This window comes from Ochotona curzoniae, unplaced genomic scaffold (assembly GCF_017591425.1).
Source record: "Ochotona curzoniae isolate NIBS_2020 unplaced genomic scaffold, NIBS_Ocur_1.0 contig_2699, whole genome shotgun sequence".
Taxonomy (NCBI): domain Eukaryota; kingdom Metazoa; phylum Chordata; class Mammalia; order Lagomorpha; family Ochotonidae; genus Ochotona; species Ochotona curzoniae.
In genome coordinates, this window is record NW_024465561.1 from 999,039 (window position 1) to 1,066,882 (window position 67,844).

At 58.1% G+C, this 67,844-nt stretch overlaps 4 protein-coding genes across 8 annotated transcripts; 3 read left to right on the forward strand and 1 right to left on the reverse strand.

The window, feature by feature from the left end:
- The first annotated feature begins 19,715 nt into the window (after positions 1-19,715).
- Positions 19,716-22,190, forward strand: LYPD5 (LY6/PLAUR domain containing 5). The gene is made up of 5 exons (XM_040976219.1): positions 19,716-19,773; positions 20,760-20,888; positions 21,021-21,197; positions 21,308-21,454; positions 21,931-22,190. Exons 1-5 carry the CDS (start codon positions 19,716-19,718, stop codon positions 22,188-22,190), a joined length of 771 nt encoding a protein of 256 aa, XP_040832153.1.
- A 5,878-nt stretch (positions 22,191-28,068) lies between these two features.
- Positions 28,069-38,523, forward strand: KCNN4 (potassium calcium-activated channel subfamily N member 4). 2 transcript variants are annotated; one of them, XM_040976202.1, is made up of 9 exons: positions 28,070-28,430; positions 31,044-31,139; positions 32,405-32,832; positions 33,866-34,001; positions 36,028-36,138; positions 36,231-36,349; positions 36,604-36,673; positions 37,686-37,853; positions 38,013-38,523. In XM_040976202.1, the coding sequence occupies exons 1-8, from the start codon at positions 28,272-28,274 to the stop codon at positions 37,848-37,850; spliced, it is 1,284 nt and encodes a 427-aa protein (XP_040832136.1). In that variant the 5' UTR covers positions 28,070-28,271; the 3' UTR covers positions 37,851-37,853; positions 38,013-38,523. The 2 variants fall into 2 exon arrangements, with proteins under 2 accessions (XP_040832137.1, XP_040832136.1); XM_040976203.1 differs by lacking the exons at positions 37,686-37,853; positions 38,013-38,523 and having other exon boundaries at positions 28,069-28,430; positions 36,231-36,384.
- Positions 38,524-45,915: 7,392 nt separating this feature from the next.
- SMG9 (SMG9 nonsense mediated mRNA decay factor) lies at positions 45,916-58,500 on the forward strand. 4 transcript variants are annotated; one of them, XM_040976196.1, is made up of 14 exons: positions 45,916-46,136; positions 49,189-49,344; positions 50,863-50,937; positions 51,035-51,299; positions 51,389-51,486; positions 52,622-52,734; positions 53,988-54,099; positions 55,189-55,284; positions 55,393-55,478; positions 56,261-56,367; positions 56,686-56,793; positions 56,884-57,012; positions 57,192-57,336; positions 58,016-58,500. In XM_040976196.1, the coding sequence occupies exons 2-14, from the start codon at positions 49,195-49,197 to the stop codon at positions 58,092-58,094; spliced, it is 1,563 nt and encodes a 520-aa protein (XP_040832130.1). In that variant the 5' UTR covers positions 45,916-46,136; positions 49,189-49,194; the 3' UTR covers positions 58,095-58,500. The 4 variants fall into 4 exon arrangements, 3 of the variants coding, with proteins under 3 accessions (XP_040832130.1, XP_040832132.1, XP_040832131.1); XM_040976198.1 differs by having other exon boundaries at positions 51,044-51,299; XR_005883431.1 differs by lacking the exon at positions 45,916-46,136 and having other exon boundaries at positions 49,016-49,344; positions 56,884-57,017; positions 58,016-58,101.
- A 5,445-nt stretch (positions 58,501-63,945) lies between these two features.
- On the reverse strand, positions 63,946-65,460 carry IRGC (immunity related GTPase cinema). Its single transcript, XM_040976199.1, has one exon. It carries the CDS (start codon positions 65,344-65,346, stop codon positions 63,946-63,948), a length of 1,401 nt encoding a protein of 466 aa, XP_040832133.1. The 5' UTR covers positions 65,347-65,460.
- Between the last annotated feature and the right edge of the window lie 2,384 nt (positions 65,461-67,844).

Sequence of the window (67,844 nt, forward strand, 5' to 3'; positions counted from 1 at the left end):
TCGCCTTGCACCCCCGGGATCCCATATGGGCGCCGGTTCTAATCCCGGCAGCCCCGCTTCCCTTCCAGCTCCCTGCTTGTGGCCTGGGAAAGCAGTCGAGGACAGCCCAGAGCTTTGGGAACCTGCACCCGCGTGGGAGACCCGGAAGAGGCTCCTGGCTTCGGATCGGCATAGTATCGGCCCGTTGCGCTCACTTGGGGAATGAATCATCGGACGGAAGATCTTCCTCTCTGTCTCTCCTCTCTGTATATCCGCCTTTCCAATGAAAAAATAATAAAAATAAATCTTTAAAAAAAAAAGAAAATTAAATTCAACAATTTCAACAAGTAAGGAAACTAAGACTCCCAATGTTTATATGTTATAACTCTTAAGAAAAACTTATTATTATTTTTTTTTTATTGAAAAGGCCGATATACAGAGAGGAAGATCTTCCGTCCGATGATTCACTCCCCATGCGGCTGCAACGGCTGGAGCTGAGCCAATCCGAAGCCAGGAGCCTCTTCTGGGTCTCCAAAGCGGGTGCAGGGTCCCAAGGCTTTGGGCCGTCCTCGACTGCTTTCCCGGGCCACAGGCAGGGAGCTGGATGGGAAGCAGGGCTGCCGGGAATAGAACTGACGCCCATATCGGATCCCGGGCGTGCAAGGCGAGCACCTTAACCACTACACCGAAAACCTTATTTTTAAAAGATTTACTTATCTTTACTGGAAATACAGATCAGATTTACAGAGAGAAGAGGCAGAGGAAAGGATCTTCCATCCGTTAGTTCACTCCCCATATAGCCACAACAGCAAGAGCCACTGATTCAAAGTCAGGAGCCAGAAGCCTCTTTTGGGTTTCTCACATGGGTGCAGAATCTCAAGGGTGTCCCACATGAGTGCAGGTACCCAAGGACTTGGGCCATCCTCTGTTTTGCCAGGCCATCAGCAGAGGACTGGAAGTGTGAAGCAGCTGACAATGAACCAGTGCCCATATGGGATCCTGGTACTTGCAAGGTGAGGATTTACAAATTGAGCAATCACACTGCGCCTAAGAAAATCTTGAAATTCTTATTACAGCTGGAGCTTGAAGAAAAAAAAAAACTTGATTCTCAGTTGATACAGCAGTCCTGTTTACTGTGTATATTAAGCAATAAGAAGCCGTTAGATTGCCAAGGTTTCTAAAGCAACTTCAAGAAGATCAACGTGGAAGATCAATGTGAAGCACGTCTTCCTGCTAAACATTAACACAGCAGCTAAACAAAAGCAATAACCTTGGCGTGAACTGCCCATTCTCTACAGGAGCAAAGTGTTCAAATTCAGAATACACAGAAAATAAAAGCTGAATTTTGTCACATCTCTATATATTTTAAATCCCAGAGTCTGATTTTAATGCTTTTACCTATTTTTTACAACAAGCTTTTCGAATCTCGGGGCTGGTGTTGTGGTGTTAGACCACCACCCGCAATGCCAGCATTCTATATGGTTGCTGATTCAAGTCCCACCTGCTCCATTTCTGATCCAGCTCCCTGCTAAACCACTGGGAGAGCAGTGGAATATGGCCCTTGTGTTTGGGACACTGCATCCATGTGGGATACCTGCAAGAAGCTTCTGGCTCTTGGATTCAGCTTGGCCCAATCCTGGCTGTTGCAGCCATTTGAGAAGTGAACCAATGAATGGAACATCTTGTGGCCTGGGAAAGCAGTCAAGGACGGCCCAATGCCTTGGGACCCTGCACCCACATGGGAGACCCACTAGGCCCTAGCATTGGCCCCAAGGTTTAAAACCAATTTTAAGTGCAAAGTTCATAGGTTGTGCCTTTCGATTTCAAACTTAAAGACCAGTGCGGTGGCTCAATTGGCTAATCCTCTGCCTATAAGTGCCAGTATCCCATATAGGTGTCAGTTCATATCCCTGCTGCTCCAGCGTGTGCAACCTACCAACAGAAAGTCTGAAGCTAAGCAGAGTGCTGCCTGGCTTCCTTGACAAGGTTGATGAAACGTGCACGCTGCCACAGACCACAGCTGTGGTCATCAAAGAAAAGAGGTGGGAACGGAAAGGTCCTGAGGAACTTGGGAGGGGCACAGGAAAATCACGTGGTGCTCAATGAACCCACTTCTTACCTCTCAAATTATCCAAACATTCCAATGAGGATCAGAAGATATTCACTCCATTTCTTCACTTCCTCATGGAGAAAGCTGGTGTTGGAGAGGAGAATCTAAATGACTTCGGGCGGCGACCTCAGCCAGTGACTCCAGATTCCTGCAGCTCCAGCATGACAGCCACCAACAGGTCCCTCCGAGCAGGAGCCAGGCACTCCCGCTCGTCCTGACAGAAGTCAACGGCCACATCCCCGAATGTCACCAGCCCCTAAGATCAAAAAGCCGCATGTTAGCTGTGGAGCTACTGCCAAGAGGACAAGATGGGTATGAAGGATAAAAACTGCAAAGAAAGGAGGATGGAACTGAGTTGGCTGAAAGTCTGTGTCACGTGTAAGGAAGAGTGAGAAAATTAGTGCAATTAAAGTAGAATGTAAATGAGTTCTAGAAGAATCCTGTAATTTGCATAAACAGATTTCCTGGATTCTACTATGTGGTAACTAAGCTATCCAAAAATGTCTGGTAATTTATAAAATAATTTCAGTTTCTCCAAACTAAATTAAAAGCGCAGGTATAACACGGCTGTGTGTGTGTATACAGAGTGATGTGCCAGCTTCATAAGTTCTTCATAAACATAAATTGCTAACCATCTTTTCTCTTTAAGAAATAGGAAAAAAAACTTTTTCCAAATGCACTCCAAAAATCTGTATTTTACAGAAGTGATTTCCATGAAATTAAAGATTACATTGGGGCCCAATGTGATTGTTTAGTGGCTAAATCCTGGCCTTTCAGATGCTGGGACCCCAAATGGGCACTGGTTTGTATCCTGGCTGCTCCACTTCCCATCCACCTCCCTGCTTGTAGCCTGGGAAAGCAGCTGAGGACGGCCCAAGGCCTTGGGACCCTGCACCCGCGAGGGAGACGCAGAAGAAGCTCTTGGCTTCAGATTGGCTCAGTTCTGCCTTTATAGCTGCTTGGACAGTGAACCGGTAGATCGAAGATCTTTCTGTAAATCTGCCTTTCCAATAAAAATAATCTTTTTAAAAAAAAAAAAATTACGTTAAAGCCAATGAGGTATGGTTTTGGCCTAGTAGTTAGGCTGTTGGTTGGGGTGCCCACATTTCACATCAGAGTGCACGGGTTCAAGTCCTGGTCCCACCGTCAATTCCTCCTACAGTGTGTCCTGGGAGGCAACAGGTGACAACTCAAGTAGTTAGCTCCTGCCACCAGAGATGCGAGACCTAGGCTGAGATCTCAGCTCTACTGTGGACATCTGAGAAGTACATTTTTTTCCCACTCTCAAAAAAAAATTAAAAGATTAGTGTGAAGCTTCAGGTGAGTCACATTCCATCACATCATAAGCATTTCTTCTTATGATGATGAATAATCAAGTATTTTTAATAGCCACAATCCAGTTCAGGCTCTGGATATATGATATCAAGTACTACCACACTCCTGCAGTTAAGCTGAATGAACCTTCTAAGGGTTTTTCTTCATTCTGAGAATCTGTTATTGTCAAGTACTCAGGTGTCTGGATTGCCTTCCTCCCTGTGCCATTAAGGAGCCCTCACCCAACGCCTTCCTTGATCCTGATTCAGAGGATATGGATGGAGGATGACGTACACAGCCCAGATCTCCCCCAGGACCTGCGTGTCCTGGTCTATGATAAAGCGCACTTGGCACTGGTCTTTAACTCGTGAAATCCCTGGAAAGAGCCACACACGTCCCTCTCTAATCCCAAGAGCCTCACAAAGCACACAGCCTCACGTCAAAGGAGGTTGACACCACGCAACTCCCGTCTACCTTGTTTCCTCGCAAAGACTCAGAGCTGTAGAGAAGCTGCAGGTTTTCCCTTGGGGTGCAATGGGAGCCTCCTCCCCAACTCGCCACACTGTAAAGTGACATGGAAATGAGACAGGCAGGGAAGGGAAGCAGTGCAAACCTGGCTGAACGACAGGTGGTAACAAAGGGGACCGCCCAAGGCAGCCTGAGAGCACATGGCTGCAGTTCAATGCCACTCTGGTTTGGACCCATCCTCTTGGAGGACCCTGCAGGTGTCTGCGCTCAGCAGATCCTGACCGGTTCCTTCTAATCAGCGTCACTGCCTGGAAAGGAAGACCGGCGTTTCCCAAATACCTACCACCTGTCTGCTCCCTGGCTTCCTTTTCTGGGGATCTTGTTGGTTCCTTCGGTAGATGAACTCAACCCCGTTACCCTTCCTGGTGTCCAAGTCAAAATGCTGACTGCGTTCCTTTGACAGAAGCTTAAGTATTTCCCTCAAAAGACTCCATTCTCTCATGCAGCTACACTTAAAAGCCGAGCACACAAGAGATGCTGAAAATATGTCCAAGAAACATGATACTGAGTGAGAGAGGGCCAAACCCGGCCTATTGGGCACCACCCTTCCTGGTCCGGGCATGAAGCTCTGTCAGGTAGGAAGCTTCAGAATAATGAAGGGAAAAATTCAAATGTCCTAAAACTCCACAGAAATTCAAGGATAGAAAGAAAACAGCAGCTTAGACCAGTCACATTGTTCCGTAACCGTGAGGGAATTTATGCCCCCGCGGCTCCTGTATCGGGAAAGCACAGAATCCACAGAACCCAGGGCTGCAAAAGGAAAAGGAAGCATTTAGACCAGATCTCCCTAACAGACCTCGTCATGACTTAGGCTAAGGAAGGCTCGCATTTGCTCCACTCCTCCTCCACCATGCACCCCACAGGCCGCTCGCGGAACCGAAACTCGGGCCCACGGGCTCGAGGTTCTTCAGCAGAGTTGCCGATCAAGACCAGGGATTAGGCTGCCTAGCCCTGGTCCAGATCCAAACCTCGTCCTTCCATTTCCACCTTTCAGAGCCAGAAGGAGCCACATGGTCCGAGACAAAATCTCTCTCACGAACTCAGGACTGAAGAAAGTCAGTGAAGAATGGAAATTGGGTAGATATGCATGGAATTATTCAGAAAGGATCCCAGAAGCTAACTTCTTAATGCAGATTGATTCATATCAACTGATGAGCAAAGACAGGCAAGATCAGCATGTCAGGGAAGTGGACAGCGGGCAGGTATATTCTGCTGAATATGGACACAGGCATTGGTATCAGACTTTTAGGATGTGAATCTTAATATTTGTCAATTTCTCCACATAGACCAGAGAGACGAGAAGACTTTCTACCACAGATGGCTGCATCGATTAAGTAAGAAAATCAAGGGCCCGGCACCATAGCCTAGCAGCTAAAGTACTCTCCTTTCACACTCCAGGAACTCATATGGGCGCTGGCTCTAATCCCGGCAGTCCCACTTCCCATCCAGCTCCCTGCTTGTGGCTTGGGAAAGCAGTCGAGGACGGCCCAAAGCCTTGGGACTCTGCACCAGCGTGGGAGACTTGGCAGAGGCTCCTGGCTTCTGGCTCTGGATTGGCTCAGCACCGGCCATTGAGGCCGCTTGTGGAGTGAAACAATGGACAGAAAATCTTCCTCTCTCTCTCTCCTCTTCTCCGTATATCTGACTTTCCAATAAAAATAAAATAAAACTCAAAAAGAAAAAAAAAATCCAGAGAGATCCCCAGTAGGTATTTCATCAGCCCTACAGCCCACTTGAGTAAAAATGACAGAATGGTTAGCAAGATTATGACTGTAACACAACGCTTTATTTTGACATTTGTCTGCAACTTGTTTGCTATGGGATGAAACCTGGCATCTGAATATTAGACTCATAAAAAAAAAAATGCCTGGCACAATGGCTGAATCATCATCTTGCACACTCCGGGATCCCATATGAGCACCAGTTCTAATCCCCGCAGCCCCGCTTCCCATCCAGCTCCCTGCTTGTGGCCTGGGAAAGCAGTCAAGGACGGCCCAAAGCCCTGGGACCCTGCACCCGCGTGGGAGACCCAGAAGAAGCTCCTGGCTCCTGGCTTCAGATCAGCACAGCAGCAGCCATTGCAGCCACCTGGGGAGTGAATCTCAACGGATGGAAGATCTTCCTTCTGTCTCTCCTCCTCTCTCTAGATATCTGAATAGCAATAAAAATAAGTAAATCTTTTTTTTTAAAAAAAAAAAAAGAGTTAATCTTACAGTTGAAGAAGGACCGTGCTATTGTAACAATATGGGGATAATCAGTCGGGGGTGGAAATTGGGGGGTATGGAAACCCCAGACTCTACAGAATCGTACCATAAAATTCAAAATTTAAAATAAATTTTTTTAAAACAGCTCAAAATATGTATTATCACCTCCATTTTTTTTTCAACAGATCTTGGTATCAAATAAACTCTGGCATTAATCTCTAAGAGGGGAATAGCTGCTCCACAGCAGCAGGGTCACTGGGCAGAGGGCATGTCGGTACAGTGGGTCACTAGAAGACCCAGGAGCGGCAGACGCACTCAAGTATTTCAAGCCAAAGAAAGTCAACATGGTCATGACCCAGCGACAAAAGCAAGTGTCCGGATAAGAAAGAAAGCCGAGAGCAGTCATTTAGCCTGGCAGTTCAAATCCCACATCAGAAGTGTCAGGTTTACTGGCCAGCTCCAGCTTCCGGCCACTGCAGACCCCGGGAGGCGCAAGGGTTAACTCACACAGTCACCTGGGAGACCCACCCTGCAGCCCCAGCTCTTGCCTCTGACCCCCGGCCCTGTCGTACCCCAACTACACAGAGGACGGGTGCACTCTCCCTCATCCTCACCCAGAAATATACAATTAAAACCAACACAAATTTGGGGCCTGAGCTGTGGCACAGCAGGTTCAGTCGCTGCCTGGCACAGCTGGAGTCCCAACTGCTCCATTTCTGATCCAGCTCTCTACTAACGGGAAAGCAGCAGAAACGGCCAGAGCACCTGCGCCCCTGCACCCACCTGGGAGACCCCCGAGGAGCTAGACCCTCCCAGAGAGTGAACCAGTGGGTTATATTCCTCTCTTTCTTTTTTCCAAAATGAACAAGTAAAAATTCTATATTAAAAGAGAAAAAGCACGCAATCACAAAAACAACACGAACTCACCTTCCCCTTGCTTTCTAGATTGCCAGGAACCTGCCACACGATGAGACGCCATTGGCTTTAAAGACAAACCCAAGCCAAGACATCTTCGAAAGCCACACCTGCCTCCGCTGGCACAACAACCGCCGGGCCCCAAGGCAGCCTCACGCCTGGCCCTGCACACTGGCACACACCGGCCCCTCACACCCGGCCTGGCACGCCGTCTGTCACACCCGGCCTGTCACGCCAACTGTCACACACCATCTCCCTTACACCTGGTCTGTCACACACCGTCTCCTCACACCCGGCCTGTCATGCTGTCACACAGCGTCACACCATCTGTCACACACCACCTCCCTTACACCTGGCCTGTCACGCCGTCCCCTCACACCCGGCCTGTCACGCCGTCTGTCACGCCGTCCCCTCACACCCGGCCTGTCACGCCGTCTGTCACGCCGTCCCCTCACACCCGGCCTGTCACGCTGTCCCCTCACACTGTCCCCTCACACCCGGCCTGTCACGCCGTCCCCTCACACCCGGCCTGTCACGCCGTCAGTCACACACCGTCCCCGTCGGGACACGACACGCCCAGCCCACAACCCAGCCCTCCTCACCCCCAGGCGCCTATTGGTGTCACCCCCACTCCCCGGTTCTTGTAGGAGAAGCCCACCAAGCCCTCCCAGTCTCTCCCGGAGCTGACTGCTCCCTCAGACTCCATCAACTCACCGTGCAGCGGGCAGAAACCTGAGGGCACCCGCTCGGCTTGGACCCAGACACCTGAGCTGGGAGAAGGACGCGCCCTCCGCAGGCCAACCGCCCTCCCGGAAGGACCCTGCGCTCGGAGACCTCTGGGAAATGTAGTCCGCATTCGGCGCCAACCCGGAAGTTGGAACTTGGGCCGCCGGAATGTTCGGTCTATCAAAGCCGTGGGAAGCTCTAGTTTTGTTAGCGGTTTGCACGAGTTTGGTGACCTCACTTGTCTTTGGCATGGGAAAAGATTCCCGTTCATTCCAGGACTGGAGTAGGGACGTCCAGATGCTTAAACCCGAGTGAGCGGGGGGCACCCCGGGTCAAGGGCGTGGGAATGAGCGAGGCCACAGGTTTACCTGCTTCGTTTCTCTGGGACCCTGGGACCCTGTGTTTACGTTCATGGACTGGTTTCTCGCTTCTGCCCTTCTGAGAATCCCTAGGCGTGAAGCTGTGGTGGGCATCATGTGCCGCTCACCCTGTACATTCAGTTCACTTGTTTTTGATAGTTCCCTGTGTGTGTTGTGGCGATTCTTGCCAGACAGGTTCTGGTGGTCCGTTTTCCACACAGAATGGAAAATGGCTGCTAGCTGACTTGCAGATGTAGCAAAATGCTGTAGGAAAACAAGATGTTGTGAAGTAGACAGTTGGCAAGATGAAACTGTACAAAGGAAAGTGGAAGGTCATCTCGTAACTTAGGCAACGTTCAGGAAGGTTGTACACCCCATAGTACTGAGCCAAGGAAGTCAATAGATAGTGGTTGGCAATCAACAATCTTAAAAGTTCCATCCCTTCTCATTCCCTCTCTAGAGAACTGATCACAGTTAACATCCAGAGGTGTTCTCTAGATTTTTCTGTACATTACTTTATAAAGGTGCATCATTTTAGATAGAAATAGGATCATGTCATACCTGTGGCTTTGTTCTTTTCACTTGAACACATCCCTCTAGTTGCATATCAATCATACACTTAACCTATTTTTGCAGTTTTGATAGACAATATTGTCTAATTCATCACAATCCAGTATAACTTTCTGTAACATGTCCAATACAATAGCCACTGCTGCTAGCTAGTGAAACTTCAAAATATGCTTAGTGTAAGAAATTGAATTTTACGGCCAAGTGTGGCAGCCAGTTTAGTGGCTAAAGTCCTCCGCTTGCACACGCTGGGATCCCATATAGGCATTGGTTCATGTCCCGGCAGCCCCGCTTCCCATCCAGCTCCCTGCCTGTGGCCTGGGAAAACAGTCAAGGACGGCCCAAAGCCTTGGGACCCTGCACTCACGTGGGATACCTGGAAGAGGCTCCTGGCTCCTGGCTTCGGATCAGCTCAGCTCCAGCCGTTGCAGCTATCTGGAGAGCGAATCAGCAGACAGAAGATCTTCTCTGTCTCTCTTCCCCTCTATATATCTGACTTTCCAATAAAAGTAATCAATTTTTTTAAAAAAAGAAATCTCCTTTAAATTGAATAAATGCTAAGATTTATCAGAAAAGAGTGTTAGGGTGATACTCCAAGGGGAAGAATTTAGATATGAAGCAGTACAGTCTGACTTAAGCCAATGCCTGCAATTGCAGCTTCCCATGTGGGCTCGTATGGGCTTCCTGTCTGGCTACTCCACTTCAGAGTAGCTGCACTTCAGTGCATGGGAAATCAGAAGAAAATGATCCAAGAACTTGGGCCCTTGTACTCACATGGGAGACCCTGGCTTTGACCTGGCACAACTCTGACAGTCACAGCCATTTGAGGGAGTAAAACAGCAAATGGAAGCCTTGATGATAACGATGGACAGGTCCCACCGTGGAAGCATGGTGATATGACTGACGTGTGCCCCAGCCATGGTATGTAAGAGGGGATAGCTGCCTAGAAGTCTCCTACTCCCCTTTCTAAGCTACTCATGCTGGACATGTTACTGAACACTTCAGATACAGACTACAACTTCCAGAAGCCCCTGGGGTGGCACCACCCCTAGGCACTCAGGCATCTCTGGTTGTGGACCATGTTTCACACAGGTCTCGGTCCAAATGACCATGCATCTCAGAGGCCCTTAGGTGTCTTGGTGGGTCTTGGAATCCACGTGCGTGCAGATCCAGTGAGAGGAAGGGTGAGGCCAGGTGGTCTTCACGAATTCACACCCGAGTTAGCAAAGCACATGGTGAGTGCAAGAGGAAGGTGATGGAGTGACTGGGTGCAGCAGACATGAAGGAGAAGCAGTGGGCAAAGTGAGATTGGGGTGTCTCCCTGATGTGTATGACAGGGCGTTGGACAAGGGAAAGGTCGGTGAGGGACAGACATGGTGTAAAGGCTGTGGTGAATTTGTTCCCACAAGGGAGCCAAGGGTGAGACTCACCGACCGTGTGACTAACAGCATGAAAGGTCAGGGCATCCTGTGACACAGTGGGGTGTGTGTGTGTGTGAGAGAGAGAGAAAGAAGGAGTGAGAGAGCAGGCATCTGCACACAAAATGGTCAGGTCATGCGAGTTCATGCATGCTCATGACAGGCAGGAAGTGTTTCTGCATGACTGTGATGTGTGTGTGTGTGTGTGTGTGTGTGTGTGTGCACGCGCGCTGCAGGTCCAGTCTGATGTATATTGCATGCAGATGAGTGACAGGTGAGGAGTTGATGGTCTGTGTTACAGATGTTGAGAACATGTTGACATCTGTGTGATTATCAGGGCAGGGCTGCGTCTCCGCGGCGGATGAGATGGGCATGTGTGAGAGACGCCGTCTGCCTGTGTCAGGTCTTGGTGTTTGTGACAATCCAGGGATTGTGAATCCGTGACTAGCGTGTGATGTGTTTTGTGATGAGCTGAATTGCATCTTTATTAGTATGTGTTTGTGGCTTTGTGGGGTATAATTGACCTCGGTTGGGAGATCATATCACTAAGAAAATAATAGTTAAGAAAATTTTGGGGCCCAGCACAATAGCATAGCAGCTAAAGTTCTTGCCTTGAAGGTGCTGGGATCCCATATGGGTGCTGGTTCGTATCCTGGCAAGCCCACTTCCCATCCAGCTCCCTGCTTGTGGTCTGGGAAAGCAGTCGAGGATGGTCCAAAGCCTTGAGACCCTGCACGCGCGTGGGAGACCTGGAGGAAGTTCCTGGCTCCGGATCGGCACAACACTGGCCATTGCAGTCACTTGGGGGAATGAATCATCGGACGGAAGATCTTCCTCTCTGTTTCTCCTCCTCTTTGTATATCTGACTTTGTAATAAAAATAAGATTAATTGTAAAGAAAAAAAAGAGGGGGAGAAAAGAGCTAGCAAAATACTTAATAGATGACATTCCAATAAAACTCAAAGTTTTTTTCTTTTTGTTTTTTAAGATTTATTTATCTTTATTGGAACTGCAGACATACAGAGAGGAGAGACCTGTCACTCTTAGCTGTACATCTTCTAGAAACCGTCTGGAAGTTCTCTGCTTGATCATGCCGAAATAGCTGTTCCATATTTTGTGTGGCTTTCCACTATCACTGTTTACATTCTAGCTTTCCATTCGTTATTTTTGAGAACACATTCATGAAAACATCTGTGTTGCTAACCCTTTGCAGCTTACAGTTTGAAGGAATTTAAACCCTATTGATCCATGTTCCAGCAGGTGGCAGTAAAGTGTCTTATTCCTACCGGGTTCCACCTGGCCCTTTTACGACCTAGGAAAAGCAGAGAGCTTGATCTCGCATCATCTAAAATAGCCTGTGTTTTTAAATCCAGATTGCTAGCTGTAAGTTAGCTCTATAACCAACATGTCCTATTGCAGTTTGTAGTTTCATTCATTCACTGTACCAGACTAGAATTGTTGAACTCCAAATTTAAGTTTTCAGGTCCTCTCCCTTGGCGTGAATCAACCTGGTAATTGATACCCAGTCACCATTAAGAACCCACAAGGAATGCGGGTGGGTGGGAATTAAAGGCACTCTTCCGTAATCTGTTAATTATGCCTGCACTTGTTTGCTCCTCAGAAATGCCATCAGTACAACAACAAACTGTTATTAACACCCAGTGACTTCTACCTGCGCATAACTTTAAGATGTTAACACCCGAAGATAAAATACAGCCCTCTTTGAAATCTAGTGAGACGGAAAAATATCCAAGATCAAAACAGGGAACCCTGTTGCACAGCTCATCGGGTCACTGAAAAATGTATGAGAAAAACAAGGCCCCAGAGGAAATATTTTTTTAAGAGCCTTTTTTGGACGAGGGATCCTTTACAGTTTTGAAATATTTGCAATGAGTATCTGTTTACTTATTTGTGTATCTGAAAGGCAGAGCTAACAGGGGCAGAGAGAAAAACAGAGAAATCTTTCCATCCCCTTGTTCACTTGCCAAGCGGTCACAAAGGATGCGGCTGCGCCAGGGCGAAGCTTCAATCCTGGAACTCCATCTTGGTCTCCCGTGGGAGTGGCAGGGCCCCAAGCGCTTGGGCCATCTTCTGCTGCTTTCCCAGGTACGTCAGCAGGGCGCAGACTCCAACCGGCACCCGTACGTGGGAGTGGCTGAACCTCTGTGTCAGCACTCCAGCCCCTCGAGTTTTCCGCTGGTGATGGATTTTCTGGAAGCTTCACTGCATCACCCAGAGAAAGGGCATCGGATACTCGGGAGCAATAGACACTAAAACGTAAGACAGCTGCAACCCACGTCAGATTTGAGTCCTGGCTCTGCTCCCAGCGGCAGCTTCTGGCTAACACAGATCCTGGGAGGCAGCGGTGATGGCTCAGGGAGCTAGGTCGCTGCGCCTGACATGGGAGACTTGGCTGAGTTCCCAGCCCAGGCCATTCAGTGATCCAGCAGGTAGGAACCCTGTGTTACTCTGAGTGTTGTCTGTGCCTGCCTTCCTCCTCCTCAAAAAAAAAAAAAAGTTATTCCAAAAGGGGCAGGATTTTGACTCGTATTTAAAACACAGGTGATGACAGCTGCACCCATCAGAGCATGAGAGCTTGACAGCAGGTTCCAGCTTCCTGCCGGGTCGACACCGAAGCAGCAATGATGGCTCAAGAGTTTGGGTTCCTGCTACCCATGTGGGAGTTCCGGATGGAGTTCCCAGCTCCTGACTGTGCTGGGCATTTGGGGAGTGACCCAGCAGGTGCAAGCACTCCTTCTCTCTCTTTTTCTCCTCCCACACTACATCTGTCTGTCTCTGTCTCCTGAAGAAACTTAAACAGAGGAATGAGGGGAGAAGGGCAGTGTGATGGGCTTGGTGGCTAAATCCTCACCTTGTAAGGATCCCATATGGGTGTCTCAGCTGCTCCGCTTCCCTTCCAGCTCCCTGCTGTGTCCTGGGAAAGCAATCAAGGACGGCCCAAAGCCTTGGGACCCTGCACCCGTGTGGGAGACCTGCAAGAGGTTTCTGGCTCCTGATCATCTCGGCTCAGCTCGGCTCTGGCCTTTGCAGCCATTTGTGCAGAGAACCAAAAGATGGAGGATCTTTCTCGCTGTAGCTCCTCTCTGTAAATCTGCCTTCCCAATAAAATAACATTTTATAGGGTGGAGACATGCAAGAGAGCAAGCCAAACCCAGGAGGAGCCTGTGCGTGGGCGGCCTCACCTTTATCAGGTGCTCCTGGAATTCATTCAGATGTGCAAGCTTGGCCCTCCCAGGAGGCAGCAGGAATGCGTTCTTGAGGCTGGAGCTCCCCTGGCCTAATTGCCTCCCGCCTCTTGAAGTTTCCATGCTGGGGACCAAGCTGCCAACGCATGAACCCCTGGGGGGTGGCAAACCACAGCAGACAAGCAGCATGGTCCCCATGTTATTTGACAGTGAGGAAAGGCGCAGCAGGGTCTGGCTTTGTGGAAAGGCGGTTGTAGACCTGCACCGGTTCGAGTCCCACCTGTTCCACTTCCGATCCAGCTCCCTGATAGTGCTTCTGGGATGAGTCAAGCACTTGGACCCCTGCAAAATATATGGGAGACCAGGGCGGAGTTCTGGAAAATTTTTCCTGGCTCCCAGCTTCAGCCTGGCCCTGCCCTGGCCTTGGTGACCTATTGGAGAGTGAACCAGTAGATGGAAGATTTTCTCTGTCTCATTTCTCCGTCTTTCTGTATGTCCCATGAGATATTTTTTACATCTTTGAACAAAGGGAGCGAGGAGGGCTGTGCACGCACCTAACACACACATGAGGGGTAAGGGGAATAAGTAGCTGAGAAAATTCACAGCATCATTCCAGCCAGACTCCAGCGAGCCCTTGATCGAAGCATCATCGTTCACAACAGTCAGGAGGTGGCAACAGCCTAGGAGTCCACTGATGGGACACGGATCCACAAAACGTGGTCCATCCACGTTTGGGAGGGGAGTTCTGGCACCTGTCCTACCGGATGGGGCTTGGTGACCATGTGCCAGGATAAACAAGCCAGTCACAGAAGGGACAAAGACCATAGAAGTCCACTTCCAGGGCAGCAGAAAAGGAGTTAGAGGAATAAAACAGAGGAAAATGGCCTTTGTCAAAGGCCACGGGGAAGTGGGGAATGGGAGGCAGGAGATCTGTTCAATGGGTTCACAGTTTTAGAATCAAGAACAAAAGGGGCTGCATGATGGCTCAACTGGCTGCTGATTCAGCTCCACCTTGTAAGTACCTGCATCCTGTATGGACACTGGTTCATATCCCGGCTGTTCCACTTCCCATCCAGCTCTCTGCTTGTGGCCTGGGAAAGCAGTTTGAGGACAGTCCAAAGCGTTGGACCCTACACCTGCGGGAGAGACCCAGAAGAAGCTCCCAGTTCCTGGCTTCAGATCAGCTCAGCTCCAGGTTCTTGTGGCCATTTTGGAGTGAACCAGTGGATGGAAGATCTTCCACTCTTTGTCTCTCCTCTCTGTGCATCTGCTTTTCCAATAAAAGGTTTTTTAAAAATTAAAAAATAAAAGGAAATGAAGATTGCTGGAGATGGCTTGCCCAAGAAGGGGAAGACACGCAATACTCCCGAGCTGTGCTGGAGGAGGAAGTGCCAGGCCTTCAGGCAGAATCCCTGTTAAACAAACCCAAGGAAGCACTGGCGGGCGAGGCTGTGACTCAGCGGTTGGCAAGGCAATGCCTCGAATTCCAGAAGGAAACTTTGCGAGCTTGAGAAAGCACGCATGCGCATTACGCAGGGCGTGAAGATTGCTGCACGCTCCTCCGGGAACAACCTTTGAAATGTCACTGTTTTTAGCTGTCTTGGCATAAAACCAAGACACCAGGCACAACAAGCGAGCCACATGAGAGGAGCTTTATTCTGGGGGGGAGGGGGAAGCCGCTGGGCAGAGAGAAAGTGGGAGAAGAAAGCAGAGAGCATGAGGAGGAGGAGGAGGAGAGAGAGGGGAGAGAGAGAGAGGAGAGAGAGCAAAGGAAACACTCTTTCATCAGTGAGGCCCTTAGGGATTGGTGGATTGGCCATTAGCCTGGGGCCATAGCGGATCAGTGAGGAGTTTTGGAGACTTTGTAGGGACCAGGAACCGGCTTACAAAACTTCTAAAGAATGTGGAACTTGCAGAAATGAAACCTGGAAGGGTGACCTAGACGGCGTGAGGCTTATCCGTTTTCACAGCCCATACTCAATTGCTCCTTACAAGTGTCATCAAGACATGTTGCATTCATGGGATCATTCCCATATAAAGCCCGAAAGACTGTTCCTCAACTACCTGGGGGAGCCCCAGAGCCCATCTATACATAACAAGGACTGCTACGTTGCCAGATTGCATCATACGCAAATACTTTGCAGGAGATTTCGTCACAACCAGAGACAGGTGGTACATGAATGTAGTAAATTGCTAAGAAGAATGACAGCTGGGGGCCCGGCACAGTGGCCTAGTGGTTAAAGTGCCCACCTTGCACGCACCAGGATCCCATATAGGAGCTGCTTCATGTTCCAGCAACCCCACTTTCCATCCAGCTCCCTGCCTGTGGCCTGGGAAAGCAACTGAGGATGGCCTAAAACTTTGGGACCCTGCACCCATGTGGGAGACGCGGAAGAAGCATCTGGCTCCTGGCTTCGGATAGGCTCAGCTCTGGCTGCTGCAGTTGCTTGTGGAATGAATCAGCAGATGAAGATATTCCTCTCTGTGTCTCTTCTCTCTGTATAGCTGACTTTCCAATAAAAACAAAATAGATCTTTAAAAAAAGAAGAACAGCTGGGAAATAAAGCTCCAGAGGCCAATGTGCATAGAAATGAGAACGTAGGTCCCGGGCAGTGCCCTAACTCCAGGGCACACACCTGACTTACCTAGGCGGATGAGCACATGGAGGCTGCTGCTCCAGACAGCAGGTGCATCTGGGGCCAGGGTGGCACCTCCCACAGTGTGTCCCCCCTTCTTCCTGCAACAGAGAATCCTTCCTCATGAACCCAGGACAAGGGGCACCTGAGAAAAGAGATTTCCTAAGCAGGCTCTAGCCAAAGGTCCTGGGACAAGGCTCCCTGACCATCAGTAAGGCCACAAAGTTGGGCAATGTTTATAGGAACAAAACTAAAAATTTATGTTTTTAAAGATTTAAAAAAATTTTTTTTTATTGGAGAGAAGCAGAGACAGAGAAAAAAGATCTTCCATCCACTGGTTCACTCCCTAAATGGTCACATTAGGAGCTGAACCGATTCAAAGCCAGGAGCCAAGAGCTTCTTCTGGGTCTCCCACATGGGTGCAGAGTCCCAAGGCTTTGAACCATCCTCAACTGCTTTCCCAGGCCACAAGCAGGGAGCTGGGTGGGAAGTGGAACTACCTGGACATGAACTGGTGCCCATATGGGATCCTGCTGCTTGTAAGGAAAAGATAAGCCAATTGAGCCATCATGCCAGGCCTTAGGACTAAGAGCATTTTTAAGTAACGAACTTTGGGGAAAGCAGGCACAAGTTGCTTCCGCATAACGTGCCTTGGCTGGAGGTGAGAGGGACGAGAAGGGTGCTCACGGCACAAGTGATTGTTTCTAGCTGGGTTGGAGTTTGGAGTCTTGCAAGTGCATATGTTAACAGGGTGGGGCGGCCTCCTGCTTTCAACATTCATAAGCAATCTTTGTGTGGCTTCCCCCGCAGTCATTAGCTGGTTACCTGTTCTTATCTCATTCCTTCCTCCACCCTTTGTCATTAATTTCAGGACATCTCAGAATTTTTTTTTTCTTGTCATCGACAATGATGACTAATGCAGCAAGACTTTGTTTCAACACTACTGAAATTTAAAATGTCATTCAACCACTCCGCCACTCCTTTTGCACGTCCAACACGCATTGGAGAATGCATCGAAAATATTTGAAGGTGTTAGATCATGAAGAATTCAGTTCCAGGCAGGAGGGGGCCTCCTAGACATTGCTCATCACATCAGTGATTTCTGTGAACTGAGGCTAGGACCCAGCACAATGGCTCAACTGGCTCATCCTCTGCCACCAAGTGCCGGGATCCCATATGGGTGCCAATCCATGTCCTAGCTGCTCTTGCTTCCCATCCAGCTCTCTGCGTGTAGCCTGGGAAAGCAGTGAAGGATGACCCAAGCCCTGGAATCCCTGCAACCACGTCAAAGAGACGTGGAAGAAGCTCCTGACTCCTGGCTTCAGATTGGCTCAGTTCTGGCCACTGCAGCCATTTGAGGAGTGAACCAGTGGATGGAAGATCTTTCATTCTCTATATTTTCTTCTCTCTCTGTAAATCCACCTTTCAAATAAAGATAACCCTTCTTCATTCTAATCCCAATTATTCTATTTCCAGCATAGTCTCCCACGAAGGCAGCTGGGGAAGCTATACATGATGGCCCAAGTGCTTGGGTCCCTGCCTCTCAGGTGGGAGACCAGAGGGGTCTCATCCCTGCCACTCAGGTGGGGACCCAGGTAGGGCTCTTGGCTCCTGATTTTAGCCTGGCCTAGCACTGGCTGTTTGTACACTTTTGGGCAATCAGCAGATGGAAAATATTTCTCTCTCTCTCTCTCTCTGTCATTCTGCTTTTCAAATAAATAAATAAATCATTTTTATTCAATTTATTTTATTTATAAAAAATATGTTTTCATTTTGGCTCATGATCTGGGGGTTCACACCTGCCCCCCTAGTTTGGCCTCTGGTGCTGGCTTTCTTCCTGGCAGAGCCCCGTGACCAGACACAGGAGGTACACGTGTCCATGAGTGTCCCCCATCTGTGTGTGTCATTTACCACCACCAGGATTCCCTCACAGGGTGCCATCATCATGACCCAATACAACCTCATGGCTTCCCAAAAGACCCCCAGCTCCCCCCACCAGAACGGGATCAGGTCTCTGCCCTCTGATTAGTACAGGGCTTTCAAGACTAAAGCACATGTTGTCAAAGTTTGGGCCAGGAGAACCGTCCAGCGCACGGAGTTATTCCGGAGTCAGAGCGCTTCTCTCTGGCAATGAGCTTGTGTTTGCTTATTGTCCCTTAATAAAGTCAGGCTCCTGCCCGCCCCCAGGAACTGGAAAGAAGGTTCTCCCCTCTCCCCAGGATTGCAGTTCTCAGGGAAGGTTCCTGGGGGCATAAGAGGGCAGTTGGATGGAGGGAGGCTGGGAGAAGGTTTAGCTACAGCTCAAAGCAGATGGAGAAACCAATTTGCAATGCTGAGATTCATAAGAAAAGGACTTGTCTCTGCCGGTGTCTGTAAGGGATACCACAGGGGGCGGTCGGAAGAGGGGGGTGGTGGTCATTTACGGAGACTGGAGGTTTATTGGTCTTGCTGCTCTGGGGGCTGGCAAGTTTCAGATGGGGGGACCCACCTCTATGAGGGTGCCCGATTGAGCTGTCTCATGACACAGACAGGGTGGGACAGAGTCCCGGGCCAGCTCGGGTCTCCCTCCTACAAAAGCCACTTAAGCCCCTGATGAAGTGGGGATCCCGATCGGCCCTCATCACCTCCCAAAGGGCCCCCCAGCCTCCAAACGCCACTAGCACACGGGTTTGGGGACCACATTTCCTACAGGTAGGCTTTGGCGTGGTGCTGGGCGGTGCCCGGTGGCCACACCAGCAGTGCTCCGAGGAAACACGAGGAACCTGGTCACACGCAGGCAAGTGGAGGGGACGGTGAAGACCCTGCCGCCGCCACAGGGCCGGCTCAGCCCTGGCCCGCAGGGGCCCAGGAGCCCGGCCCTCTGCCTGGACCCAGCGCCCACCTGTATGCTGTGCGGGAAGGGAGCTGAACCCACCCTCGTGTGTTGGTGTCTGTGTCCACATGGGTGTCCTGCGCCCTTGGGGGCTGGGATGCCCCCTGGCTGCTCGCTTTATCTCTATGATTATTTATTTTGCATTCACTCGCTAAACACAAAGGAAACTCCTTCTGGGGGTGTGCTGTTCCTCCGGGAGCCCATCTTCCCCTCTGTTTGTCGCTGTGACCACATCAGACTGTGTCTGTCCACATGGGTGACCACCTGTCTGTCCTCTCTCGGGTCTGCACCTCCTGATGCCTGTTGGTTCCTTTGGTCATTTTATCACTCTTCCCCGGCGACCCCTGAAATGCCCACAGCCTGATGGAGGAGACACACACAGCTCTGCTTGGTCAGGGTGGGCGACAAGGGAGTGCTGGAGGCTGAGCGGGGTATGGGGGCCAGAGAGGGAAGGATGACACACGTGTGTGTGTGTTGTGTGTGTGTGTTGTGTGTGTGTGTGTCCATCTCTGGCGACTTGGCCCAGGAGGGAAGCTATGTGTATCTGAGTTGGATTTGGGGTGCAAGAAGACAGAAGAAAGTTGGGGATTCCACATCCCAACTTCAGCCAGGTCAGAGTCAGGAGGAGGCTCCTCCCCCATGTGAGGAGCACAGACGTCAGACCCCAGAATGCAGGCGAACCAGGGCGCACCCTGACCCCACTGTGGTTACTAGGAGGAGACCAGCTCAGCGAGGGTGGGCGGGGGTGGAGGAACGCTGGCCAGGCTGCAGAGCCGGAGCTGAAGGCTGGGCGCCTGGGGCTGGGCAAGGAGAACCTGCCAGGCAGCACACCAGAGCGCCGGGAGCTGTCCGAGGTGTCACAGCTCAGCTACGCGGCTGGCCATGGGGGCGCCCAGAACCACGCTGCTCTGCCTCTGTGGGGCCGTGCTCTTCTGGACAGGTACCTCCAACTGCTAAATCCGATAAGAGACAGGCCTGGGGGTCAGGAGCTCTGGGTGTGAAGGAGCAGGGGCTGGGCTGGCCCCCTGGGTCTGAGGGGGAAAGGGTTGGGCTGGACCCCTGGGTGTGAGGGAAGGCTGGGGATGGACCCCTAGCTTTTGTTGTGTATCTTGGGTGTAATGCCCTGTGTGTGTGCTGTTGCTGTCACTCTCTGGGGCCGTGGGGGGTTGCATGATTCCTGGTGCCAGGCTCTGTGCCTTGGTTTGGTGGTTTAGATGGGCAGCTGCTGAGCCCTCACTCCCGGTGATGGACCCAAGCAGACATTCCGCCCGTGCTCGTGAGCGTGGCCTGGGCCTGGGTTAGCCTTTAGGTCAGCAGCTAAGTGTTTTATGCATGCATTGTGAGGGTTGACTCTGAGTATTTTTGTTTGTTGATCTGTTTATTGATTTGAAAGGCAAAAAGAGGCAGAGATGTCCCATCTGTTGGCTTATTCGTTCACATGCCCGCGACAGCCAGGCCTGGGCTAGTCCAAAGCCGGGATCCCAGAGCTCCACCCTGGGCTCTCCTGTGGGCGGCAGGGCCCCAAGACCTTGGGCTGTTACCTGCTGTTTCCTGACTTGGACCCCAGCAGGAACATAGGGGATGCGGAGGCCTGCACCGTGCTGCCTTCTCTTTTCTTACACATTTATTTATTTTTATTAGAAAGGCAGATTTACAGAGATAAGGAGAGACAACAACAACAACAACAAAATCACCTGTCCACTGGAGGGACAGACGGACAGGCAGGGCAGGAGTGAGGCACTCTCTCCTTCCTCAGAGGGCTGCGTGGACCAGGGTGGAGAACTGGAACCACCCCGTGGGGAGAGAACAAACAAAACAAAACAAAAAAGCTGGCCTGGCAGCAGGGAGGGAAGCCCTCTGCCTTCCACCCCTGCCAGGACCCCCGGCTCTGCCCAGTCCATGTGACCAGGTCACCTCATCCCCTAGGGTCGCACGCCCTGCACTGTCACAGCTTCCAGCACACCTTCTTCGGCCCCTTTGACCTCAGCAACGTGCAGTTCCCCAACCTGTCCTGCGCCTATGGGTGCTCGGAGGCCATCCTGTCCCTGGACACTGGTGAGAGGCTGGGCGAGGCCAGCAAAGGAGGGGGAAGAGGGAGGAGGGCAAGGGTCCTGCAGGGAAGGGGGGACCGGAGGAGGCTGCAGACGGGGAAGGCAGAGCCCCACGTGTCCTCCGCCCGCCCCACAGGCTACCGCTCGCCCGTGACCGTGGTGCACAAGGGCTGCTGGACCGGCCCCTACACCGGGCAGACGTACTCGAAGCAAGACGCACTGCCGCCCGACTACTCGGAGGTGCGCGGCTGCGCGACCGACTGGTGCAACAGCCACTTCCTGACCCACGAAGCCATTCCCAACCTGAGCCAAGGTGAGAGGAGAGCGCGGCCGGGACTGGCAGGGGTCGGGGCCTGCGGAGCCCTTGCTGCTGGGCGGGCAGAGAACCAGGCCCCCCACAATGGTGTCCTTGTCCTCCGGCAGCGCCAAACCCGCCGACGCTCAGCGGCACCGAGTGCTACGCCTGCGCGGGGGTCCACCCGGAGGACTGCGCCCTGGACAAGGCCCGGCGCGTCCAGTGTCACCAGGACCAGAGCGTCTGCTTCCAGGGCAACGGCCGCATGACCGTCGGTGAGGGGCCGAGGGACCGGGATGGGAGCGGGGCGGGCCGGAGGTGCAGGGCGCAGGTCCGCAGGAGGGGCGCGCCTGGCGCGGGTCTGAGGAGGGGGCGTGGCCCTGGGGGCGTGGCCCTTGGCCGAGGGCGTGGTCCTGGACCGAAGAGGCGTGGCCTGGGCTAAGTAAGAGGTGGGGCTCTAAACTGAAGAAGCTAAGGGGGCGTGGCCCCAGTTCGAGGAGGCGTGGCTTTGGGCCAGAAGGGCGGGGCTCTAACCTGAGGAGGCCCTGGAGTAAGGGGCGTGGCACCTGACTTGGGGGCGTGGCTCCAGTCTGAGGGGCGTGGCCTTGGTCTGAGGTGATGTGACTTCAGCCTAGAACAGGCACGGCTTGACCAACGAGGGAGACCAGAAATGTTAGTCTGAGGAATGTGGCCTTGACCTCCAAGGGGCAGCCGCCCCTCGGTTCTGACCCCTCCCGCTGCCCGCCCCCAGGCAATTTCTCAGTCCCCGTGTACATCAGAACCTGCCACCGGCCGTCCTGCGTCACCCAGGGCACCTCCAGTCCCTGGACAGCCATCGACCTGCAGGGCACCTGCTGCGAGGGCCAGCTCTGCAACGGAGACTCGGTGACCCAGACCTTCACCAGCGGGGCAGCTGCCGCTCGATCCCAAACACCCCATCATGGGGCCCTGCTCCTCGGGGTTTCCCTGCTCATAGGGGCCCTGGGAGGACCCCTGGGGCTCTCTGCATAGACAACCTCTCTAGAGGCCTGGGTGCAGGAGTGGCTCAAGGACAGTGGCACCCTCCTGCCTCCCTGTGACTGGCCTGGAAAGACGTCAGGGCTGCTCCCCAGCAACCCAGGGTGGGGGGACCATACCCCTCTGCCCCTCGCTCTATTCGTGTTAACACTGGATACTCCCTGGGTGCCAGCCACCACTGCACGGCGGCCCCTGCTCTGGCCCCCTCTGCTCCGGATGGAAGCTGTGTTGTCATCTCGAGCAGCAGTGTCTCAACAGGATCAGACTCTGGAGCAAGACTCCCTGGCCCCAATCCCAGCCTGCAAGCAGATGGGTGGCCAAGCTATTTCCGCTCTCTGTACCCACCTCCACACCTGTAAGGTGTGCATGGAAATAAAACCTGTGGTGATGACAAGGCCGGCTTCACGGTGGTGGGGGGGCCGTGACGAGGTGGACACGCAGCACCTGGAATGCAGCAGATGGGCAGCGTAAGGGGCTGTGGCCGTGACCTCATGCTGCAGATAACATCGGGGAGCAGGGGGAGAAAGGGGCTGTGCACGTGCATCTGGGGAGAGCCAATGAGGGCGGACCCCTACATTGTGAAACCTGTCCGTGTTAGGGATGCAATGCTTCCTGGTCCTAGAGTTAAACACCAAGCCAGGGGCAGGCGTTTGGCATGCTGGTTAAGGGTGCCTCTGGGGGCCACCACAGCCCACCTGGGAGGGCCTGATTCAACATCCCAGCTCCACTCCTTACTCCAGCTTCCTGCTGACGCACACCTCGGAGGCAGCAGTAGTGGTCCAAGAGTTAAGTTACCCAAGCGGGGCCCATGTGGAGTTCCTGGTGTCCAGCTCAGCTTGGCGCACCCTGGCTGTGCAGGCGTTTGGAGAGTGAACCAGCAGAGGGTAGCATCTCTCTCTCTCTCTCTCTCTTTCCCTTCTTGGTTGGCTGTTTATCCTGCACATGTTCTGCCATTCACTGCTCCCATCAAATGCCACACCAGTGGGACCACCTGATCTTGGAAGCCGACGAAAGCTTCGAGGCAACGCCGTTGACCAAAAATTAGTACTTGACAAGTGAATACATGAAGGGTTTTTGTTATTATTATTATTTATTTGAAAGGCAAAAAGAGAGAAGTCTTCCATCCACTGGTTCAGATGGCCGACACAGCCCAGGCTAGGCCAGGAGCCAGGGGCCGAGAGCTCCATCCAGGTTTCCCGCATGGGTGGCAGGTATCCTGAGCTGCTGGGCCATCTCCCTGAGCCTCCCAGGTGCATCAGCAGGGAAGCTGGATGGGAAGCGGAGCAGCTGGAACTCCGATATGAAGTCAGGGGTGACTTCCATGCTATACTGCAACACTGCCCCCTCTTCCTGCCGAGATGCTTTTTGATGCAATTTTGTTCAAGACTGTGTGTTTCAACATTTACATGATGAATAAGCAAACACACATCCGTGTAAGGCTTGCGTTCGTGTTCAGAACCAGAAATCCACACAGAATAAAGTTCAGCTTGAAACAAACTTTACTGGGAGCACTCCCGGACGAGGTTCACTGATCTGGCACAGACAGCGGGCCGGGGAAGTCATGCCCAGGGGACGTGAGGGGTCGTTTTGATTAGGGGGTTGTAAAGATGGGGCTTGGGGGACAAGGAATGAGCCTTATGTGGTGCTATAGAGTGCTGTGGGTTCCTTTCGAGCTTGGTGAATCCGTATGTCACTGTTTGGCGGAGGAGGGGGCTGCATTCTGCAGGTGCAGCCTTATCAGCCAGTTTCTCCACCTCCTCAGGGGCTGCTCCTCCCCGGCCCTGTCTGGGCCTTACAATAGATAACTAGGGAGAATGTGTATTATGTAAATGTGACTAAAGAGAGACCCACAGAAGCCAAAATACAGGAGGTCGGCACCAAGGACAGGGTATGGGAACTCCAGACAGCACCGCCCGCTGAGGGGGCGCCCTGCCCACCTCCAGGTCTGTGCGACACGCAAGGTTCCCTCCACAAGGTTACTGAGCAGCCCCAGGCGCCAGGCGCCCAGACCAGACGCCAGGACCTTCATGCTTAACAGACAATGAAGAAGGCAGGATCATCGATTCACAAAGCCACAAGGTCACGCTAAAGGCAAAGCAGGGAAATGGCAGCCAAGACGCTGGCCGGGCCGGGGAAGACACTGCACAGGGAACTGAAGGAAGCGAGAAAGACTCCGCGAGGAGATCCAGGCAGAGGGGGCACAAAATTCCCAAGACCCCAAGGGACAGAAGGGGGCTCGGTGGTCCAGAGATCAGCAGAAAGACCCCCAAGGCAGCAGAGCAGCCGGGCAATAATGGGAGCTTGCGGCGAGGTGTTTTAGAAAGATGGGGCGGACACCCCAAGAGAAAGGCAAAGAACAAGAGAAGGGATGAGGTGAGAGGCAAACAAGACGAAAGCAAATGACCCGGCTGCCAAGTCCAGGGTAGCATTTCTGCTAGCTGTTCCATGATCCTGCTTATCTAGTCACATGGACATGTATGGGCAGGAGTGGGGACTCGAACCTAGGCAGTCTGACATGGAATGGGGCATCCCAACTGGTATTTTTAAAGCTTTATTTATTTTTAATTGCAAATGCAGATTTACAGAAAGGACATAGATGAGAGGAAGAAAGAACTTGCATTTGCTAGTTCACTCCCCAAATGGCCATAAGGACTGGAGCTGAGTCGATCAATGCCAGGAAACAGGAGCTTCTTCCAGGTCTCCCAGGGGGTGCAGGGTCCCAAAGCTGTGGGCCATCGTGTACTGCTTTCCCAGGCCATAACTAGGGAGCTAGATGGGAAGTGGAGCAGCCAGGACACGAACTGGCACCCATATGGGATCCTTGCACATGCAAGACAGAGGATTAGCCAGTTGAGCCACCGCGCCAGCCTCACAAGTGATAGCTGAACTGCAGCATCTTAGAGGTCCCACGGGGCCCCCAGCCATCGAAGCTTGGGTCTTGAGCTTGGGTCTGTCTCTAAGTCCGTTCTATTGAAGAGCAGTTCACTAGCCCGGTATCTTAGACCCACAGGACTGCGTCGGAAGTGCGCCTGCAGTCCTCGGAGCCACCACGCGGTGGCAGTAGGCCCATGTCCTGGCTCTCCCGCGCTCGGCCTAGCGGACTGCGGACCGCTGTGCCCGCACAAGCCTGTCCTTCTCCACCCTACTGCCCCAGGCCCAGTCCCGCCTTTCCCTGCCAGCCCCGGGCGACCAGTGACCTTTCCGCCGGAGACACCCGCTTCTTCACTCCCCTGCACCAGCCTGCCCAGTTAAACAACTCTTTGTCCTGGGCCCCTTCCGGCAGACGCCGGAGGCACCTGGGTCTCTTCCAGGCCCGGAGATGGGGCTGAGAGGAAGGTGCGGCAGTTGGGACCCGGCCAGGAAAAAGACCTGCCGACCCTGCCCTCTGCTTTCACTCTTCCTGCACCCAAAGTGTGGGTTCCGCCCCTCCTCCCTCACACCTAGGGGTGCAGCCCCAGCCCCTCCTCCCTCACACCCAGGGGTCCAGCCCCTCCTCCCTCACACCCAGGGGTCCAGCCCCTCCTCCCTCACACCCAGGGGTCCAGCCCTGGCCTCTCCCTCGCTGTGATTTGGTACTGGTCCCAGCACCTCCCTGAGCCCCTCCGACTGGGCACCGGGGCCTCTGACATCTCCACATTTCTTCCCTTCCATTCACAGAGACCCCTCTCCGTGCCCTCCCTCCAGGGCCGACCAAGGCTGACTCACAGGAAGCTCTGGGGCCTGAGTCACCCCCGCCCCTCCCTGGGCTGCAGGAGCAGTTTCCCACCCGCTGCTCTCAGTAACCTGGACCTGGGCCTGGAAGCAGGTGCCAGTCCTGCCCCCGACCCCTGGACCCCACCTGGCATCTGTGCTGGCCTCCACCGCCTGTCTCTGCTCTCACTGTACCTCACCCTGACTGCTCGGGAACAGTTCTCCGTGGGTCTCCCTCTGGCTGTCCTACTCCTCGGCCTCTGTGGGGAAGTGGGAGTGGGACCAGCAGGGGCAAGCCTGGCTGCAGAGGGAGACGGAGGCAGGGACCAGCACGGAGAGGTCCAAGGGAGGCAGGGAGGCTGACAGGGATTCAACAGGAGACACGGCTGGGCACCCAGGGGCTGCAGTCAGGAGCAGAGGCAGACAGGCAGCTGGGACTGGACAAGGTCATGGCCAGGCAGAGCCAAGAGAGACGACCACAAAGGAGTGGCTGGTGAGGGGAAGGCTGAGAGACGGAGTGAAGGCAGAGCCTGACCAGGTAGGAGCCCCAAGAACCACAGAGGCAGGGAGCGTCGCGGGGGCCGGGCCCAGCCGTGAGGGAGGGCAGCCAGCGGGCAGGGCCACCCCCAGCCACTGCAGGGCGCCTGTGGCAGCAATTTCCTTTTGCAGGAGCCACGTGTGGCGTCTGCGTGCACCTAGGTGTGTCCCGCTCCTGTCGCTGTCTCATCCAAGTGGGTGTCAAGGGTGTGCCCCCGGGTGGGGCAGCCGCCCTGTCCCCCGAGCATGCCTCTGTGTGTGGCCTCTTCTCCTGTGCTGCAGGCAAGTCTGTCCCCCTCGAGGCCAGCCTGCTAGGGTCCCACATGGCCCACCAGGACAGGATGGGGTCAAGTCCCTCTTGGAGTGGCCACTAGCTGGGTAGCGCATGAGCTGAGTGCGTGCACCTGGGCCCAGTGTCCTGTGTCACCATGTCAGCGTGTACCCACGTGTGACCTGTCACTGCCTGTTTTGTGCGTTGCTCTGTATATAGGCTTGGCGTGTATGGCAGAGCGTGTCTGTGAAATGACGTGCATCTCACATTACGTGTGTGTCCCCAAGAGGAACCTCCCTCTTGTCCCCCAAGTTGCAGCTTGGTGCCCCCACTCAGGTGTGTCATGTTGGTGTGGCTCTCTGGCGTGCTGTCCCCCTTGACACAGTGGCAAGCCCATGTCTTGCGGGTCACAGCGGTGGTTTGGGGGACATGTCATGTACAAGAGCGTGTGTGTGTGTGTCCTGGGGAACAACATGTTGTTACACTTCTGTGGATGAGCGTGTGTGGCAGTGTCTGTGAGGCCCATGCCCGACGGGAGGTAACAGGTGGCATGGCAGCTGCGTAGGGGGGCATAGATGGGAATTGGGCAAGGATTGGGGGCCAGAGGAGACGACACGTGTCCCCCTCTGTCTAAGCCCGTTCTCCTCCCTTGGGGTACCACCATGGCCTAAAAATCCCTCCTCGGCACCCAACTCTGACTCTGGGTGGACACTCCCCAGGTGTCTCCACAAGCCACTGTCCCCGGTAAGCTCCACCCACCCAGGCTGATGGCCCATGTGGACTCCATCACACGTGCCCGGGCAGCAACGGGGGTGTACTGCAAGTCATGCTCAGGGGGGCACCTGTGTGAGTGTGCCCCCTGTGGGTGACCAGGGCTGCCATGGATGAGTGCATCCTTACAGGCGTTCTGTGTGCAAGGTGGGTGTGTCATCGCACTCACACGTGGTGGTGTGTCTGCGTGGCACGCCATCCATGGGTGTCTGTGTGGCCACAGGAGTGCATCAGTGGGTGTGGTGAGGTTGGGGGTGAGGGGCCCCGAGAAAGTTGTGTGGTGACATCTGTGGTCTGGCTGAAGTGCAGCGTGTGGCATGCCGTGGTGGTGTGAGTCAGCCCCAGGCAGACTATGTTGTGTGCTCGGGCGGTGTGTGGTGCCGGGTGGTGTCCGGGCGTGGTGGCTGGAGGGCTCGAGTCACAGGCGCAGGTGGCGCGGGCCGTGTGTCCTTCTGTGTGACTTTCCCCACGTGGATGGACGGATGCCTCTTGCCTGTCTAGCCCCAGAACACACCCCAGCCCCTCCTTAGTTCAGGAAGGAGCGGGGGGGGGGGCAGAGCTGGGGAGCCTCCCCTTACCCAGGGGCCTCCCCGCCCTCCCCGCCCTGCCCAGCCGTTACCACTCCCCAGCGGGCACAGGGCTGCCGGCTGCGCCTCGGAGCACAGTCCCAGAGGCGCGGAGCCGAGGGCCCGGCGACCTGCCCACGACCTGCCCCGCGCGCACCAGCCACGGTGGCTGCCCTTTGCGTGCTGCGGGGTAGGGGGCCCTGGGCAGGAAGCTGGCTGAGCCCCAAGACCCCGGGGGCCATGGGCGGGGAGCCGGTGCCTGGCCTGGGGGCTCTGCGGCGGCGAAAACGCTTGCTGGAGCAGGAGAAGTGGCTGGCGGGCTGGGCGCTGGCGCTGGCGGGAATTGGCATAGGACTCATGGTGCTGCACGCTGAGATGCTGTGGTTCGGGGGCTGCCCGGTGAGTGGAGGGAGCCCTTGGCCTTGGGGGGCAGGCAGGAGGGGAGTGGGCTGGAATAGAGGTGGCTGCAAAGGAGGAGGGGCTGGGACCCCTGAGTCACGGAGGAGGGGCTGCGGGGTAGGGTGTCCTGTCTGGAAGAGCAAAGCACTTGGGACCCCCAGCATCTGTGTCCTTGCGGATATTACCATGGACTGGCTAGCAGTCCAAGGGTCCCTGCAGGCAGGGCCAAGGCTAAGCTGGTAGCCCTAGGTTTGGTGAGGGAGGGGGAAGAGAGAGCCGGCGTGCTTCCAGTAGGCGGTGGCGCCTCACTGCTTATCTGACCTCCAGCGTTTACCCAGTGCCCCAGCTGCACAGGGCTTAGCCCAGGAGAAAGCGGCTGGTTGGGGTGGTGGTGGAGGGGAGGGAGCGGAAGACCCAGCCTCCAGCCCTCCCCCATGCAACCGCCACCGCTAAGAAGCTCAGTCATCCCCCCTCACATACACACAGGCACACACTACCAACCACCGCCAAATCCACCTGCTCTGCCTGGGAGAAGACACAGGAATTGTTTCATGATGCCCCTAACTTCTGGGTCCAGGGGGCAGGAGGGGCTGGGGGTCTGGACTCCTGAGTCTGTGAGGCAAGGAAGCTTAGGAAGCCTGGGGTAGGGGGTGGGCAAGGGTTTTGAGGGCTGGCGGGGAGTCACAGGGGGCCCAGGTGGAGCCAGGACAAGTCCTGGCAGCTGCTGGCACATTCCAGCCAGGCTCCGGCAGCCATGGGGGCAGGTGGAGGACAAGGGTCAGTGGGTGGCTTGAGATGGGGAACTGGGGGATGGCGGACAGAAACCTGTCTGGGGCAAGGGTTGCAGAACTGGGCTGGTGGCAGGAGTGGGGACAGAGATGGGGAGACTGGATCCCATCCCGAGAAAGTGTGGCTCCAAGATGGCCTTGTGGGGTGGGGGAGTGGGCAGCTCTGAAGGGACCAGGAGCCACACTGGAGGGTCAGGGCAGGCCAGCTTCCTCTGGCCAAGGCCAGGGCAGCGGCGCTGAGGGGGTGGGGCCGGCAGAAGCCCAAGCCAACAGGAAGCATGGCTGAGCCCTACCCGCTCACTACCGCTCCCAAGCTTCAGCGCCGCGCCCAGCAGAGGAGGGGGGCACTGTGGCCTCAGTGCATGGCAGGAGACAGGAGTCCCACCTGCCCCTTCCCCTAGCTCTCCCCGTTCCCACCTCTCATTTCCTTCCTCCACCACCTACCAGGTGCCCCCTGCTTCCACCAGCAAGATCTCTGAGCTTTGGTTTGCTCCTCTGTAAACTGGGGGTGAGGAATAAAGAATAGGACTCCAAGGGTCCCCTCGGGTCCCACTGACTGCCTTGAAAGCAATCACCCTCCCTCCCACTATCATTTTGCCAGAATCTAGGCAACTGCTAGAGGGAAAGGGGCTGGAGGAGATGCAGGTGCCCTCGGAAGGCTGGCATGGGCTGGGGTGGAGGGACAGAGAGAGAGAGAGACAGAGAGACAGAGATGCACTCAGGTGCAGTACGCTAGAGAGAACCGTTGACAAATCCCCTGAGAGACAGAGAGAGAGAAAGTGCAGAGACCCTACAAACACGAATGAATGGAGACAGGACAGGGAGATTCAGAGACCGGAGCACAGATCAGGTGCATGGGTCCAGGATTTGGGGGTGGAGGGCCTGGAAGAGCAGAGAGAACAACAGTGTGGGGTTGGGGGTGCTGGGGGCACCAGGGCAGTGGGGTCAGCATTGAGGCACCCAAGACAGAGGCTGGGAAGGATGAAGGGGGTGGGGAGGGCTGGGGACAAGAGTGCTATTGTTCAAGGAAGGGGATGGGGAGGCCGCTCAGGGCCGGAAACTGGCCCTCTTCCCCCTACTGGAGGAGGGACCCGGCCCAGGGCGGGGAGCTGGCAGCCCTAGGGAGAAGCAGGTGCCTGGCCGGGGCTGGCAAGGTGGGAACTCCTGCTGCCTCCTCTCCTCATGACATCCCAGGGAATCCAGGAGTGCCAGTCCCCTCTTGACCCTTTCCTTCAGAATTGCAGATTCTTCCAAAGCCTCGCTACTCTGAGAGAAGACGGGGTAACGCTACTGTGTGCTTCTGGCCAGATCAGCCCTGGGCTCAGAGCCAGGAGAGCAGGAAGGGGCTGGGGGGCAGGTGCAAGGGGTAGGCTCACGCCTGCTGAGGGGGCTGAAATGGGCATCTCAGGGACCCAGCCCTCTGCCCGAAAGCTCACTGAGTCCTTGGCAGGTGAATAGCAGCTTCTGGGGTTTTCTGGAATTCTAGGGCAGAAGCAGGAGGGTAGGAAGGGAAATAGGGGGGTGGGTATGTATTTTTCTAGATACACACACACCAGGGAGCTCTTTGCAATGAGGAAAGATGCAGGCAGATAAGAAGGAATGGGAATTCCAAGAGTTCCCTTCAGAGGGTCAGCCCGAGGGCCAGAGGATTATCCCACTGGGAAGCAGGAGTGTTCTCTCCCGGGGGACCCCTTGATGGCTCAGAGACTCCCCCAGCGTGAGATGGGGGAGTTTTGCATTTGTGTCGGGGCGGGGGTGGCAGAAGACTGGGGGTCAGGCAGGGTCAGTAGGGGAGCCTGATCCTAACTTCTGCCTCCTCCCACAGTGGGCCCCCTACGTGTTCCTGGTTAAATGCATGATCAGCATCTCCACCTGCTTGCTCCTTTGCCTCATCGTGGCATTTCATGCCAAAGAGGTTCAGGTAGGGAAGCACCCACTGTACCCTGGGAACCCACCAAGCCCTGGCCGCCTGCACAGCTCCCCCCGACCCCTGCCGGCAGTCCCACCAAGCCCTGGCCGCCTGCACAGCTCCCCCCGACCCCTGCCGGGAGTCCCACCAAGCCCTGGCTGCCTGCACAGCTCCCCCCGACCCCTGCCGGGAGTCCCACCAAGCCCTGGCTGCCTGCACAGCTCCCCCCGACCCCTGCCGGGAGTCCCACCAAGCCCTGTCCACCTGCACAGCTCCCCCCGCCCTGCCTGATCCCTGCCACCAGCCCCAGGATCCCCCACCGAGCTCTGTCCGCCTGCACAGCTCCCCCCCCCCGACCCCTGCCGGGAGTCCCACCAAGCCCTGTCCACCTGTACAGCTCTCACTTTCTTCTTCCTCCTTACCCCAGAAGGAAGGTCCTGTTAACTGACTGACTCAGACTCACACCCAGAACAGCCAGAGCTTCATGGGGATGCCCCGGTCTCCTCCCACCCGCCCCCAGCCGCCCCTGCAGCCCCCGTGCCCTTGCTGTGCCTCCCCCCACAGCCTCCTGCCTGGCCCTGCCTTGCCTCTTCCCTCTGCGTGTCTATCTCATCCAGTCCCCGGTCAGCACCCACTCCTAACTGCCCCACCCACCCACTCGGGAACCCTTCCCATCCCTATCCCTCCCTCCGCTCCCTGCCCTCTCCTGGCTCCACCTCCTCCAGATTTGCCTATAAAATAGGGATTAACGGCCTGGGCCATTCCTTCGAGGTGACACCCAGGGTAGTGGCCCAGGGAAAGAGGCACTCAATACAAAGCAGCCATTGTTACTGTGGCACAGCCAGTGGCTGGCTTTGTGGCCCAATGTGCTGTGGCCTCACCTGAGGGACCTGGGTCTGTCTCTTAAAAAAAAAAAAAAAAAGGAACAATGGAAGGAATATCGGTGTCACCAGGTTGCCTGCTGGCTTTGTCACCATGGCGTCATCACCGACGTGAGGGTCCCCAGGACATGGGGTGGGTGGGAGAAGGTGTGGAAGTCACCTCCTGGGATCCAAGGATGCACACAGCAGGTTCCCAAGAACAAGGGATCAAACTTCTTCAAGTCCCTCGCCCTCCTCCTTCCCGGCGCCCTGGCCCCACGCCTGGGCTGCGCTATCTTCCTCCCTCCCTCCCTGTCTCCGGGACTGGGCGGGCGCCCATCTTATCTCGGGGTGCAGACGGGGTGGGCGGGCCGCCGCCTGACCCCTACCTACTCCCCACCCCTACTTTCCCGGCAGCTGTTCATGACGGACAATGGGCTCCGCGACTGGCGCGTGGCGCTCACCGGGCGGCAGGCAGCGCAGATCCTGTTGGAGCTGGCGGTGTGCGGGATGCACCCGGCCCCGGTGCTGGGCCCTCCGTGCGCGCTGAGCTCCAGGGCGCAGGTGTCGGCCACGCAGTCCTGGCCAGCTTTCTTGGACCAAGGCGAGGCGCTGCTGTCGTTGGCCATGCTGCTGCGCCTGTACCTGGTGCCCCGCGCAGTGCTGCTGCGCAGCGGCGTCCTGCTCAACGCCTCTTACCGCAGCATCGGCGCCCTCAACCAGGTCCGCTTCCGCCACTGGTTCGTGGCCAAGCTGTACATGAACACGCACCCCGGCCGCCTGCTGCTCTGCCTAACGTTGGGCCTCTGGCTCACCACCGCCTGGGTGCTGTCGGTGGCTGAGAGGTGAGCACCTGCGGGATACCTCGAGCTAGGGTTGCCCTGCCGCTCGCTGCCCACATTTCTTCTTTTCTTGGCTGAAGAGTGGCCAACCAGCCTTTCTGCCACATGCAGCCTTCTGCCCGCTCCTCCCCCCGCCCCCGCCCCGCCTGTGCCTCAGTTTTCCAGGCACCTGTTTAGCCTTACACCTGCCTTGGAACAAAAGTATAAGGGGCAGTGCAGGTACTTGCTGCGACCTTGGGAAGCCACTCAGAAAGGAGTCCCTTGCCAGGGCCTGGGACCAGATTCCTGACTGCAGACCAGGAGCTGTGTCACCTGAGGCCCCACCTCCTTCCTGGCGAGGGTGGGGGAGGGAAAGGTATTGGACCCTTTGGGAGCCACAGTTATGAAAGAATTGTATGAAACGTCAGGCACAGCGTGGCTCAGGGCTGGCAGTGGTACCTGGGAGCTCGCTGCAAATGCAGGTTCCCAGGCCCCCTCTAGTCAGAATACACCCAAAGGTCCTGGTGGGGACCTTGTAAGTTCTTCCTGTAACTGCAATGCTCACACAGTCTGAGAACCTCCAGGTTAGCTCAGCAGGTGTAGGATTCTTAAGACAGAAATTGAAAACAATCTGGCCGAGTCTCAGTTTTCTCACCTGTAGAATGGCTGTTTGATTCTTCCATTTCTGCAAAATAGAAAAAAAAAGAGAGAGAGAAGAGAGTACTTCCGTCTTTAGCAGGTGCACTCCCGGATGCCTGCGGCAGCCCAGGCTAGCTTAGGCTGATGCTGGAAATGGCAAATGCCACCCTGCCCCCCGTTGAGCCATCCCCACCACCTCCCAGGGGGCTGAGGGGAAGCTGGCACAAGGAGCAGGGCTGGGACCACAGGGACCCTGGGGCGGGGGAAGCACAGACTTGAGAATGGCCCCAGGGCATGCTGTCCAGCGTGGCTGAGCATGATGCCCGGGTCCCACGGTGGGCAGGGCACCAGGAGCCCGGAGCAGCCTGACCAACCGGGACTGTGGGGCTCTGGACACTGACCACCCCGCTGCCCGTAGGCAGGCAGTGAATGCCACCGGGCACCTGTCGGACACACTGTGGCTCATCCCTATCACGTTCCTGACCATCGGCTACGGGGACGTGGTGCCGGGCACCATGTGGGGCAAGATTGTGTGTCTCTGCGCGGGTGTCATGGTGAGTGCCCCCGGCCCCTCCACCTGTACTCACACAGCCTCACAACCTCCTTTCAGACCAGAGTCCTGCCCAAGCCCGCCCTTTCTCTATCCAGGCCAGCACCCAGGCCTTTGACTGCCACACGCCCTGTTTGCCTCCAGACCCACCAGCCTCGCCTGCCACCCCACCCCCTCCACCATGCAGGCCCCTCTAGCAGCCAAGGTCCACTCTCCCAGCCTCTCTCCAGGGGTCTGTGGAGTACCCGCTCGAGGATGTTGGTAGGAAGGTTGGGTAAAGGAGGCACCTCCTAGTTGGGGTGCCTCAGCAAGCACCCCATCACCTCTGTGCCTGGAGCAGCTCAGCCGTAACAGGAGGGGGCCCACACTGTCACACCCGTGGGGAGCTGTCAGGGTGATAAAATGAGATTGCTCTGCTCAAGGGCTCCCCAGCATCCAGCACAGAGGAAGATGCGCTCCAAAAGGGAGGCTGCATCCAGCCACCCCCACTCCGGTCCTGTCACCTCAAGGATGAGCCTCAGGCTCCTCAGCCTCCCTCACCTGTGTCCCAGCACCCTGTGCCTCCCCCCAGGCCCGCCCACCCAGGGCCCAGCACCCTGTGCCTTCCCCAGCACCCTGTGCCTCCCCCCAGGCCTGTCCACCCAGGGCCCAGCACCCTGTGCCTCCCCCTAGGCCTGTCCACCCAGGGCCCAGCACCCTGTGCCTCCCCCCAGGCCCACCCACCCAGGGCCCAGCACCCTGTGCCTCCCCCAAGCCCACACACAGGGTCCAGCATCCTGTGCCTCCCCCCAGGCCCACCCATCCAGGGCCCAGCACCCTGTGCCTCCCCCAGGCCCACACACAGGGCCCAGCACCCTGTGCCTCCCCCCAGGCCCACCCACCCAGGGCCCAGCACCCTGTGCCCCCCCAGGCCCACACACACAGGGCCCAGCACCTGGTGCCTCCCTCCAGACCCACCCACCCAGGGCCCAGCACCCTGTGCCTCCAGGCCCACACACAGGGCCCAGCACCCTGTGCCTCCCCCCAGGCCCACCCACCCAGGGCCCAGCACCCGGTGCCTCCCTCCAGACCCACACACAGGGTCCAGCACCTGGTGCCTCCCTCCAGACCCACACACACAGGGTCCAGCACCTGGTGCCTCCCTCCAGACCCACACACAGGGTCCAGCACCTGGTGCCTCCCTCCAGACCCACACACACAGGGCCCAGCATCCTGTGCTTCCTCACAGGCCTGCCCACACAGGGGGCCCAGTACCCTGTGCCTTCCCCCAGGACCCCCCATTCAAGGGTCGTAACCTGTACCTCACCCAGGGCCCAGCACACTGTGCCTTGGCCTTCCCCTCCTCACAGGTTGGGGTCCCCTCTGCTTTAGGAATCTCAGCCACCAGCTCGCACCCCCTGGTGGTGCCCCAGGAAGGGCAGGCTGAACCTCTCACCCAGGCTTTGAGTCTCCCCAGGGGACAGACGGTGGGGAGGCAGAGAGATTGACGCCACTCTGGAAAGGTCAAGGGTTCTCGGTTTGACTGAAGATGCTTGGACCGAGAGAGAGCCTGAGCACACAGCTGAGTCCTGATGGGCTGCTGGCTGGCGGGTCCCAGGCACGGGCAGAGGCAGGGGTGTCAGTTCACACTTTGTATGTAGTCTCTGTGCTGATGCCTTCCCAGGCGTCCACTTAGGGGACCCACTGAGTGACAGTGTGTCAGCGTTACAGATGAGAAAGTGAGACTTGAGGGGTCTGGCAGCTTGCTCAGAGCCGGGCTTGGAGCCACGCGGAGCTGTGTCCATCCTCCTGAATGGTGGACAGGGCTGAGGGGGAACTTTGGGGACCTTCAGGAAGAAGCAGAGCTCATGCATGCCATGGGACATCTCGCATCTGGGAGAAGGAAAGCAGGGGAGACAACAGGAGGAGGCCGCCCTTGCTGCAAGGTTCCTGGGTGGGATGGAGGAACGGAGGCCTGGGACCAGGGCTGTGGGAGCCGTGGTGCTGCTCTGCGCCCCCTGAGTCCCGGCGGGGCTGGGTCTCCTTCCCAGGGGGTGTGCTGCACGGCGCTGCTGGTGGCAGTGGTGGCCAGGAAGCTAGAGTTCAACAAGGCTGAGAAGCACGTGCATAACTTCATGATGGACATCCAGTACGCCAAGGAGGTGAGCGGCAGGGACGGCGACCCGCACAGGCACGGAGGGCAGCAGGGAGCAAGGGTCCCCTGCCAACCCGGCCGCCGCTCCCGCTGCTGCAGATGAAGGAGTCGGCGGCCCGGGTACTGCAGGAGGCCTGGATGTACTACAAGCACACGCGCAGGAAGGACGCGGGGGCCACTCGCAGACATCAGCGCAAGCTGCTGGCCGCCATCCACACGTGAGGGCCGCTCTGCGCCTGTCCCCGCCCCCGGGGTGCGTGGGCGTGCTGGTCCTGTAGGCCTGCGGGATGGGCCACCTGGAGTGCGGCTGTGCGTGGTCTGGGGGGAGGGAGGGCTAACCAGGAGTTGTCCCCCAGGCATGGGCTCCCGCACCTGCAGCCGTTAGGGAATCGTCCCTCTTTGTGCCCCTCTGCCCCACCAGGCCCTAGTTGGGGGCTCACAGGGGGGACCCGGGCGATTTTCTCCCCGACAGATTCCGCCAGGTGCGGCTCAAACACCGGAAACTCCGGGAACAGGTGAACTCCATGGTGGACATCTCTAAGGTACTGGGCATTGTTGGGGGGAGGAAGCGAAGTTTGGGGCAACTGACTGGGGAGATGTGGCCGTACAGAAGGCGGGGGGGGTGGGGACTGGCACACCGCGGTACCCAGCAGAGGTTAACCTTCCCGGAAAGCAGGCAGGAAAAGACCGACTGGAATGAAGCCATCTAGAGCTTTCTGACACTTGCACACAGTGCCCAGGTCCCTGTTAAATTAAGAGAAGAAGATTGTACAGAGAACTCGGTGTTTGGTTTCAAATTATCTTTATTGTCTGATTGCTTACATGCAGACGGATATAAAATTCTTTCCGACTGCGACTCTTATACAATAAAACCAAAGCAAATTTACAAAGCGAGTTCAAACAGAAAGGGCAAAGCCAATAAGATTCAGATTTATGACACCTCCAGTTGAGGCTGTGCTGCTCCCTCTGTGTTAGGTGTGGGGGTGCCTCTGGCGGGTGGGGTAGGGTGTCTCCACCTCCCATCCTCCCTCTGTGACCTCAGCCCCCCTTCCCTGTCCCCCTCCCCGCAACAAGCTCAAGGTCAGCCGGTGACCATCAGTCAACACTTCCAGCCCGTTTGGCTAACAGTGCCTTTTGCACATCCGGTGGCCTTTGCAGTTTCTCATTAGCCCGCGACAGTTCAAACAGTGGTCCTTGGCACCCACGCCACAGTAAATATGGTCGCGGAAGCAAACTCACCGCAGGCTCCCCAGTGGAGGTGGTAGCCCGGAGGTGCCATGGTGGGAAGGTCCCCACGCACACAGCTCCCAGGAAGGATGGTCTGAGCTGTGCATCCAGGTAGCACCAGCTTCCCAGCCATTTAACCCAGGTGCTGTGGGTGGCGAGTCACTGAGCTGACCCATGCTTCAGTTTCTTCAAGCTCTAAGATGGGCTGGATAGCTGGGGCTCGGCCGAAGCCAGTACAAGACATCAGATATCCCCGACTGTGACCCCTCGGGTGCTGGCCGACGCCTGGCTGCCCACCTCACCCGGCCCGCCCCTCTGCCCGCGCAGATGCACATGATCCTGAGTGACCTGCAGCTGGGGCTCAGCACTTCGCACCGGGCTCTGGAGAAGAGGATGGATGTGCTGGCGGGGAAATTGGACACGCTCACCGAGCTGCTGGGCACTGCCCTGGAGTCCCGGCAGCTGCCAGAGCCCGGCCAGGAGGCCACGTAGCGGGTGAGGGGGCTGCAATGGCTGGCACCTTGTCTCTGGGGGTGGGGCCCTGTCCACTCTAAAGCTCTGTGCAAATGTCCACCTGCACCCTAGCTCCTATGTGCCCTCTGCTTCCTGGCTGGCCTGGCTGCCCCTGCATCAGTCCCCATCCCCCCTCCTCAGGATCCACGCAGGCAGAATCGGGCTCGTAGCCGCAGGCCTGAGGCCAACGACGATGATGTCTGCCCTGCCACTCCTGACCCGGCACCATGAGGAAACCACGAGAACCCGAGGGGGTCCTGTCTGCCTAGGGATGGGGCTGACTTGGTGATGGCTGTTGGAGGGCTCCCTGTCTGAAGTGGGGAGGGGGAGCCATGGCCCAGCCAAGTCCTCAAGGGGCCCAGCATCCTGCTGGACAGGACCCGGGCTTTGCAGTTACAGGTGGAGCTGCCTGGGGTGGACGAGGGCACTGGGGGTTTCCAAAGCCCAGGTCTTGGGGCAGCTTCACTCCCCCACTGAAGGGCAGAGCCAAAGGACCTGGGTCGGAGGCCTGGGCAGGCAAGAGGTGACACCCCTGGTGGGACAGTGAGGAGGACACTGTATTTGGGAGCAGATCTGGTGGGGGAGGAAGGGGTGTACCCCACTCCCTCCTGTGCTTGTTCCTGTTCTTTGCAATAAACGCAAATGAAAGCCAGGAGAGCCCCCTGCTCCGTTCTGGGCGCTACAAACTGCTGGGTCACCCAGGGGTAAGGCCCCTGTGCTGCGTTTCCCAAAAACAGCATTCTACCTGACGGGCACTGCTGGCTTGCGCAAGGGCTTGGCTTTCCTGGACCCCGGTCCAAATGCTGGTTCTGCCGTCTCCTGGCTGTGTGGCCCTGAGCAGTCGACTTCACCTCTCTTGGGAAGCGAACTCTGCAGTGAAGTTTAAAACGAGGAGCAACGTTCGAGAACATACCGGTCGCCCACCCAGGGCCACAGCTCTCCTCACTGCCACCCCACATCTCAGCGGGACTTCCTTCCAAAAGTTTGTGGAAATGTGCTTAATGAGAAAACGCGGCAAGGTTTTTGACACTTTTCTTCTGGGCCGGCGCAATGGCTTAGAGTCCGCACCTTGCAAGTGCTGGGATCCCATACGGATACCAGTTCATGTCCCAGTTGTTCCATTTCCCATCCAGATTCCTGCCTGTGGCCTGGGAAAGCAGTTGAGGATGGTCCAAAGCCTTGGGGCCCTGCACCTGTGTGGGAGACCTGGAGGAAGCTCTTGGCTTTGGGTTGGCTCAGCTGGGCCATTGTGGCCATTTGTGGAATGAACCAGTGGATATCTCGCCTTCTCTCCATAAATCTGATCTGCCCTTCCAATAAAAACAAACAAAAAATTTTAAGAAGAAATCGATCTTTTAATTCCATTTTTTTTCACGGCCTTTCATATTCAGTTAAGGACTGGCTCGGGGGGGGGGGGGTGGCGCAAGGCAGGCGCTGGCACCTGTAGGCCCTGCTGTGCGCCCTGCTGCCCAGCCCCACTGCTGGGAGCCAGCGGCTTAGGTTTTTGGGGAGCTGGGCCTGGCCTGGCCCCAGCCACAGGGGCCCTCCCTGCTGAGTCAGGGGCGAGTGGCCCGCCCCAGGGGCTGGAGCCCAGCCGGGTCCTGATTCATCCCATTTCCCTTGTTCGGAGGGGAAGCCCAGGCTGCGAGTCATCCCAGCCTGAGCTATCTTTGGATTTCCCTAAAGCTGGCCTGGGCCCACCCACAGCCACGCGTCGCCCGGAGAGGGCCAAGAAGGTCCTCCCACCCAGTGGTGCCCCCTAGCCTCCTCCCAGCCCCCCTTCCTCTGGGACTGGCCAAGCCTCCTTCCTCTGGCATAGACCCTTCGGTGGGTCTCGGCTCGGATGTCCTCCTCCTCCAGGAAGCCTTCCTTGAAGATCCCACAGCCCCAGACACCAGGGATGATCACACAGGTGCCCTGCTGACCTCTCCAAGGGAAGCAGAGTGTGCCCGCTGCTGGCCCCGTGTCACTGATGAGGAGACTGAGTCACGGGACAGAAACCTGCGCAAAGCCCAGCTACGAGGTTGGGTGGAGGCAGGCTAAGCGGCAGGCAGGCAGGTGGGCTCCAGGCCCCACACCCCCAGCCCAAGCCAACACTTCTGAAGCCTGAGGTGGAGTGGGAAAGCAGTGGGGTTGGGGGGAGACTGCAGGCCGGAGTCAGAGGGCCCAGTCCCCAGGGCGCCCAGCCTGTGGTACCCTCTGGCTACTTCCTCTCCTCCTGTGCTCCCTCCCGATCAGGAACTGGGTGAGGGGAAATGGGGTGCAGGGAGGAGGTGGGTGCTTGCCCAGAGTCCTACAGCCAGGCTCCGCCTCTTCCCTATGCTGCCCCCAGGGCCTGCCTAACACCATCACCCAGCTGGGCCTGCCTCCCACCCCCTGCTTTTTTATGGTGCTTACTGAGCACACACATTGTAGATGAAATCTCAGAGAACTACAAACCCACTCACCTAACAGCCCACATTTGACTCTAGCTAGACGCTCTCAGGCCTCCGAGGTCTGCACCCTTCTGTACTTGACCTCACTCAAGCGATAACTCCCCCTCAAGAATGGATAAGTGTTTTCGCTGTGGGGTCCCCTAGCACAGATGGGCGGCGGGGTGCATGCCGGCTTCCATGCGGACCCCAGCCCACCTCCAGACACTGTCCCATAGTGGTTCCTTCATACACCTCTGCTTCCCGGGGCTCTGGACCGTGGCTCATGTCCCTGCTTCCACTTAGCCCCACTTCTGTCCCCTCTTTCTGTGCCCCCTACTCCTCGGGGGAGACCCAGTTGTCCCCTCCAGGCACTGGGCAGTGTTCCCAGCAAATCCACAGCCTTCAATGTCACCTGCGGGTGAGCGGCTCCAGAACTCGGCCAACCGTAGTTCGGTAAAACCACGGCACACCTGTGACCGGTTTGTAACAAAATAAGGCACTTGTTCGTAGGAGGAGGGGCACGGGGCAAGCAGAAGGTGACAGCTGCCGATGACTGGGCGGCAGCTGTGTGCGAGCTCTTTATCCCCTAATGCCTCTGTGGACAAGTCAGAAAAACACCCAGGATCAGAGGGCAGGCCCTTCGCTAATGCGCCCTGGGGGAGACAGCAGGTGACGGCTTGAGTTGCTGAGCCCTTGCCACCCCTGTGGGAGGCCTGGGGCAAGTTCTGGATTCTCTGCTTTAGCCTGACCCAGTCCCAGAAATGACGGCCGGGCATTTGGGAAGATCTCTCTCTTGTCATACCCGCGGGGTCTGCTGGCAGTGTCCCAAGGGCCCCAGCGGGGATCTGCTGCCGCAGTGGCGGTTGCTGGGTGGGTGCGTGGGGGAAACCCACAGCGATTCCTCAGCATAGTGAGGGGCTGGCGGGAGAAACCGAAACCGGGTTTGCTGTTCCCTCGCAGGCCCTACGCCCACCTGTCTTTCACTTAGCCTCAGCATCTTGCTCAGGTTCGCCTCCTCCCTCTTTCAGGCCGTCCCCTCAGTCTCTCCCGCTGCCCGTCCGTCACTCACACTTCCTTCACCCTCACCATTCGTTCGAAAGGCAGAGTGACAGCCCTCATACCGAATCACTCCCCCAAATGCCTGCATGGCCAGGGCTGGGCCGGGCCAAGCCAAGGCCCCAGAGCCAGGAGCTGGAAAGTGGACCTGGGTCTGCCACGTGCGTAGCAGACACCTGCCTAGCTGAGCCCTTGCCTGCTGCCTCCCAGGGTGCACATTAGCAGGAGGCTGGGCAGGAGCGCAGGGTCAGGACCCCTAGCCAGGCACTCTGACACGGGATGCTGGTGTTGAAGCCGCAGCTCCACTGTGTCAAATCCCACCCCTAATTTCTATTTTTTCTTTCTTTTTTAAGATTTATTTATTTTTATTGCGAAGTCAGATATATACAAAGAGAAGAGACAGAGAGGAAGATCTTCCATCCAATGATTCACTCCCCAAGCGACTGGAGCTTAGCCAATCCGAAGCCAGGAGCCAGGAGCCTCTACTGGGTCTTCCACGCAGGTGCAGGGTCCCAAGGCTTTGGGCTGTCCTTGACTGCTTTCCCAGGCCACAAGCAGGGAGCTGGATGGGAAGCGGAGCTGGCAGGATTAGAACCGATGCCCATATGGGATCCTGGCACGTGCAAGGCGAGGCTTTAGCCGCTAGGCCACAGTGCCAGCCCCTATATTTTCTTTTTAAAAGCCTGTACTTACTTGGGGCCTTGTGGTATAGTGAGTAAAGCTGCCACAAGCAGCACCACCATTCCATACAGGTATTGTTTTGGGTCCTGGCTGCTCCACTTCTGATCCAGCACCCTGCTAAGTTGCCTGGGAAGAGAAGTAGAGGATGCTCTAAGTATTTGGGCCCCTGCTATCCATGTGGGAGACCGAAGCTCTTGCTTTGGCTATCCATGTGGGAGACCGAAGCTCTTGCTTTGGCTATCCATGTGGGAGACCGAAGCTCTTGCTTTGGCTCTGATCACTGTGGCCACACAGGGAATGAACCAGCAGACTGACGGTACTTCTCTCTGTCCTCTTTCTCTCACTCTGCCTCTCAAATAAAGTTTTTAAACACTTAAAAAAATGTACTTATTGAGAGATACAGAGAGGTCTTCCATATGCTGGTTCATTCTCCAAATGCCCCCACCAGCTGGGGACGGGCCAAAGCCAGAGCCGGGCCTCCACCTGTCACCTGTCCATCGTTCTCTGCACCCCAGACACATCAACAGGAAGCTGAATCAGGAGGAGGAGGGACTTGACCCCAGCTGCAGTGGTGGCTAAATGGACTGCGCCACAACAACCATCAGTCTCACTTTTTTAATTAAAAAAGTTGGTTATCTGAGAGGCAGAGCCATAAGGGAGACAAAGATATTTTCTTCTTTCTTTTTTAACATGTTAATAAAATTCTTAAAAAATTTAATTCTATTTTATTTTTGATGCTGTTTATATAGTTGACCAGGATGCATGCTCATGAGGACCAATGCTCAGGGTGGGAGGGTCAAGGCATGCGAGAAGATGGGGGTACAAATGCTTCCGATCTTCCTTTTCTTCCCTCTTCTCCTGTATGGAGGGGGGATGGGGAGCAGGGGGGGTTGCTCCCAACTGCCAAACTACATCAGTACCCGGGGATGGGAACGTCTACTTAATGTCATCTTAAAAACCCCAATGTGGAGAATGTTCTGAGGGTATTGCTTGAGTGATCTTGATAGTTCTGAGATGGTTTCACTGCTCCAAGGATGAGAAAATCCTTCCAAGGCCCACTGGCTGACAGCGTCCACCCCAGTGTATCCACTCTCCCGGACACTTGCTGCCAAAGCTTGGCCAGGAGAGTTGCCCAACCTGCTCTGCTCTCTCCTTCTTCTGACATAGCATGCAATTTCCTCTGCGGGCCCAAGTGAGCTGGCTGTCATGCCCCATTTATGCACTTGGGCATGCCGTCCACTGCACAGGCATCGAGGCGGCCCAGTCCCGATAGTACAGGGGCCTGGTTCATTCACTCTACCATCTGTACCAGCCTGCAAACACACTGGTGATTACAGCTGCTTGGTCAGGTCCATCTTCAGCTCCATGGCCCAGCCCACCCTAGCATGCCACAAACCTGGCCCTCATGCCGGGGGTGGGGGGGAGGGCTATCCTCTACTTATTGGTCCACACCATCCTCACCCCCTGGAAATAGCTCCAACAGCCAGGTCTGGGGCAAGCCAGGCCAAAGCGAGGAGTCAGGAGTTCTATCGGGGATCCCACGTAGATGCAGGGGCCCAAACACTTGGAACATCTTCGGCTGCTTTTCCAGGTGCCTTAGTAGGGAACTGGATCCGCAACAGAGTAGCCAATTCTGAGCAGCCAGCACTCATGGGATGCTGGCATCACAGGCTGCCACTGAACCACCCCTGCCCTCCAGCGGAACATTCTGATGAAAAACATCGAAATGGCTCCACTGAGGTCCTTAGCCCACGCACTGAATCACACACTTCCACGTGCAGGTGATAGGCACGCTTCAAATCCATGCTCAGCAATTTCCAAGTGACTGCTATGGATGGCTCCCTCCTAAGTTATTTCCCAGAATTCCCACGTTCCATCATTTCAGCCACATCTCCCTAGCCCCCCCGCCGCCCCCCTCCTTTCCTTCTAAGTCTTTGAGGACATTCCTGCAAGTGCTTTGTCCGGCTCGCGGCAGCTCCCCAGCCCACAGCCCCTCCTCGTGGATGACAGAACGGGATGAGCAGAGAATCTGGGAAGGAGAGGAATGCACCATGCGGGGCCGTGGCTCCTCACGCTGCTGACGCACAGCACGCCGGCTATGACTCAGCAAGGCTGCTCCCGCAGCACTGCCAGGTCTCCTGGCATTGCCACACACCTGCACTGGCTACCCCAGGATGTTAACCACCACCCACGCCTCCAGGAGCAGCCTGCTCACAGGGAAACTGTTGCACACACATTGGTACAGATTTGACACTGGGTCTGACCACGAGGCTCGCGGCAGGGGTGGCGTCCCAGGCCTAGCCGCTGACTCACTGCTGCCCAGGCTGCCTGGCCGGGAAGTGTGAGCTTGTCCAGGGGCCAGATGGGCTTGGGTTTGCGAGGAGGCTGAGGCCCTACTCTCTCTCTGACTCAATTCGCTGCTTCTGTTACACGGGGGTGGGGGGAGTGCCGTGAATGCAGCTGCGCAGTGGGTCCAAGGTCAGCATCAGGCCCACAGACCTCACTCCCACCCCTCCTCCTCCTCCCATCGCCCAGATGTGAAACTGACAACAGAGCGTGGTGGGCAATTGCAAAATTCAAGTGATAGAAGCAGACAAGTGACACTGACAGACTTACGCTCACATGATTGGGTTAATCACCCACAGGGCGACTTCAGACCCCATGGATGGCACTCCTGTCCGTCTGTCTGAGCAACTGGTATGCTTTCCCCTGGCCTGGGACGACGGCCTGGAGAAAGAGTTCCACTCAGAAGCAGAGTCCCAATCCTGTGTGCCCCCTTTGGCCGCTTGAATTATTATTATTATGTTTTTTTAATTGGAAAGGCAGATACACAGAAAGGAGGAGAGACAGAGAGGAAGATCTTCTGTCTGCTGATTCATTCCCAAAATGGACAAATGGCTGTAGCTGAGCTGATCCAAAGCCAGGGGCCAGAAGCTTCTTCCAGGTCTCCCAGGTGGGTGCAGGGTCCCAAGGCTTTGGGCCGTCCTCCACTGCTTTCCCAGGCCACAAGCAGGGAGCGGGATGGGAAGTGGAAAGGCTGGGACATGAACCAGCGCCCATAAGGAATTCCAGCACGTGTAAGGCAAGGGCTTTAGTCACTAGGCTACCGCCCTGGGCCAGGCCACCTGAATTCTGCCAACACAAACACATTACCCATTGAAACACAACTTTTTAAAAGAACATTTAAGGTCCCAGTACGATGGCTCAACTGGCTAATCCTCCATCTTGTAGCACTGGTATCCAGTTCATGCCCTGGGAAAGCAGTCGAGGACGGCCCAAGGCCTTGGGACCCTGCACCCGTATGGGAGACCTGGAAGAAGCTCCTGGCTTCGGATCGGCTCAGCTCTTGCCACTGTGGTCATTTGGGAAATGAACGACTAGGAAGTCCTGCGACCACACCCAGGTTCCTCTGGCGCAAGGTTTTTGACCCTTAACGGGACCTCTTCCGCGCGGCGGGCGGGCCTGAAGATAATTAGAACGGCTCCAAGTCTCCTCCAATTTTCAGCCTAAAGCGTGTGTCCGCTTGCAGGGCCCTCCCTTAAGAAAGCTGATCCCCGCCACAGACCACACTCTTCCATGGTGCACGCCAGGCCTGATTCATCCCAAAACCCAACAGCGTTGACTCCCTCAGCCATGACACTGAAATGCCTTCTCAAGGTCCCACCCCCGCCGAAGAGGCGGGACTCGAACCCGAAACCTCCGGAGCCGTCCGCCCCATCCCGCCAGCGCCCCTGGGGTGCCGACGCGCACGCGCGCTGTCAGACCACGCTGAAGCCTGGGGCCCTCTTCATCCACGCATGCTCAGTCGGCTGCGCGCTCGCACCTCCGCACGGCTGTGCACCGCGGCGCATGCGCAAAGCCAGCAGCCCGCGCGACCTGATTTCCGCTTGGCCTCGCGATAGCTCCTTCTCTTCCTGCTTCGGGCCTGCCGTGCCTAGGTGCCGCTTCCGGGACACAGAAGGCGGTTCCCGCGTGGCCGGCGTCTCCGCTTCCCGTCCTCCACCTTTCTCGCACATTCCCCTAGGCGCCATTGCCTGGCGAGTGGTTTGTGTGGAGTCCCCCGCCCCCACTCGGGAAAGCGCGCGCCGCGGGAGCCAATCCGCAGCTGGGTGAGGTAAGGGGCCCGCGAGCCGGCGCGGGGTTCGCGCGTCATCGCGGGGGCGGGGCAGGGCACGCCCCGCCCCCTCCCTGGCCGTTAAATAGCGCGGCCGGGCCGGGTTCTGGCTGAGACCGAGGTCAGGATGTCCTGTTCCGCTCCCTGCCCCGTTTTGGGCTGTGGGACGCTCATGTGAGGACAGAAACCAGTCCTGAGCGACCCTGCTAAAGTCTGTATCCTCCCCATCCGTCCCTCCAGGAACATTCTGGAAATGGCCTCACAGAGGGCCCATCTGTCCCTAATACCAGAGAAATACATTCATGGAAACTTCTGTGGCGGGGTTCCCCGCAGAGAATTGTAAACCTGCTCGTACGTACATGGTTACGATGGGGTAAAGGGCCCCCAAGCAGAAGTCCCCAGTTCCAGGAAGAGCGGGGACGAAAGTGCACCGTTAGCAATTAAGCTTCCCATGTACACATTTTATAAAGATTTATTTGAAAAGGGACTGGTCGCGATGCAGGCTAGTCCTCTGCCTCGCAGCGCCAGCATCCCATAGAGACGCCAGTTTGTGTCCCTGCAGCCCTGCTTCCCATCCAGCTCCCTGCTTGTGGCCTGGGAAAGCAGTGGAGGACGGCCCAAAGCCTTGGCACCCTGCACCTGCCTGGGAGGCCCAGAAGCTCCCAGGCTCCCTTGGCTTCGGATCAGATCAACTCAGCTTCAGCCGTTGTGTACACTTGGGGAGTGAACTAGCAGGCGGAAGAGCTTTCTGTCCTCTGAAAATCTGCTTCCCAATGAAAGTATGTGTGTGTGTGTATTTTAAAGATTTATTTATTTTTATTGGAAAGCCAGATATACAGAGAGGAGGAAAGAGAGGAAGATTTTCTGTCCAGTGCTTCCCCCTAGCACCCCAAACGGCCAGAGCTAAGCTGATCCGAAACCAGAAACCAGGAGCTTCCTTCGCGTCTCTCACGCAGTGCAGGGTCCCAAGGCTTTGGGCCATCCTCAACTGCTTTCCCAGGCCACAGGCAGGGAGCTGGATGGGAAGTGGAGCCACTAGGATTAGAACTGGCACCCACATGTGATGAGGTGTGCAAGGTGAGGACTTTAGCTGCTGGGCTACTGCTCCGGTCCCCATATGTATGTTACTTTAAGATCTGCTTGTAAATCAGGTACTCCGAAAGGAGTGGGGCGAGACTGAGCGCTTCCATGTTCTTGGTCCCGCAAAAGAAGAACTCTGTCGGGTCTCCCGTGTGAGTGGCCAGGGTCCTGGGACTTGGGCCATCTTCCGCTTTTCCAGGTCCTTCACAGGCCGGTGACCTGGAATGGAGCAAGTGGGACTCTGGACTGGGCCGTACTGCCAGCACCAGCACCCACAGGCAGTTTCCTGGTGGACCTTAGGTCCTGGGAAGTCTCCCTAAGTGGGAAGTTCTGCTGAAGTTTTATCCATGCCCCCCCACCAAATAATATGTGGGTAGCTAGTAAGGGGACCCTACGCAGCCCAGCTGGCTAATGGTTGGTGGACTTCCCAAAGGAAACAGCCATGGGGGAGGAGATGCCCTCGGAATGCGTGTACGTGTGCTTTGCAGTTCTGGGGCGCTCCCCAAGGGACTCAGGCACACCGTGGACATGGATTTTCCTGGGAGGAGCGGCCCTCCCCTCTGTGTGAACAGACACTCAGGGCCCGGGCACACTCCCCACGGAACCTTGGGCCCAGATACACAAGCCCTGGGAGGTAGAGAGCCATGTGCCAGCCGCCAGCAGGGCGCAGGAGGAGGGACCCCAGGCCCTGGGGAGACTTGTCGGAGCCATAACCCGTCATTTAGATGCCAAATGCGGCCCTTGTCCTGGTGTGTGTAAACAGGCCTGGGCCTCCAGTCCGAGAAGGTGACCCTCAGGTCAGCGTGTGGCCAGTGGGGGGGTCAGGAGCAATGAGAGGGGCTGGACAAGTCACTGCCTGGCCAGTGGAATGACCCCACATCTGGTAAACAAGCGTGGGCCGAGTCCAGAGCCTGTTTATGTCTCCACGGCCGGGGCTTGGGGGGAGGACCCAGGGAACGCGACGTGGGCGCTCAGGGCTGAGTGACCGGTCTGGGCTTGGTGGGTCATGCCCTGTGCCTTGCCCTCACCCCTGTCACCACACCACCTGTGCCTTGGCACCCTTGGCCGTCTCCCAGGAAAGCGCAGCACTTCCAGACCAGCAGACAGGCCGGAGTGCGGCCAGCAGGCGCGTGCTCGCGGCCCCTCAGATCACGGCTTGGGGGTCTGGATGCAGACCCTCTGGGGGTACAGGGTGGGGGTGTAGGGGGAGCCGGACTGCATGTGCAGCGCCCACATCTCAGGAGGGTTGAAGGGTTGAGCGCTGCTGGGGCCTGTGAGAATCTGCGAGACCTGCAGCGTGAGGCCCGGCTGTGGAGCGGAGCTAAGCGGAAGCACGTGGAGGCACCCTGGGCCCTGGTGCGGACCAGCCTGTCTGTGGGTGGGCGGGAAGAGCATTCCATCCACGCGTGAGCCCACACCCGTGGCGTGTGTTTGTGCTGAAGCACTGCAATGTGGGGGAATGGTTTTGAGTGAGGGCAGTGGGTTCCTGGCGGCCTGCAGAGGTAGGCAGATCAAGGCTCATTTGTGACCTCTCCCCTCACACACACACTTTTTCTGAACATGCCTTCCAGTTACTTGCCTCACAGCCCAGGGAGGTGGCTTCAGCTCCGGACTCCATATCTGCATCCTCCCCTCAGGAGGAAGAAGGGGCAGAAGACAGGTGGCTGTGTCTGGGAAGGGTTGTCTTCCCAAAGCTGCTAAGCCACAGCTCGGCCAGTGTGCCTTTCTGCTCAGTGAAAGCCGCCATGTGGCCGCCGTGTCATTGCAGTCCAGGCTGAGGAGTGTTCTGGATAGCCACACACTCCACCTGGAACTGAGGGTTTCACTTTTGTGGGGGAGATGCAAGGCCTGGAGGCCTGGAGTGGCTGCGGTCACGGGGCCCTCTCTGCAAGGCCAGGCCCTGGAATGGCTGCAGCAGGCACAGGTAGGGCAGGGCGAGCCCTGGGCCCCACCTCCTCTTGCTCCCTTGCAGGCGGCCATGTCTGAGTCTGGACACAGCCAGCCTGGGCTATACGGGATCGAGCGACGGCGGCGCTGGAAGGAACCCAGCCCCGGGGGCCCCCAGAATCTCTCTGGGCCCGGGGGGCGGGAGAGAGAGTACATTGCTCCATGGGAACGCGAGAGACGGGTGAGTGACTGAGTGTGAGGCCAGCCTTTGGGGATGGGGTTCCCCAAGGTGCCCACATGGGCAGTGCACCAGTGCTGGGGACATCCATGGACAAGAGCCCGCTGTTGTGGGGGATGAGTGTGCCGGGGCAGGAGCTGAGGTGCAGAAACCAGACGAGAGGAGGTGGCAGTCGGAGCTGAAGGGCATTCTAGACAGGACAGCAGCTTCGCACCCTAAGGTGGCCGCATGTGCAGGTTCCGGGGGAAGCAGGAGCCAGGGCTGGTTGCTGTGAGCAAGAGAGGGGCCCTTGGCTAGCGCCTGGGGCCCTTGGCGTGGAGGTTTGAGCTGAGCAGCCTGCCCTGTGCAGGGGCTGGGTAAGGTGACCCACCCGCTGAGGGAGAGCCTGGTGCATCCCCTGGAACAGGGCCTTAGCCCAAGGCATGGTCCCTGGGCGGTGGGCCCACACCCAGAGCAGGGCCAGTATGGGGCGTGGCAGCCTCGCCCTGCACACCAGCCTGCCCTGCCATAGCCTGCACCCCAAGTTGTATAGGTGGGGGGCCATGGCTGAAGTGTAACGCGGGTAGCCGTGAAAAGCAAGGGGTGTGGGAGGCCCTTGCTGGGTCGTGCTTCTGGTCCCAGTGCCCCCCAGTCTCCTCACACATCCTCTTGGAGAGCATGCCATCTCACACACCTTCAGCAGCTGTCCCTGAGCGGGCAGCCCCAGATGGCAGCCTGGCCTTAGCCTGTACTGCCAAGCGTTGGCCTCCTGCCTCACCCTCCTCACATCCTCCAGGACCCCTGTAGACCCCCACGTCTTCTTACGTCCTGTGTCCTTCCGCATAGCAGCCATAGCCCCCGAGCCGCCTGCTGAGGGCACCCGGGCTGGGCCTTCTACCCCCACCCCACCCCAGGGTGTCTGTCCATCATCCCCCATGGTGGGCAGCCTCCTGGATGCCCATGGACACTGCGCATGTGGCTCCCCCGTGAAACGTCCTTCTCTGCGGAGCCACACTGGCACGTGTCACTGTTTTCTCTGTAAACTAGTTGAAGGAAGAGTCCTCATGGTGTGGGGGAGGCAGCTCACCTGTGGAGGGCTCAGCACTCTTAGCACCCTGACACCTTAATGCAGGCTTCCCCGTGGAGGACGTCAAGAGAGGCACTAGGAGACTGGGGTGTGGGAGTGAGTCTCCCGGCAAGGCTGGATGGCAGGTGCACCTGCCGTGGGCAGGACCTCTCTGGGCAGTCTGTGAGGAGGGAATTCCTGCCCCACTTGGCAGTGAGAGTGGCCTCAGCAGGTCCCCGCTTCCCCCAGCAACAGCACACACCCAGCCCCTCTCCCCAGGGCAGCACTTCGGGATGGTGACACTCCAGACCTGGGACTGGGTTGCCTGGGTCAGACCCTGCCCCATTGCCTCTGTGGGCAAGCCCCTGCCTCTCCGTGTGTTTCTGTGCAGAGTGCAGGTGATAACAGGCTGGGCTCACAGGATTCCCTCTGGGGCCCCAGGAGCCTGCCTGAGTCAGTACCCTTCCTCCCAACAGGATGGCAGTGAGGAGACGGGCGCCTCGGTCATGCAGAAAACCCCCATCATCCTCTCCAAGCCCCCCGCCGAGCGGGTGAGTGGGGGCAGGGGGAAGGAGCCTCCGGGAAGGGTGGGAAGGGAGCACTTGGGGCAGGGATCTCCCCCCTTGACTGAGCCGGCCTGACCCACAGTCTAAACAGCCAGCACCGCAGCCGGCCCCCGCTGCCCCGCTGGCCCCCGCTCCCCTGGAGAAGCCGATCGTCCTCATGAAGCCACGGGAGGAGGGCAAGGGGCCCACGGCTGTGCCCAGCGCGTCCACCCCGGAGGGCGCCGCGCCGCCGCCCCCTGCGGCCCCCACGCCGCCCAAGGGCGAGAAGGAGGGCCAGAGGCCAACGCAGCCCGTGTACCAGATCCAGAACCGGGGCATGGGCACCGCCGCCCCGGCAGCCATGGACCGTGAGTGAGGGCCAGGCAGGGGCCTCCCGCCGTCGGCGCCTCCTGTGGATCCTGACCGCCGCCTCCGCCTGTCACCTTCTTGTCCCCAGCTGTCGTGGGCCAGGCGAAACTGCTGCCCCCAGAGCGCATGAAGCACAGCATCAAGCTGGTAGACGACCAGATGAACTGGTGTGACAGCGCCATTGAGGTACGGCCACCCAGCAGCCACGGCAGGACGGGAGCCCGGTGTGCCCGCTGCCGGCCACCCAGGGCTGAGCCACGGCAACGCCCGCTGTGCTGCTCTCCTAGCCTCGGGGGCGCTTTGCTTCCTCCTGCCCCCCAGTTACAGCAGGCCTGCCACTTCGGCCGGTGGCTGTTTCTCCCCTGTCGCTGTGGGGCCTGTCCCTGCCGCCGTCCCACACCCATTGCCCTGGGTCAGCCTTCGTGTTCCTGGGCTGGCCGCCCGTTCCCTCCCTTGCCGCTGTGTTTTGCTCGGCTGTGCAAACACAGCCCCTGCAGCCCGTGCTCTCTGACACCTTAGCTGCCTCCCTGTCCAGGCGGATGCTGATGTTCGCTGAGGAGCTCTGAAAACAAGAGCCAGCACCTGCGCCGTCCCCTGCTCATGCAGAACTCTGTATGGCGCAGTCCACGCCCTGTGTTTGCTTGTCCAGGCTGTTCAGCCCCTGACCTGTGGCTGGTGTGGGACTGAGGGGCAGAGCTGTTAATGCCAGGATCTGTGCCTGCCACGTCCCACAGGGATGCCCAGACTCTGCCTGGGCTGATGACAGCTCCCTGATCTGTGGTCGGGCCCATGCTTCACCTTTTATCTCCGGTTTAAAGTCTGGCAGGGACAGTGTGGTGTGCCCAGGCGGAGCTGCCTCCCTTGGGGAGTGTCTCTTACGCCCCCAAGTGGTCAAAGTCAGTAGAGCTGGTGGCCCTGAGGGGACGGGCTCTAAAGTGGCACAGCCAAGAACCCAGAGGCAGCATGCCCACCAGCTGTGCCGAGCTGTGCCAGGGTCAGCACCAGTGACTCCAGTTCCCCCACTGCCGTCCTCCTGGGCCAACCCCTCTCACCCTCCTCCCCACGGTTGCACTTCCTTCTCCTCAGGGTTTCTGTCCTTGCTGACTGTCTGTGCTGAGTTGGCTCCCCGAGCGCTCTCTCAGATGCTGCCCTTGCGCCCGCAGTGTTCCATGCAGCTTCAGCATGACGTGCAGTAGAAGCAGGGGCCCCTTGCCCCGATCAGGGGGTTGGGAGCACACAGTTTCCTCCCGAAGCTGCCAAGGCAGGTGGGCAGGTGGTCCCAGACGGTCTGTGAAGGTCCTGTTCCCTCATCTTTCCACAGTACCTGCTGGATCAGACCGACGTGCTGGTGGTTGGTGTCCTGGGCCTCCAGGGCACAGGCAAGTCCATGGTCATGTCCTTGTTGTCAGCTAACACTCCAGAGGAGGACCAGAGGTGAGACTTCAGGTGGGGTGAAGGGTCCCAGGCAGGAGGCGGGCACCTCCCTGGGGAAGGAGCAGGCATCATCGCCACCGGATGCCACCCCAAGAAGATGCAGTCCTTCCCAGGCCTCACTCCCCCTTCAGGGATGAGCAGAGCTCCAGGGTTGCCGGCCTGCCTGTCCCCAGGTAGTGGGTGACACAGCCACAGGACCGGGTGGGCCCACGCTGGGCCAGCCCTGCTGCTTGTCCGCTGGCTGACCATGGCCGTGTCTCCTCACCTCGGGCTCCAGACTGAAGGATGAGAAAAACTAAGGAGGCAGGAGCCACCAGCACCTCACGCAGTGTAGATGCCCGCAGGCCGGGAGCTCTGTGCTGGCCTCAGCCCTGCCAGGTTCCCATGGGAAAATGGGGAGTCCACGTGCACGAGTTAGAATGGGATTCTGCAGGTACGGGGTAGGGACGCAGGAACAGAGCAGGCAGGGAGAAGGGCAGGGGAGTCGCACCGTCCGCAGGGTACAGCCCTGCCCATCTTCACTGGCTCTGTTGTCGCCACGCAGAGCACTGCCTTCCTCCTTTGTGATGGCCACGGGTGGTGAGTCCCGTGATTTGTGAGCAAGAACGGAAGCTCCTTGTGGCGCCTGTGTCCGGGGGGGGGGGGGTGCCGCCTGTGCTGAGCAAGGCAGCTCCGGGCAGATGAGCGACCCCATCAGTCAGTACTGTCCCTGAGCTCACCCACTGAGGCAGGGGGAGTCACTGGGCAAGGCTCCCTGGCACCCAGCTCGGGTAGGAACAGGGGAGACCTCCATGACTGATGGGAAACAGCTGAGGCAGGGACTCTCGCCGTGGGAGCATTTAGAGCTGCTTTCCCGTGCCTGGCACATGGGCAGGTCGTAGCTGACAGGTGCCCATGTATAGCACCGTTCTCGGTGCTTCTTGCATGCTGGTCCACAGTTTGGGTGCTGTTGCCATCCCTTGTTTCATGCATGAGAAGGTTCAGGAACTGGCCCAGACCCACATGGCCAGGCTGACAGAGCCGAGGTTCAGACTGCAGGCCCTGGCTTTGTTGGCGGAGCCGTGGCAGCCTCTACTCACAGGCAGGAGCGACCCTGTGGATGAAGCATGGCCTCGCACATATGGGCTACGACGGCCAGCCAGCCAGCCGGCTCTGTGGGCCAGCGGGGAGCCGCAGTTTCCATGCTTGTTGCTCGGGAGGCGTCCCTGGCCGTGACCCAGGACCTCCCTGAGTCCTGCCCCCTCCCTGCGCAGGGCTTACGTCTTCCGGGCCCAGAGCGCCGAGATGAAGGAACGCGGGGGCAACCAGACAAGTGGCATCGACTTCTTCATCACCCAAGAGCGGATCGTCTTCCTGGACACACAGGTGCCCGTCCCCTCGTGCGCGCAGCCAGCCATGGCCATCAGTCCTTTGTCAAGCACTGCGTGCCTCTCGTGTTCTTGCCACGCAGCCTGAGGAGTGTGGGCCTAGTCCTGCGTGGGCTCACTGCCTCGGCCTCAGCTGTCCTGACAGCAGGCAGGGGAGTCTTCGTCGGCTTCCTGTGAGGTGTCCAGGCCCAGCTCAGCGTCTCTGGAACTGGCTGCGGCATGGCCCTCTGTCACTGCCTTGGCTGCAGACGGAGTTCAGCTCCCGGGCCTGCCCTTCGGAGCCGGGCAGTCTGCCTCCGTCAGACTGCGGTCATCCAGCCCTACCACACTCGCCAGGGTCACCTCCCTGGGCTCGCCACATCCTGTTCTCTTTATGGTCACCCCATGGGCTTCCCTTTTCTGAAGTGAGAGCCACGCCTCTTGGGCTGGGTGAGGGCCCCGTGGGGTGGCACCCGCACAGCTGGTGAGGCGCCGGGTTCTCTGACCATCAGCCCTTCTCGGTCCCTTCGTCTGCCCTGTCACCTGTGTAGCCTCCCAGAGCCCCCTGGGGCAGCCCTCACCTCAGGGTGAGAAGTGGGAGGCCCGTCCCCCACAGCCGGAGGGCGGCTGAGCTCCCATCACGTTCATTTCCACATGCCTTGATGAAAAGTTGGGGAGCTTTCCAGCCATTCTTCTACGCTCCCTGGTGCGAGCTTTAGAACCTCGCCAATTTTCACGATAGTCTGTGTTCCTTTGACCTGAGTAATTATCTTAGCCAAGTTTTGAAGGCTAATGAAACAGCTGACAACAGGAGGAGTCTCTGAGGGATGTGACTCATGCACGCGTATGTGTTAAATTTGTCAGTGTTAGCGGCTTTCTCCCTGGAGAGCTGGTGATCTCAGAGGAGTGGGGGGAGGGCTCTGGAATGTTCCCCATGTGTGAAATTTAGCTTTTATGTGAGGGAGGGAGAGGCCGGGGTCTTCCATCCTCTGGGGTACCACCCCGACTCCCAGCACGCGCCCACTGTGTTTGCCTGTGTGCTGGCCTGCACCGCCCAGCACGTGGGCAGTGGGGCCCGGCTGGACGCACTCCTTCTCTGCCACTGTAGCCCATCCTGAGCCCCTCCATCCTGGACCACCTCATCAACAACGACCGCAAGCTGCCGCCAGAGTACACCCTGCCACACACCTATGTGGAGATGCAGGTGGGGGAGCTGGGCCAGTGTGGGCGGCAGGCTGGGCGCCAGCACCCACCAGCCCCCCAACCCTGTACGCCTGTCACCCCTCAGCTCCACCCCTCCCTGTTCCCTCAGTCTCTCCAGATTGCGGCCTTCCTCTTCACGGTCTGCCACGTGGTGATCGTGGTCCAGGACTGGTTCACAGACCTCAGCCTGTACAGGTGAGGAGTGGGCGGAGGAGGAGAGCGAGACGCTGAGCCCAGGCTCAGCAGCCGAGGGGACCCCAGCGCAGCGGCAGCGTGTCTTAGCACGCCCTGCATGGACTTCCCCGCCACCAGCGTGGCTGGCCTTACAGCCCCTCCCCCTGCAGCTCAGGGACCCCCCACTCTGTTCCTCTGCTAGAGACCCCTGACCGACCGCATCTCCCTGCTGGTGCTTCCTCAGCTGTGTGTCCCACTCCTGTCACCTGTGCTGGTCTCCCCGTTACCTGGTCACAGGAGGGTGGCTCAGTGCCTAGGCGAGGTAGACGTTTGACATGGGTGCTAGGGGAGTGATGCGCGGCCACCAGTCAGCGCCCGGAGACCTGCTCTCGGCCTCCGTGGGCAGCTGGGAAGTGTGGAGGGCACAGCAGTGGGGTCCTGCCTGAAACTCCCGCAGCCCAGACTGGCTCAGTTGCTCTTGGCCTAGAGAGGGGCTGGTCCTGGCCAAGCAGAGCTGTGAGCACAATCGCAGCTGCAGTTCCAGGGGGCACACCTGGGGAGGGAGCACACGGACGTGCCACATGTGCGAGCCCTGCCAGGTGTGTCCAGCCCCGGGCAGCGGGTGGACAGAGCTCTGTGCTTCCTGCCAGGTTGCACTGTGGCCCCTGGCCTACAGTGGATGCCTCTCTTGAAAGGCGCTCAGGGTGACCATGTGGGGGCGCTGGCTGGAGCCTCAGTGCTGTGAGGAGCGTGAGCTGAACCTCAGCACCTCAGGGTGTCCCAGCAGCCTGTCCTCCCGCCAGGTTCCTGCAGACCGCAGAGATGGTGAAGCCATCCACACCGTCCCCCAGCCATGAGTCCAGCAGCTCGTCGGGCTCTGAGGAGGGCACCGAGTACTACCCCCACCTGGGTGAGGCGGGCTTGTGCGGCAGGGGCAGCAGGAGTCGGGCCCTTCCTCTCAGCTTCCTTCTGCCTCAGCCTTGAGGGTGGGGCGTCGAAACCGGGACCTGGCTGGGCTCAGAATAGGACAGAACCATTGCTGGGTCCCTGCAGCTTCCTGCCTGCTGCCCGTGGAGGGACTCCTGGCTGTTCTCCATCAGACAGGGGCCCCCTGGGAGCAGAGGGTGACTGTGATGCCTGCTCAGAGCCTGGGGCCCCCGAGACCTGAGCTGGGACACGGGCGGTGCCTGCAGCCACACCAGGCCTCACGGGCCACCCTCGACCACAGTGTTCCTGCAGAACAAGGCCCGCCGGGAGGACTTCTGTCCCCGGAAGCTGCGGCAGATGCACCTGATGATCGACCAGCTCATGGCTCACTCGCACCTGCGCTACAAGGGTGAGGAGCACCCCGCCAGGCGTCTCTGTACCCCAAGCCGGCTGGTGCCCAGGGCCTGCAGACTGACGTGTCTCCCGTCCTTCCCTGCAGGGACCCTGTCCATGCTGCAGTGCAATGTCTTCCCAGGGCTCCCGCCCGACTTCCTGGACTCGGAGGTCAACCTGTTCCTGGTGCCCTTCATGGACAGCGAGGCAGAGAGTGAGACCCTGCCACGAGCAGGTGCGGTCCCCTGCAGAGATGCCCCGGGCTCTGGGTGAGGGGGTGCTGGAATCCAGGGTGAGGGAGCAGGGCTCACAGGAGGAAGGGGCCAGGGCTGAGCCCTGCAGGCTCCTTGAGGCCCAGATGCAAGGGGACGCCGTCCCGAGGTTCTGTCCGTCACGGCATCTCTCGCACTGCAGGGCCCACTTCCAGCCCCCTCTTCTCCCTGCTGCCCGGGTACCGCGGCCACCCCAGCTTCCAGTCCTTGGTGAGCAAGCTCCGGAGCCAGGTGATGTCCATGGCCCGGCCCCAGCTCTCGCACACCATCCTCACTGAGAAGAACTGGTAAGAGCGCTTTATGGAAGCAGCCAGTCTGAGGCAGAAGGGGACGCTCAGAGGAGCCATGGGACCCCTTGAACCCGCTCCTCCCCACCTCATGGACCCCATGAGCCACCCACCCCCTCAGAGCAGGCTGCTCCCAGGGACCTCTCAGTGCTGGGCCACTCAACCTTGACACTCAGAGGAAAGGACCGTGGGCCCAGCCACACCCCCAGGACTGGGTGCCCCCTAACTGCCAGGAGCCCCTGCACCCAGCCCTGCAGTGGCCAGCCACCCCCTCACAGCCTCCACAGGGCTGAAGGGGCAGTGGCCTGGCTCAGTGCAGCCTCCCTCACCTTGTTCCCACCATTCCTGACATCCTTCAGGGACCCCTCAGTCTCAGCTCTGCTCCCCTGCGGGTCTCCCGTGCAGCTGGTGGGCGCAGGGAGGCTTGGGGAGCCAGGGCTAGCACCCCTGCCACGGAGGCCGGCTCTGAGCAGGGGGACAAGGTCTGTTCCAAGCCCCAGCGCTGGCAGCCTCTGCCTGTGGTGCGGTGGGAGCAGTCCCGCCCCGGGAGTGCGGGCGCCTGCCTGTATCCAAGTAAATGGCTCCAAGCTCAGCATCATGTTCTGTCATCCGTGGGCCTTGGTTTCCCATCTGCCCAGGCCCCATGGGGACAGCGCTGACTGACACCCTTCTCTCACAGGTTCCACTATGCTGCCCGCATCTGGGATGGAGTGAAGAAGTCCTCGGCCCTGGCCGAGTATAGCCGGCTGCTGGCCTGAGGCCCAGGGAGCATTGTCACGCAGGGAGCCTCCTGGGTGCCCAGGGCACGGCAGGAGCACACACAGCCTTCCCCGACGGCAGGGGAGAGCGGCACCAGGCCTGGCAGATGGACGGGGGGCCGTGACTTCCCCATCTGGAGACGCGAAACATCTGGGGCTTGGCCCCCACCCTCCATTGGGGTGGCTGTTCAGGGGGAGACTCAGATTCCCCCCTACCCTGGGACGAGGAAGTTGGCAGGGTCCCCCAACAGGGGCAGGCAGTGGGAGGAGTTCGGTGGGTTACCAGGAGGCTCCGGCTTCACGTGGAGCTCCTTTTGCAGGGAGAGGAGCAGGGGGTGCCTCGGGCTAGCGCCAACCCCTTCCCTGGGAGGTGAGGCAGGCAGAGCTGATGGTTTCAATAAACATGGTCACACGAGCTTGGTACTGTGTCCCGCTATGTTGCTGCCACCCCCACCCAGTAGGCTGGCTCTGGCAGGGCATTCCTGGCTGCCCACTGAGACCTGAGCAGATGTCTCCAGGGACACAGCCACAGTGCGTGGAGTTGAAGAGGCACGTGGGACTGCCTCGCCGAGGAGGAAGCTGTGAGAAGGGCTGGTGGTTCCCGGAGGTGTGGGGGATGGCTTCAGGCCCGCGTGTGTTTGCCCCAGAAGCTGCTCTCCTGGGTTAAACACAGACTCCGTGTGCAGCCCTGGCCCAGATGCACACCTGCTTAACGCCATGCCTGCCTCTGGTCTGGGAGGGAGTGAGCCCTGCCTGTCGTTCCTTCAGCAGAGCCCTTGCGCCCACAGACGGGCTCCCTTCCCGTGAACCCAGCTGCTCGCATTCAGAATAGCCATCACTACCTGTAGTTAAGTCCAGAACTTTCCTGGGGCGGATTACCTGTAGGTAGCTGAAGGACCTACCCGGTCTGCTCAGTTAAACAGTGCACAGTTAAACAGTGCAGTGAAGTGCCCCCCCTCTTCAGCCCTCGCCCATGGCCTCTGTCCACCGCTGCTCTGTGAGGCTGTGCTGTGGCCGACTGGGGCTGTCCCCAGGGCTCTTCCATGTCACTGACGCTCTCTTGGTGCTCTGTCCTTCCTGGAGGTGTCCTGGGCCTTGGGGAAGGCTGCATGCCCAAGGGTGGTGGTGCTGAGGAAAGCCCTCTGGCTGGGGTGAGCTCGATGCAGGGCCTGACCTGCGAGGCTCCAGGCCCAGGCTAGCATGCTGTGGCGCTTGCACCCCTGGCTGACCCCTCTCTGTGCAGGCACCTCCGCCCTCCCACAGAGCTGCTTCCAGGCCCGCCCACGGCCGCAGTCTGCCCAGGACCTGGACCTGCAGTCCCCACTGCCTGCTTCCCTTTTCCGTCCTCCCATGGCTGCCTCTGCTGGTTGCCTTTGGGCTGGCCAGGCAGAGGATCCGAGAAAGGCAGAAAGGTCTAGAACACAGGAGGTGCCCTGTCCAGGTGAACTGGAGCTCGGCCTGTGTTTCCCAGCCATCTCCTCAGCCTGGGGACAGGCAGGTGTGCCCTCTGCCTTGCCCAGGAGCATCTGAATCCACCCATCTCAGTACTGCGTACCGTGCTGAGTGAGGCAGGGCAGTGAATAGCGGAGACGTCAGTGGGTAGGCCCTGTGCTGCCCTCAGGGGCTCCACCAGCTATGAGACCAGCCTTGTTGGCAGTGAGGTGGGTGGGCAGGTTACACACGACCCCATCCTGGTGTGGACCCTAATGCCACAGGCCACACAGCCTGGTTCCACACCGGAGCAGATTGCATGAACTCCAGCACACACCTGAGCTAAGGATGGCACCCTGGCATTGGCTGCCTGGCTCACACACCCTGTCCCTTGCTGCTACCGCCACTTATGTGGCCTACAACGATGCCCATCTCCTGGGGAGAGAGGGAGCCAGGCATGGAAGACTGTGACAAGTGCACCAGCATGGCTCCAGGCGTGACTGGAAGGTCAGCCGCTACCAAACCCCCCACTGGCACATAGCACTTGCTCTCAGGAGCCGGGATGGACCTACACGCAGGCGGGTGGCCACGTGCTGTGGGGCTGCCTCTGTTCCCCCAGTGTTCCCTCTCAGAGCCTCCACCTGAAGATGAGCTCCCCTGAGCCTCCAGCTGACAGCCTTCAGATCTGTCCAAGCACTCGGAGAAGGTGCCAGGGCGGCACCACCCATGCCCTCGCCTGCCATGAGCTGTGGTTCTGAAGTGCAGAAGGCAAAGTTGAGGCACTTAGGCCACTCCTGCAGGTGCCCCACGAGGCCCCTTGTCATTCCCGCCATCCCCATGCAGTTGAGGTCTTGATCTCCCAGCCCCTTGGAGGGGAGGGGGTGGCAGAAGTCAGCTTGTTGAACCTGGCCCTGGTATCCACAGGTCTTCCCGTGGGTGCAGTGTGGGCCTGTGGCATGCCGAGTACCCTAGTGCTGCCCACAGTGGTTGGAATGCCGAATGTCCCCAAAGCCAGCCCATCTGCTAAAAGCCTGGTTCCCAGAGTGGTGCTCCTTTGAGAGGTTAACACTTTTGGGGGTGCAGGGTCCCTCAAAGGTTAAGATGGGAGAAGAACCCAAGTTTGGGCACAACCATGACCTCCTGACACAATGTGCCTCCTTCCCACCATCGGCCATGGGACCTTTGCCAGCAGCTCACCTCTTCCGTGGCCTGTCTTCCTGCCTGCGTGGTTTTGTCTCAGATACTTCGCTCTGCAGATACTCCCCACCCCCCGTGTGCCCACCCAAGGGCTCTCAATACCATGCCACCTCTGCATGCTGCAGTCCAGGGCCTGGAGGAAGATGGGTGGTGTCTGTGGCAGCTGTGCCCGCCTTGGCTTGCCTTGTGCCTCCTGAGTGCTTCTGTTGGCACAATAGCCATAGCAGGCATATGCCAGGGCAGGCCCCTTCCCACCTCGGCCTTGGTGTCTGCAGGCCCCGAGCAGGAACACCTGGTCCCTGCTGTACCAGAGCTTGGGTAGGTAGTACTAGGCCGGCTTGGTCCCTGCCGCCATCTTTGCTGCCCTTCTCTGAAGGAGCTGGGCAGGGCAACAGGGCTCCTTCTGTCACCTGTGAGATGCACAGCCAGCTCTGCCTACCTCTGCCTACCTCTGCTGTTTCATGGTCTTCCCAAAGTGGGCACAGGCAGAGGCCAGCTTGGGAAGGACCTGGAACGGCAGGCTGGGCAGCTCTGTCTGAGGAGCCACAGGGGTGAGCAGGGCGGAGAGAAAAGACTAGCTCGGGTGGACTGGCCCTCACCCCGGACGGTCTGATGCCCACCCCCTTGGTGCACAGGGGACCTGTGAGCCCACGGATCTGGCTGAGCCTGTGGGAGACCTCCAGGGAGAGGGGCTCCAGTTCTGTTGTCGAGTCAGGGTAGCTCAGACCTTCCCCATTCCCCAGTGGGGCCTGAGATCTGCAGGGAGTAGATGTGAGCCCCTCCCCGGGGGGCCAAGACCAACTCTTTGTACCCCAGTTCCCCTCTGCCACCCACCCAGGACCTTCACGAACCTTGCAGGTTTTCCCCAAGATGGGGACCCTGCGCCCTAGCCCTCCTCTTCAGCCCCACGGGAGACACACCGAGATCAGCAGGAGGTGCCACTTTCCCCTACACATACACACACGAGACCCCAGCCAGGCACCATGGGGGTCTCCAAAGGGAGGCCCAGGTCCAATGAGGTGAGCCCACTGTACCCTGTTTTGGTCTCTGGCCATGCGTTCCAGCCCTGTCCAGCCAAGCTCTTGAGCCAAGGGATCTGAACTCCCACCTCACCCTAACCACTTCCTGCTGCCCAGAGCCCAGTCTGAGAAGTCACCACTCTGTTTATTTGTAATTTATTTGAAAAGTGGAGTGATGGACACAGAGAGAAAGATCTTTATCTGCTGGTTCACTCCCCAGATCTGGAACTCTGTCCGGGTCTCCTGTGGGAGTGTCAGGGACCCATTGCCGTCCCGTGTGCTAATGCAGAGAGCTGGATCCTCTGGAGTCAGGACTTGAACCGGTGCTCCAATAGGGAATGAAGGTGTCCCAAGCAGCAGCTTACTCCACTGTGCCACAACTCTCCCACCCTACTTCTCTGTTTAATCCATCTGGCCCTCCGCCCAATCTCTCAGGGTCAGTGATGCTTCAGCTCCAGGCTCGGCCTCCAGTAGCTCCAATACTCACCATACAGGCAGTGGGTGCCCTGGCTCCCAGCACCGCTGCAGCCAGTTCTGCACCCCAACTTTCCCCCAATCTTTAAGCTTCAACTGGGCACTCCCCACCTGCTTCCCCACAGCCCCCACCATGCCCTTGAGCCAAGCCCTGGAGCAGCACTTGTCAGCCACACCCCCCCCCCCTTGGAGTCTTGAATCTTCAAAACAGGCTTGCCTCCACAGGTCAGAGTTTGGTTTGGCACAGGTCCAAGGGGCAGCCTCCTCCCTCCAGAGCCCGACACACAGCAAGCACCTGGGCAGTGCCACAGAGGCCACTGTCCCCGGGACACAGGCTGGACACCGTCCCCTTGACCAGCGCATTGTCTGCAGCCTGTCACCCTGCCTGACTCAGTCACCTTCCCTCTTAGAATGCACCCCCATCCCTAGCTGCCATCCTACAAGATCCAAGTGCTCACACACATGCCTGACCAGACACACACACACACACACCTGACCAGACACACACACCTGACCAGACACACACACACACACCTGACCAGACACACACACACCTGACTAGCCACATACACACACACACACACACACCTGACCAGACACACACACACACCCCTGACCAGACACACACACCTGACCACACACACACACCCGACCAGCCACACACACACACCTGACCAGACACACACACACACACACCTGACCAGACACACAGACACACATGCACCTGACCAGACACACACACACACACCTGACCAGACACACACACCTGACCAGACACACACACACACACCTGACCAGACACACACACACACACCACACACCTGACTAGCCACACACACACACACACACACACACACACACACACACACACACACCTGACCAGCCACACACACACACACACACACACACACACACACCTCACCAGCCACACACACACACACACACACACACACACACCTCACCAGCCATACACACACACACCTGACCAGACACACACACACGCCTCTGACCAGCCCACAGTTCAGCCCACAGCTCCCAGCCTTAGAGCCGCGGCCACGGTCACAGGGCCCCCCCAGGATCTCACAGTTGTGCACACCCAACCCCAACACAGACTCCACTTGACTTCCTGTAGGCAACCTTGGGTCCTGGCCAGGGGTAAGCCGTGGTGGTACCCCAGCCTCTCCCCTCCCCCAGAGCTGTAAATGCCCTCCCCTCCCCCCACCCCGCCTGCCGTCTCATGCTGCCAGCCCAGCCCTAAGGCCATCTAGTCCCCTCAACTCACTCCTGCCACCCCTGCCTGGCCAAGAGGCCTGCTGTCCCCACCCTGTTTAACCGGGTGGTCACAGGGTCCCACCAGGCAGATCCCAGGCCCCAGCCGCCTCTCTGGAGGAACTTCCAGGCTCTCACGAAGGGGAAACGCGAGAGTAAAACCCTGCCATCACTCAACCACCCAGAGGCTAGCTGGGGGCTCCCGAGTGAGGTGCAGCCACCTTCTCGTGCCACACAACTGGCCCTAAGGACAAGGGACACACACACACACAACCTCCCCAAGGAATGTTGGACCCTTCTCCCCAAGGCCAAAGCCCCTTTTTCCCCTCCGACCCCGGCGCCCCCACCTGGGCCCAGGAAGCGCACCTCGGGTCTGCACCACTGCCACCTCTTTTTTTGTGTGTGCGTTCGCTCCCGGGGAGCCGCGGTTTATGGGCAGGGCAGGGGGCAGGGCCGCGCCTCTACTTGTCTTCCGTCAAGTCGCGCTTCTTCCAGCTTTCCAGGACGTATTTGAGCAGGAGACCGAGCTTCCGGCGGGTGGACAGCGGGGCCTCATCGCAGCAGCCGCCGCTCTCCACGGAGGTCCGCTTCTCCACGCCGCCGTCGCCCGCCGCCTCCAGGCTGACCTCGGCCTGCGGCTCGTCCTCCTCCAGGGCCTTGATGCGCACCCGCTGGGCGTCCTCGGCCAACTCGTTGAGGCAGCCCTGGAGCATGGTGTAGACGGTGCCGAAGCTGATGCCACCCGCCACCAGCGTGCCGAACACGGGGATACCTTTCTCGAAGGCTCGGGCCACGCGCATGGCGCCGTCCGACGACTGCGCGTAGAGCCGCAGCACCGTCTCGGGGGAGACCTCGTTGGCCAGCGGGGAGCGGATGACCGAGCGCAGGTCGCCGGCCTGCTTGCCCACCTGTTCGGCCAGCTTGGCCAGTGAATCGTCGTCCAGGCCGAAGCTGCGGTGGTAGCCACGCAGGGAGCGCACCAACAGCGCATCGTCGTAGGCGGCTGCCAGCCCGGGGACGGGCAGCGCCTGGATGACGCCGGACACCAGGGCGGTCTTGAGTACCTGCTCCTGCAACATGTCCTTCTTCTTCTGCAGGGCTTCCAGTGAAATGTCCGGCAGCGAAAGCAAGCCTGCATGGCGCCGGTGGGCTGGCAGGTCATGCTCCCAGGTGGTAACGAGCAGCGGGAAGTCGTAGCGCGTGGGCGACAAGTTGGACACGAGGAAGATGCGGGGGTCGCCGACGCCCGAGGCGCGCAGGCGCTCGGCGCAATGCTCACGGATCTCCTGCAGCACAGCCACCTCGCTGAAGCCCGAGGGCCGCTGCGTGCGCGTGGCGGCCAGGTCCTCGTCCACCTTGGTGCGCACGAAGTAGAACTTCTTCCCTTGGCGCAGGATCTCGGAGGCCAGGCGCGTCTCCACCGCCCCGCAGCGACGGGGCGATACCAGCAGGAAGAAATCGTAGCGGCTGAAATCCACCTGCTTCAGGTACTTGTCGGCTGGACAGCCTGGAGAGCCGGCCCCAGGCAGGTCCCATAGGGTCACGTCTGGGAACTGCGGGTGTGGATACGGCGACGGCTGCAGCGTGGTCTCCACCACGCCCGTGAGCGCCGCGCCCGGGTCCTCGGCGCCCACGCCGCGCAGGGCGTTGATGAGCGAAGATTTGCCCGCGCCGGACTCGCCCGTGACGCCCACCTCCAGGCGCGTGCTCTCCGAGGAAGCCAGCAGCTCGCGCAGGCGGGAGGCGGCCTGCGGGATGTCGCCCGACTCGAAGGCCGTCCTCAGGGCCTCCAGCTCTTCCTTGGCCATGAGGATGGTGGTCTCCTCTTCTCCAGGCACCGCTGGAGCCTTGGAGGTCGCCATGGTGATGGCCGGGTCAGAGCGGGGGCAGGGCAGGGCCGGGGTGAGTGGGGGACGCGGGGGAGAGTCACGCACACGCGTGATCGTCAGCGGCGTCTGCGGAGAAGGGAGCCGTTCGCGCCTCCTGGGCCTTGGGGTGGGGTAGGGTAGAGGGGAGAGAGAGAGAGAGAGAGAGAGAGCGCGAGAGAGCGCGCAAGCAGGTGTGAGCCAGGCCCTTGCGTCCCACCGTGGGCCCCCCAGAATAAAACCTCTCTGATGGTTTCAGAAATCTGGCGAGGGAGCTGCCAGGGGGCGCTGTTGGAGTCTTTGGGGGGTGACACAGAAACGGGGGCTCCCTAGTGCCGACCCAGGCTGGAATTCCATGTCCTTCCTGAACCGGGGACCTGGCCAGTGACTAAGCCAGGACCGGGTGGGGAAGGGCGGGACCGCAGCACCCGACCCCCTCTTCCTCCACCTCTGTATTATTTTAGGAGGCAGTGGGCAGGGAGAGCGGAGAATAGGGACCTAGTGGAGGGATAGGCCTAGGTGAGGGTCACAGGCCGCCTCCCACTCTCCCCCAAATCACTCATCCCTGCCTTTCTCGCTGGCCTGATCTCTCCTACCAGGATAGTAACGCTGTGGATTAACCTATGATGTTAGCATCCCATTGGGCGCCGGTTCAAGTCCCGGCTGCTCCACTTCCCATCCAGCTTCCGGCTAATGGTGTGGGAAGGCAGTGGAAGAAGGCCCAAGTGCTTGGATCAATGATGTTCCAGCCATAGCAGCCATTTGGGGAGTGAACAGCAAATGGAAGATCCCTTTCTCAACTCTGCCTTTCTAATAAATAAATCTGTAGCATTAAGCTTGTTTTTTAGATTTATTTATTTTTATTGGAAAGGCAGATCAGATTTATGAAGAGAAGGAGAGACAAAGAGGAAGATCTTCCATCCAAATTCACTCTCCCATTGGCTGCAACAGCCAGAACCGAGCCAATCTGAAGCCAGGAGCTAGAAGGTTCCTCCGGGTCTCCCACATGCAGGTACAGGGTCCCAAGGCTTTGGGCCATCCTCTGCTGCTTTCCCAGGCCACAAGCAGGGAGCTGGATGGGAAGTGGAGCAGCCGGGACATAAACTGGTGCCCACATGGGATCCCTGCATTTACAAGGTGAGGATTTAGCTATTGAATCATCATCCTGGATTCTCAAATAAATAAGTAAATCCTTAAAACAAAAACAAAAACAAAACAAAACAAGAAAAAAATCTCTTGTATCTGAACCAGCTGCTGGTGGCTCCTTCTCCCAGAGAAGTGGCCGGACTGAGCGGGCACTTGGTGGTTTTGGGGTCCTCCTCCGCATCTGAATAGCCAGAGCAGGGTGACTGTGAGCTTGGCCCCGCCCTCTCTGAGCCCCAGCTGCCTCCTCCCACCTGGTGAGCAGGAACCCCCCCACCCCAGCCTTTGGAACCCAAGACCAACTGGGAAGACCTAGTATGAGGAGTGCCGGGACATGGGGTGGGGGACCTGCGATGGCGAGCTGGGTGAGGCCATGGCCAGTCCCGCCCCCTAGCCTCAGTTTGCCCACCTGTCTTCTGGAGACCAGGGACCCCTTCCCTCATGCCATGCCGAACTGCCAGGGTCCCTGTTCTTCCAGACTTACTCTTCCTGCCCTTGCCTCTAAATTCCACTCTGACCCCTCAGGGAGCCCTGGGGAACACACACACCTGGGATCCCTGTCCCCAGCCGAGGCTTACACAGACAAGTGACGCGCCCTTGGGCACAATCGGTATTCCAACCAGTGTCCCTGAGCCCCCTCACCCTGCTGCTGTGGTCGCATGTTCCTGCTGAGCCCTGGGTCTCCTTAGCCTCCCCCCTCCCCCTGCTGACCTCTGCCTTGTCCTGACCAGCCCCCTCCCTCCAGGGCCCTGTCCCCACCCATCAAAGCAGAATTAGGGCTCCCGCCTTAGAATAGGAAGACTCGACCCTGCACACCCAGCTACCCAGCCACCCAGCCCTGGGGGTCTGTAGGAGGGCCCTGCCCTTGGGTGGGGGGCACTCACCTGCCCTGCAGGCTCCCCTCTCCCCTCACACTCTCCCTGCTGGTGGGGGTCTCTTGTCCTGTTAGCCCAAGCTCCAAGTTTGTTGCTAGGGCCCATTATAACAGCAAGCAGCAGCCTATTGGTCAGTGGGGCCTGGCACAATAATGGGACAGTGATGTCAGGGGGTGGGGTCCCCAGGGGCAGGGGACCTCGCACACTTCCCCAGCAGCTACTGAGGTCACTATTTGGTGACCCTGGACCCCCAAGATCTCTCTAAAAAGAGCTCAAAACCTCCCTGACCTTCACCCCAGGACCAAGGCCCAGGTGCATGGCGCAGCCTGGCATGCCTGCTAGCCTACCCCCCTCCGAGGAGCACGTGGTGCCAGGGCTTGAGGCCCCAGGGCGGCCACCCCACCCTCAGTCTGCTCTGCGGACTTCTGAGCTCTGACCTCCTCCCTGCCCAGCATGTGGCTGTGCCCAGGCATCCCA

What these genes read in the sequence shown, in the direction of transcription:
- LYPD5 (XM_040976219.1), top strand. Translation starts at nt 19,716, where the DNA reads ATGGGGGCGCCCAGAACCACGCTGCTCTGCCTCTGTGGGGCCGTGCTC. An exon ending in CATCCTGTCCCTGGACACTG is followed by an intron (nt 20,889 to 21,020) that starts GTGAGAGGCTGG and finishes CCCGCCCCACAG; the next exon opens with GCTACCGCTCGCCCGTGACC. An exon ending in CATTCCCAACCTGAGCCAAG is followed by an intron (nt 21,198 to 21,307) that starts GTGAGAGGAGAG and finishes GTCCTCCGGCAG; the next exon opens with CGCCAAACCCGCCGACGCTC.
- KCNN4 (XM_040976202.1), top strand. Translation starts at nt 28,272, where the DNA reads ATGGGCGGGGAGCCGGTGCCTGGCCTGGGGGCTCTGCGGCGGCGAAAA. An exon ending in GTGCTGTCGGTGGCTGAGAG is followed by an intron (nt 32,833 to 33,865) that starts GTGAGCACCTGC and finishes CGCTGCCCGTAG; the next exon opens with GCAGGCAGTGAATGCCACCG. An exon ending in CCATGGTGGACATCTCTAAG is followed by an intron (nt 36,674 to 37,685) that starts GTACTGGGCATT and finishes CTGCCCGCGCAG; the next exon opens with ATGCACATGATCCTGAGTGA.
- SMG9 (XM_040976196.1), top strand. Translation starts at nt 49,195, where the DNA reads ATGTCTGAGTCTGGACACAGCCAGCCTGGGCTATACGGGATCGAGCGA. An exon ending in TCGTCTTCCTGGACACACAG is followed by an intron (nt 54,100 to 55,188) that starts GTGCCCGTCCCC and finishes CTGCCACTGTAG; the next exon opens with CCCATCCTGAGCCCCTCCAT. An exon ending in ACAGACCTCAGCCTGTACAG is followed by an intron (nt 55,479 to 56,260) that starts GTGAGGAGTGGG and finishes TCCTCCCGCCAG; the next exon opens with GTTCCTGCAGACCGCAGAGA.
- IRGC (XM_040976199.1), bottom strand. Translation starts at nt 65,346, where the DNA reads ATGGCGACCTCCAAGGCTCCAGCGGTGCCTGGAGAAGAGGAGACCACC.